The sequence below is a fragment of the Dromiciops gliroides genome, chromosome X (genome assembly GCF_019393635.1).
Source record: "Dromiciops gliroides isolate mDroGli1 chromosome X, mDroGli1.pri, whole genome shotgun sequence".
NCBI lineage: Eukaryota > Metazoa > Chordata > Mammalia > Microbiotheria > Microbiotheriidae > Dromiciops > Dromiciops gliroides.
Genome location: NC_057867.1, coordinates 16,752,400 through 16,824,488, shown reverse-complemented (window position 1 = coordinate 16,824,488; position 72,089 = coordinate 16,752,400). Strand labels below are relative to the sequence as shown.

The following is a 72,089-nucleotide window of genomic DNA, read 5'->3' as shown; positions in this document are numbered from 1 at the left end:
CCCTCTGATCCTTTAATGTAGAAGCTGCTAGATCTTATGCTATCCTGACTGTGGCTCTGCAGTACTTGACTTGTTTCTTTCTGGCTGCTTGAAATATTTTCTCCTTGACCTGGGAGCTCTGGAATTTGGCTATAATATTCCTAGAAGTTTTCATTTTGGGGTCTTTTTCAGGAGGTGATTGGTGGATTCTTTCAATTTCTATTTTGCCTTTTGCTTCTAGAATATCAGGGCAATTTTCCCTTACAATCTCTTGGAAGATGATGTCTAGGCTCTCTTTTTTTGATCATGGCTTTCAGGTAGTTCATCCAGGATCTATTTTCCAGGTCAGTTGATTTTCCAAGGAGATATTTCACATTGCTTTCTATTTTTTCATTCTTTTGTTTTTGCTTTATTGTGTCTCAATTTCTCATAAAGTCATTAGCTTCCATTTGCTCAATCCTAAATTTTAAGGAATTATTTTCTTCAGAGAGATTTTGTACCTCATTTTTCATTTGGCCAATTTAGCTTTTCATTCTGTTGACTTCTTTTTCATGATTTTCTTGCATCACTCTCATTTCTCTTTCCAATTTTTCTTCTACCTCTCTTACTTTATTTTCCAAGTCCTTTTGAGTGCTTCCATGTCCTGAGACCAATTCATATTTTCTTGGAAGTTTTGGATGGAGGAGCTTTGACTTTGTTGTCTTCTTCTGAAGGTGTATTTAGATCTTCCTTGTCACCATAGAAACTTTTTATGGTCAGCATTTTTTCTGTTTGTTAATTTCCCAGCCTATTTCTTGACTATTAACTCTTTCATCGGTGATAATGGTTTGTTTTTTTTTTTTGGTGAGGGAATTGGGGTTAAGTGACTTGCCCAGGGTCACACAGTCAAGTGTCTGAGGCCGGATTTGAACTCAGGTCCTCCTGACTCCAGGGCCGGTGCTCTATCCACTGTGCCACCTAGCTGCCCCTATTAACTCTTTCTTAAAGTGGGGTACTGCTTCCAGGGAGGAGGGTGCACTGTCCAAAGCTTCAGGAGGTTTGAGCAGCTGTTCTCTGAGATATTTCTAGGAATTTGTAAGTCCTTATATCTTCCAAGATTTAAGGAGAGGTATGTTCACCACTCTCCTGGCCCATGCTCTGCTCTGCAAGAAATCACAGACCTTCTTCTTTGCCCTGGAACCTGGAACAGAGCCCTGCCTGACTGTGGCTACAAGCCTTTTTTTATCTTCTCCATTGCACCATCTAGCTATAATCAGACATTTTGGATGTATTGATATTGTGGAATTTTCTTCTTTTTTATTAAAAAAAGTTATATTGGGTGTCTCCCATGAAGGGGGAAGAAGAGATATTGAGAGAAATTTTGGTCATAAAAAGATATCCATGGGGACAGCTAAGTGGCACAGTGGATAAAGCACCAGTCCTGGATTCAGGAGGACCTGAGTTCAAATCTGGCCTCAGACCCTTGACACTTACTAGCTGTGTGACCCTGGGCAAGTCACTTAACCCCAATTGCCTCACCAAAAAAAAAAAAGATATCCATGCAACTATATATTTTTTGAATTTTATTTTTATTTTTTGCAGGGCAATGAGAGTTAAATGACTTGCCCCAGGCCATACAGTTAGTAAGTGCCAAGTGTCTGAGGCTGGATTTGAACTCAGGTCCTCCCAAATCCAGGGCTGGTGCTCTATCCACTGTGCCATCTAGCTGTCCCCATGCAACTGTATTTAAAAAAAAGTTAGGCCCTGTTCAGATATTGGATTAGTATAGCTTCCTGTATTACAGAAGTCTTGAACCCGAGTAACCCACCAGCCTTAACCTCCCCAGCAGCAAGGATTACAGAGCGGGTTGGACTACCATGCCTGGGTAGATTTATAAAATTATTACAACAGTTGAACTGAGTAAGACATTGTTACAAAATGAAAAACATTAATGGACTTTTTTTGAAGTAAAAGGAAAGAAATGTATAGTTGAAAGAGTAATGAGGTCTGAGGAAACATGAGTTCAAATCACCAGGGGAATGTCACTGAACTTTTCTGAGCCTCAGTTTCCTCAGCTTTAAAATAGAGTTAATAGGGGCAGCTAGATGGCGCAGTGGTTAAAACACCAGCCCTGAATTCAGGAGTACCTGAGTTCAAATCCAGCCTCAAACACTTGACACTTACTAGCTGTGTGACCCTGGGCAAGTCACTTAACCCCCATTGCCTGCAAAAAAACAAACAAACAAAAAAATAGAGTTAATAAAACATCCCAGAAAGGTTGTGAGAGTCAAGTGAGTTATCCATGAGTAGCCCTAACTTGAAGCTGTTAGCCCAACCCTCAGTCACACTGGGGCAGGGCAGGTCCCAGTGGGCATCTGCTTATATCTCCCCTGCAGTGTACTACACACAGCCCTAAGGGCTTCTACTAATGTCTTTTCCCCATGAACATTGACTGATATCATTTAGCCTACCTGATCTGCTTAATGTTCAGAAATGTGTATTCAATTCAGTGGTAGAGTTGGTACAAAACTAACTGAACCCCCAGAGCCACCCTCTAGTACACACAGATTCCAGAAGAAAGTGGACTCAAGAGCAGAGAACACAGGTGGCCAAGGGTTAACAGTCTTTGAAGTCCTTTTGCTGGAGTCCTCAAGATATTCTCCTTTCTTAGGGTGCAGATTTCCCGCTGGGCTCCTTGGAGAGCTTGTCCTCCTTGTGTGGAATTTGCCCTCTCCTCCTGATGCAGACACTCACTGCTGCCCACTGGGACACTGCTAGGACATTGATGAAAAGTCCAAAGCTTTTGGTTCTATATAGTTCACAAGGTCCTACTGTGCTAAGAGGAGGAGGGAGAGGAGACTGAGAGGATGCATCTCCTACCCCTTCCCCAAGTGATTCCTTCTGAAGGACTTGGCTGGAGGCTTCTACCAATGAACTGCTAGAAACTGAGATGCCCTGATCCCAAACTGGCTCTGAGTTTTTCAGACCTGCCAGGGACTTGACCACATTCCTCATCCAATCTTCATGGACTTCCTGTCACACTTAGTAAAAATTCCAGAGATGATACCCAGGTCTGGTTCACATGTAGTTCATATTTCTGGATTTCTCATTTTGTTTACATGGATTCTTAGCTGATGGCCATGGGCTGTAGAGGAGAGGGAGATGGATTGATTGACTTAACCCACAACTAGTATTAAACGTAGAGAATGCTTTACTAGCCTTAAAGTGCTCGGCAATATTAGCTGGTGTAAGGATTGGTAATTAATGGTTATCCTTAGCCCATTTTACAGTTCAGAAGGTGGAGAGACTGAAGCGATTTCTGAGGTATTCTGGTAAATGTTTGTCAACCTTCTCTCTAGGAAAAAAACCCTAAGAAACACACTCAAGTTTAATCTTCTTCATTAATATTTATTTCTACACGACTTTCTTAACTCTAGACAATGAACAAAATAATAAAGGTAGCCCAGAATATTAGCATTTCCTCTGAGTACTTAGGTGGCAGAGAAGTGTATAAGGATCTCAAGGAAAAGATCCTAAACTGTCTGATTTTTCCCAGGTAAGAGGGCAAGGTGATGGCCTAGTTGTCTGCCTTGAGGGGAAGGGAAACATGACTTGGTATGGGGCTGGCTAAATGTAGTGTGCTAGGTGAATTTATTTTTCCTCACCAAGGAGGCTGGGCAGGGAGAAGGTATCAAAAACAGCAAGGATAAAGTCCCCAAAGGTATTTCCTCTGGAGGTTAGGGGAGTGAATGCTGAGATGGGTGAAGTGAAGCACTTATTCAGTGTGGGACTCAACCCTACCCCCATGGCCATCCCCATAGCAACTCCCTTTCCAGGCAGAAAACTTCTCTGGCCTCTTTTCCTCCATTTCAACAACATCTCAACTCAAAATACTTGCACTTTCCACTTTGGAATTAGTGTGAGAGTTCTTACAAGGGTCTGGAGAAGATAAAAAGAGGCTTGTGAAAGGTTCTTTGTAATCCTTAAAGCACATGTGATGTGCAGAGCATTTCTTAATATTCAGAGATTCTCTTGAGAAATTCAAGATTTCAGGTATGTATTTGACCTAAGGAGAGACTTGTGGGCACCTGGCTAGGAGGTGATCATTGAGTCCTAGAATGAAATGATGGATTCTGTGTTTGTTCCTTCTCCTGACTCAATTCTTGTAGCCACAGCTGCTTCTTTACACCCTGTTATGCATATATATTCAGTATAATATTTTAGATGTGTTTGTTATCTCTCATCAGACCTAGGGATTTAGATCTCTGCACAGTTGGCTGCTCAGAGTGAATGGGAAAAGAATGGCCCCCTCTCCTCTTGGCTGAGGGATCATCATAATACCAGCCTAATAAGGAGCTATTATCAGAGTGGTAACTCAGGATATAAGATTTCCTTGGTAACATATGAGTAACCATGACAACCAGAGGTAGGACCCAGCTGCTACAGCTTTCAACAAAACAATTCTTCCTCAGCAGGGCCTCAGAGTTAAAGGGTGGGGCTGCAGCCAAGAGCCCTTATTGGGATCCTATTCTTGTCCAGAGACTTTGCCAGTATTCCCTTGTCCCCCATTGCTACAGGACAAAGAAAAAATAATTAGGATGTGGTAAAATATCACAAGAAGAGCACTTTAATCCTTAAAGCACTCTCTTAGCACTGCTCCCCTACCAGCTTCCATATTCTCAGGAAGGAGGGAGGGAGGTACCATCTGACCTATGGGTAACTGACTGAAGCCTATGTTCATTTTCCTCCTGCTATAGAGACTTTGTCACATTTCCCTTCAGTTACCAATAAACAGCTTCTGCACAGTCAATTCAGAAGGAAGAAGGTGGGAGGTGGACATTGAAAATATGCTTCTTTGTGTCTGGGGCCAGTCCTAGGTTAGAGAGCCCCTGGATTGCAGAGATTCTGCTCAGGTTATATTTTAGTCCTTTACTACTCTGAGTCTCTCTCTCTCTCTCTCTCTCTCTCTCTCTCTCTGTCTGTCTTTTTCTCTCTCCCATTATATTGTGAACTCCTTGAGGCAGTGACTGTCTTTTGCCTCTTTTTCTATTTTCAACACTTAGCACAGTGCCTGTCACACAGTAGGTACTTAATAAATGTCTATTGATCATTTGATTAATGTTGAAAATATATTGATTTTACTGACAAAGGTAGGTATATTTTTATGATTCTTTGCCTTCCAAGGGGATCAACCAGCTTGTAATCAAGGAGAAGTAGATGTTCCATTTGCTGTACATGAGCCATTCTAACCCAGTAAGACCTGATCCTCCCAGAAAAGAAACCAGCTCAGAATGAGCAAGAGAATTGGGGATGGGGTTGGGAGTTTTGGGGACACTACTTCCCCATTCCTTTGTGATGATGGTGCCAGGTTTCCATGGTGGTTCAGATAGCTAGCATCTCTTCTTGGGCCAAAGCGATAGGACTTGTTTATGCTGATGCCAGCTATCAGGGGAAATAGAGGTAAGCTGGCTAGGAGAAGGTTGAGCTGTTCCCATCAGCATTTCTGTTCTACCTCAGGACCAGATGCCCCACTAGTGTGGATGCTAATTTCCTCTTTAGTAACCTCCTGCTCACAGTCCTGGTTAAAAGTGCTTCAAGCCTTCTTCAGTAGCTGCCCTGATGGCCCAGTGAGCTTTTATTTTGCAAAGTGTAAAATGCTATATAAATGCTGCTGCTTTTTTTTCTTATACACATGCCCCTTATCATAATTGAGATAAGCCCTTCAGTCAAATGCAAGATGAGCCTGGACAAGACGAATCACCTTTGAGGTGCTCCTATTCTCTGGAAATGGGCATTTATGGTGGGGTGCAGGGCGGGGGGCTCTCCAATTTTTGCTCACTGAGGCTATCTACATATGGAGACTTATCCTCTACTTCCTTACAAAAGGAAGGGTGAAATGGATGTCTGCTATCTCAAACTCTATATGTTCAGAAGAGGAGTAATTATCTTTCCCCTCAACCACATGCCTCTTCTGAACTTCTCTATTATTGTCAGGGACAGCATAACCCTTCAAGCGAGCCAGGGCTGAAACCTCAAAGTCATCCTCTAATAGGTGACCTTCTAGTTTATCTTTCTTGGAACTGAGATTACACTTCATTTTCTAGTCACCATTTATTTATTTATTTATTTATTCCATTTATTTCCAATTTGATCTTTGTTCTTTTTTGATACATCTTCTTCTGTTTTTTAAAGTCTTTTTCACTTTGTTTTAACACTCATCCCATGAGGTCACTGCTTTCTCAGTCTCCTTCACCTTGAACATGTCCTTGCACCTTCTCAGTGGCCCAGTTTGTTCATGTTTGAAGACAGGAAAATGACATTTGCATTCATTACTGTACAGAATTATTTTGTGGCTCATGCTTTAGAAATGTAGAAGTGCTACAACAAAGGGAATTATTATGGTTATGAATGTGATTGAAGAAGACCTATGATTTCTACTGAGGCACTTTGACAACTACACTGAATTTTTTTTCTTTTTTCTTTTGCCTGTTCATTTCCTATGACCATATATCTATTTGGGGAAGGACTCTTATTCTTATGTATTTTATCAATTGCCTATATATGCTTAACTCTAGATTTTTATCAGAAAAAAGCTATTGCACAGTTTCCCTCCCACCTTTTAATTCTGACCTCTTTGATCTTGTTTGTACAAAAGTTTTTCAATTTTATGTAATCAAAGCTGTCTATCTCCTGTAAGCCCAACAGTTTTTTTTACTCTAATTTCTTAATGATCTGATCTTTCAATCTGGGACACAAATATTTCAAGCTTATTGTTATTATACAGTATGAGTTATTAGTCCAAGCTTAATTTCTCCATGTTGTTTTCCAATTTTAAAAGTACCATGATATGTTGTTACATATCTAGCATTTATTCCAGTACTTGTTGTTCTTGGGTTTCCCAAATCCAATGCTATTACATTTAGTGACTTTTGGATTTTGTATGTTTAATCTGTTGTACTTCTCAACTTTTCTATTTTTTAAAGAAGTACCAAATTCTTTTGATAATTATTGCTTTGTAATATCATGTAAGATCTGATATGGCTACCATATCAGTAATATGAAGTCCGGGGACTCAAGTCTTGACTCAAGTCACTCAACTCTTGGTAAGATGACATCTAAGGAAAAATGTAAGGCCCCTACCCAAGCTGTTTAATTACTACACCTAGCATTTCCATTACTCTATTAAGTAATAGCATTGCAAATAAATACCCTTGATTAAAAAGAAAAATATTGGATGTTGGAGGGGATGTGGAAAAACTGGGATGCCAATTCATTGTTGGTGGAGTTGTGAACAATCCCAATCACTCTGGAGAGCAATTTGGAACTATGTCTAAAAGTCTATCAAACTGTGCATACCCTTTGATCCACTGATAGGTTTATATCCCAAAGGCATACCAAAAAAGAAAAAAAGACCTATTTGTACAAAAATATTTATAGCAGCTCTTTTTGTGGTAGCTAAGAATTGGAAATCAAAGGAATCCTCATCAATTGGGGAATGGCTAAACAAGCTGTGGAATATTATTGCGCTATGAGAAATGGCAAGCAGGATGATTTTAGAAAGGCCTGGAAAGACCTGTGTGAACTGATGTATAGTGAAATGATCAGAACCAGGAGAACACTGAACACAGTGACAGCAATATTGTTAAATGAAGAATTGTGAATGAACTTAACTATTGTCAGTAATGCAATGATCCAAGATGATCCTATATGACTAATGATGAAGCATACTATCCACCCCCAAAGAAAGAATTGATATTGATTGAACACAGACTGAAACTTGCTATTTTTTACTTTCTTGCATTTTTTCTTTTATTCAAGTTTTCTTAAACAAAATGACTAATATGTTAATGTTTTACATAATTGCACATGTATAACGTATATCTCATTGCTTACTGCCTTAGGGAGGGGCGTGGGAAGGAGGAATAAAATTTGGAATTCAAAGGGAAGGAAGACCTGAACTCAGGAGTACCTGAGTTCAAATTCAGCCTCAGACACTTAACAGTTACTAGGTGTGTGACCCTGGGCAAGTCACTTAACCCCAATTGCCTCAACAGAAAAATAAAAACAAACAAAAATTTGGAATTCAAAACTTTAAATAAAAGTTTATTATTAGAAAAAGATTGAAAAAATAAAATAAGTAATCAAACAAACAGATAAATAAACAATTAAATAAGTAAATGAATGCATGAACAAATAAATAAATAAGCAAACAAACAAATACTTAGGTAAATGAATAATTGAATGAATAAATAAATAATTGAATGAATGAATGGATGGATGGATGGCTTAATGGACATATGGACAAATGGACAAATAAATAAGTGTAAATGAGCAAACGACAAATAAATAAATAAATAAATGGATATCCTTGCTTTGCCCTTAGTCTTATTGGAAAAGACTCTTGTGTTTCCCCATGATAAAGCTCTAGAGAAAATACACCATCCTTTTAAAAAGAAAGAAAGAAACTAAGTATAGAAATAAAGGCTGAATCTCTTTCATTAATAGCATCAACAATATTAATCTAGAGTGGAGCCATGATGGTGAAGAAAAAGTAGGAAGTTGGGGGCAGCCAGGTGGCACAGTGGATAAAGTACCGGCCCTGGATTCAGGAGTACCTGAGTTCAAATCCGGCCTCAGACACTTGACACTTACTAGCTGTGTGACCCTGGGCAAGTCACTTAACCCCCATTGCCCCGCAAAAAAAAAAAAAAGAAAAAAAAAGAAAAAGTAGGAAGTTGCCTGAGCGGTCCCCAACTTCCCTTGAAACAAGTTTAAATCAAATCTCAGAATGAATTCTGGAGTGACATAACCCAGAAACAATTTTCCAGCTCAATATAACTTAAAAGGACTGCAAAAAAGGTCTGTCTAACTTGGATAAAAGGGAAACACTGCCCAGTGCAGGCTGGGTGTGGGCAAGCAAGTGGGAGGCCCCTAGTCCCAGCACAGATCAGCAACCTAGGCGAGTCCAGGCTCAGAAGGCCAGAGTACAGTGGGCCAGCTGGGAGACCTCCAGCCCCAAATTACAGTAGGTGATCTCCTGGCCCCAAACCCCCTCATGCAAAAGGTAAGTTTCCATTCCTTAAAAGCCTCAGGACAGTAAACCAGTGAGCTGGCCCCTGGCCCCTGCTGCAAGAAGATTGGGAAAATGCCTCCTAGACCCAAGGAGCAGAGCTTAACTTTAAAAGTCACAAAATAGGCTGGAAAATGAGCAGGGGGAAAAGCCCTGATCATAAAAAGTTACTCCAGCAACAGGGAAGATCAAAACACAAACTCAGAAGAGGACAAGAACATCAAAACACCCATAGATGTGAAACCACAAAGAGAAATATTAATTGGTCTTAAGCCCAGAAAGTCCTCCTGGACAAGCTGGAAAAAGCCTTTTAAAAATAAAATAAGCAGCAGCTAGGTGGCACAGTGGATAAAGCACTGGCCCTGGACTCAGGAGGACCTGAGTTCAAATCCAGCCTCAGACACTTGACACTTACTAGCTGTGTGACCCTAGGCAAGTCATTTAACCCTCATTGCCCTGCAAAAAATTTAAAAATAAAAAATAAATAAAATAAAATAAGAGAGATGGAAGAAAAATTGGGAAAAGAAATTAGAGTTATGAAGAGAATCATGAAAAAAAAGAGTGAACAGCTTGGTAAAGGAAACACAAAAAAATGGGGGGAAAATGTACAAAAATTCAGTGAAGAAAACAAGCCCTTAAAAAGTATAATTGGTCAAGTGAAAAAGGAGGTTAAGGGGGAGCTAGGTGGCACAGTGGATAGAGCACTGGCCCTAGATTCAGGAGGACCTGAGTTCAAATTCGGCCTCAGACTTAACACTTACTAGCTGTGTTACCCTGGGCAAGTCACTTAACCCCAATTGCCTCACCAAAAAAGAAAAAGCAGGTTAAAAAAAAACTAACTGAAGAAAATAACTCCTTAAAAATCAGAATTGGGCAAATGGAAACTAATGAGACATCAAAAATTAATCAAATGAAATCAAAAGAATGAAAAAATAGAAAATGTAAAATATCTCCTTTGAAAAACAAATGACCTGGAAAATAGATCAAGGAGAGGTAATTTAGGAATTATTGGGCTACCTGAATGCCATAATTATTTTTTTTAAAGGTGGGACAGCATCTTTTAAGAAATTATCAAGGAAAACTGCCCTGATATCCTAGAACCAGAGGAAAATATAGAAATTGAAAGAACCCACTGATCGATCAACTCTTGAAAGGGATCCCAAAATGAAACTTGCTGGAATATCATATCCAAATTATTGAACTCTCAGGTCAAGGAGAAAATACTGGAAGCAGCCAGAAAGAAACAATTCAAATATCTAAGAGTCACAGTCAGAATTACACAGTATTTAACAGCTTCTACACAAAAGTATTGGAGGGCTGAGATTATGATATTCTGGAAGGCAAAGAAGATTGGACTACAACCAAGAATCAAGTACCCAGCAAAACTGAGCATGTTCATTGAGGGGGAGAGGGGGGAGGGGGAATGACATTCAATGAAATAGGGAACTTTCAAACATTCCTGATGAAAAAAACCAGAACTGAACCAAAAATTCAATTTTCTAAAGAAGACTCAAGGGAAGCATAAAAAGGTAACAAGAAAGGTAAAACAGTAAGTTATTCAGTGAGGTTAAACTGTTTATATCCTTATGCAAAAAGATGATACTTGTAACTCTTTTTTTTTTTTTTGCTGAGCAATAAGGGCTAAGTGACTTGCCCAGGGTCACACAGCTAGTAAGTGTCAAGTATCTAAGGCCTAATTTGAACTCAGGACCTCCTGAATCCAGGACTGGTGCTTTAACCACTGTTCCACCCAGCTGCCTGATACTTGTAACTCTTAAGAACTATATCTCTATTAGGGAAGTTAGAAGGAGTATACACAGACAGAAGGTCAGGTGACTTTGATGGGATGATAGAAGAAAATTAAGGGGTGAGAAATAGGATTGCACTAGGAGAAGAGGGAAAGGAGAGGCAGAAAGGGGTAAATTAAATCACATGAAGAGGCACAAAAGACCTATTATAGTGGAGGAAAAGAAGCTGAGCATTGTTTGAGCCTTACTCTCATTGGATTTTGCTAAAAGAGGAATAATATACACACTCAGTTGGATATAGAAATCTATCTTACCCTATAGGGAAGTAGGAGGGGAGGGGGGGAAAGGGGTCTTGTAGAAAAACAGGAAGGTAGATTGAGGGATGCAATGGTCAGAAGAGAAACACTAGTGAGGAGGGACAGAGTGAAGGATAGAAAGAGAAAAAAGTATAAACAGGAAAAATAGGATGGAGGGAAATACACAGATAGTAATCATGACTGTGAATGGGAATGGGATGAGTTCTCCCATAACATGGAGGCAGATAGCAGAGTGGATTAAAAAACAGAATCCTATAATATGTTGTTTACAAGAAACACATTTTAAGCCAAGAGACACACACACAGTAAAGGTAAAAAAGGGTAGAACAGAATATCTTATGTTTCAACTGAAGTAAGAAAAAATGCAGGGGTAGCAATCATGACCTCAGACAAAGCAACAGCAAAAATAGATCTAATTGAAAGAGACAAGGAAGGAAACATCTTGCAAAAATGTATCATACACAATGAAGTAATATCAATACTAAACATGTTTGCATTCAATGGTATAGCATCCAAATTTCTAAAGAAGTTAAATGAGTAACAGGAAGAAATAGACAGCAAAACCAGAGTGTTGAGGGGGACCTCAACCTTGCCCTCTCAGAACTAGAAAAATCTAACCACAAAAAAAAAACAAGAAAAGAATAAAGGAATTGGATAGAATTTTTAAAAAATTAGATATGATAGAAATCTGGAGAAACTTAAATGGGGATAGTAAAGACTGTATTTTTTTCTCAGTGGTACATGACACCTACACAAAAATTGAACAAGTATTAGGGCATAAAAACCTCACAAGCAAACACAGAAAGACAGAAATGTTAAAGGCATCCCTTTCAGATCATGATGCAATCAAAATTTCATTTAATAAAGGGCATTTATGGAAAACGAAATAATCTAATTCTAAAAAATAGGTGGGCATAAGAACAAATCACAAAAGCAATCAATAATTTCATCAAAGAGAATGACAACAATGAAAAAAATGCAAACATTTATGGGATACAGCCAAAATGGTACTTAGGGTAAAATTTATATCTCTACATCAACAAAATAAAGAGCAGATCAATGAATTGGGCATGCAACTAAAAAAGTTAGAAAAAAATTAAAAATCCTCAATTAAATATCAAATTGAAAATCAAAGCAGGGATATAATAAAATGAAAATAAGAAAACTATGTAACTAATAAATGAAACTAAGAGCTGATTTTATGAAAAAATGAAATAGATAAACCATTGGTTAATTTGATTTAAAAAAAGAACAAATGACCACTATTGAAAATGAAAAGGGTTAATTCACCACCAAATGAAGAGGAAATTAAGACGATTATTAGGAACTATTTTTCCCAATTATATGCCAATATATTTGAAAATTTAAATGAAATGGATGAATATCTACAAAAATATAAATTATCCAGATTAGCTAAAGAAGAAATAAAATATTTAAATAACCCAATTTTAGAAAAAAAAATGATCAAGTTATCAATGAACTCCCTAAGAAAAAAATCCCCAGGGCCAGATGCATTAACAAGTGAATTCTGCCAATTTTTTTTTTTTTTGCAGGCAATGGGGGTTAAGTGACTTGCCCAGGGTCACACAGCTAGTGTCAAGTGTCTGAAGCCGGATTTGAACTCAGGTACTCCTGAATCCAGGGCCGGTGCTTTAACCACTGCGCCATCTAGCTGCCACTCTGACAACTTTTAAAGAACAATTAAACTATTTGGGGAAAATAGGTGAAGGAGTGCTACCAAATTCTTTTTTATGGCACAAATATGGTGCTGATACCTAAACAAGGAATGATCAAAACAGAGAAAACTATACAACAAATTCTCTAATGAATATTGATGCAAAAATTTTAAATTAAATTTTACCAATTAATACTACCAAGGAGATTACAGCAATATGTCACCAGGATAATACATAGTGTATTATAGTGACCAGATGAGGATATATCCCAGGAATACAGGGCTGGTTCAATATTAGGAAAACTATCAGCATAAGTATCAATATCAATATGCTTTTGATATAATACAGCACCCATACTTTCAAAAACATGAGAAAGCATAGGAATAAATAGAGCATTCATTAATCTATCTAAAACCAGCAGCAACTATAATGGGGATAAGCTAAAAGGGCAGTTCTTTTTTTTGTTTGTTTTGTTTTTTGGTGAGGCAGTTGGGGTTAAGTGACTTGCTCAGGGTCACACAGCTAGTAAGAAAAGGGCAGTTCTTAAGAAATTTCAGCAATCTTACTTGGGACAAACCCAAGGGAACAAAAGAAATGGAGATAGATTCTTTTTTCTAGCTCAGTTAAGGACTGATGGGATCAAACCACACTTAGATAATGGACTTTTCCTTAATCAATTTAAGTGAAAGTCTTTCTCTGATGTCATCTGTAAAGTTCATTTTAATTTGCCCTACCTTCAAATCATGTCAACCAATTGAATGAAATGATGCTAACCAATTAGCTTTGATCAATGTATAATGACCCACCTCTATCTGAAGAGGATAAAAACCCTGGGAAGAGGCCTCCTTCTTGTCTTTCCCTCTTAGGATAGTGTAGGTCTTTTAAACTCAGGTTTCCTTGAGACCACATGTTGTCTTTCTGGGAGACAGCATGGTTCTTTTGGGGCTTTCCTCCTGCTCACAATAACTGTTATGATGAAGCTCTCTCCCTACTTTCTCTACCACTTAGCCTGAGACCATAAGAAGTTAGGGAGATATGTGGTCAATCCTTTATTGGTATATAACATTGAATAAATTAATTTGTGCTTACTCAAAATTGGTATCTATAGAAATAGTAGCTAATTAAAAAAAACAATAAGGATGCCCATTATCACCACTATTATTTAATATTGTACTAGAAATGTTAGCTACAGAAATGAGACAAAAAAGAAATTGAAGAAGTTAGAATAGGGAATAAGGAAACAAAACTATCACTTTGCAGATAATATGATGATATACTTAGAGAATCCTAGAGAATCAGCTAAAAAAACTACTTGAAATAATTAACAACTTTAGCAAAGTTGTTAAACCCATGTAAATCATCTACATTTCTATATATTACCAACAAAGTCTAGCGGCAAGAGATGGAAAGAGAAATTCCATTTAAAATAACTATAGACAATGTAAAATACGGGAGAGTCAGCCTGCCTAGACAAAACCAGGAACATAATTACAAAACAGCTTGCACAGAAATAACGTCAGTTCTAAACAACTGGAGAAATTAATTGCTCAAGGGTAGGCTGAGACAATATTTTTTAAAATGACAATTCTACTTAAATTAATTTACTTATATTTGGTGCCATACCAATCAAACTACAAAAAAATTATTTTATAGAGCTAGAAAAAATAATAACAAAATTCATCTGGAAGAACAAAAGCTCAAGAATATCAAGGGAATTAATGAAAAATAATGCAGAGGAAGGTGGCCTAGCCATTCCATATCTAAAATTATATTAAATCATTAAAACTATCTGCTACTGGATGAAAGATAGAGTGGTGGATCAGCAGAATTGATTAGGTACACAAGACATAGTAGCAAATGAACATAGTATCTAGAGTTTGCTAAACCCAAAGAACCAAGTTTCTCACATAAGAACACATTATTTCACAAAACCTACTGGGAAATCCAGAAAATGGTACAATAGAAACTAAGTATAGACCAACATCTTACACAGTATACTAAGATAAAGCCAAAATAAGTACATGAATTAGACATAAAGTGTGATACCATAAGCAACTAAACAGAGCAAAGAATTGTTTACCTGTCAGATTAATGGAAAAGGGAAGAATTTGTAACCAAAGAAGAGATAGAGAGAATTAGAAGATGTAAAATGGGTACTTTTGATTACATTGCTTAAAGGTTTTTGGGACAAAACCAATGCAGTCAAAATAAGGGGGAAAACAGAAATCTGGGAAACAATTTTTACAGCAAGTGTGAAAAAAGGCCTCATTTCTGAAATATATAGAGAACTGACTCAAATTTATAAGAATACAAGTCATTTCCCATTTGATAAATGGTCAAAGAACATGAACTGGCTGTTTTCTGAAGAAGAAACCAAAGCTATCTCTAGTCATATGAAAAATATGCTTTAAATCATTATTGTTTAAAGAAATACAAATTAAAACACAACTGTAGATCCCACCTATGATATTGGTTAATTTGACAGAAAAGGAAAATGACAAATGTTGGAGGGTTTGTGGGAAAAATTGGGACCATAAAGGACTGTTGGTAGAGTGAACTGATCTTACTATTCTGGAAAGCAATTTGGAGTTATGTCCAAAGGGCAATCAAATTGTGCATACCCTCTGATCCACTACTAGGTCTGTTTCCCAAAGAAATCATGAAAAAAGGGGAAAAGGACCCACGTGTACAAAAATATTTATGGCTGATATATGAATGTAATGGAATACTACTGTGCTATAAGAAATGATTTCAGAAGAAGGATGATTTCAGAAAAAAACATGGAAAGACTTAGATGAGCTGATGCTGAGTGAAATGACCAGAACCAAGGGAACATTGTACATAGTAACAACACTGTGTGATGACCAGCTATGACTGAGTTAACTTTTCTCAGCAATACAATTCCAAGATAATTCCAAAAAACTCATGATGGAAAATTCTCTTCACCTCCAGAGAAAGAAATGATGGAGTCTGAGTGAAGATTGAAGCATAGCATTTTCACTTTATTTTTTCATGCTTTTCCCCCCTTTTGGTCTGTTTCTTCTTCCCCAATATGCCTAATGTGGAAATATGTTTTACATTATTGCACATAAAGGACTATATCAAATTGTTTTATGTTTTAGAAAAGAGACAGGGGATGGTTAAATGGAGGGTGAAAATTTGGAAGTCATAATTTTTTAAATGAATGAAAAATTATTTTTACATGTCATTGGAAAAATATTATTAAACGGTATTCATCTAAAGTCAAGATAGACACAGTATTTTGATGTAATTATGAATTTTTTATTTTTGTTATTAATGCAGCTTATTGTATTTGTAATTTTTCTTAATATTGAACCAGACTGGCATTCCTAGTATAAATGCAATCTGGCCACAGTAACATCTTTGTAATATGTCCTGGTAGCTTCTTTGCCAATATTTTATTCAGTATTTTTGTATTGATATTCATCAAAGAGAATGGTCATTCTTTGACTTTGCTTGCCCTGGTTTTTCTTATAGAAAATCATATTTTTCCCACAGGAGTTTCCCTATTTTAAGAGAATTTATGCACAACTGAAGTTAGCTTTCTCTAAGGGGTGGGATGCAGATCTTTGTGAAGAACTTAGCTGATAAGACTGTCACCCTTGAAGTGGAGCCCAGTGACACCATTAAGAATGTCTATGCAAAGATGCAGGACAAAGAAATCACCCTGCTTCCCAGATCGGCAGAAGTTGATCTTTGCTGGAAAGCTATTGGAAGATGGGTATGCCCTATCTGACTACAACATCCAGAAGAAATCCACCATGCATCCCCACCGCCCCCCCAACCAAAATGTTCCTTGGTTTCCTTCTTTCCCTCCCCCAACACTTGCAGGCTCATTTATGGTTTTTCAATTTCTTTTCATTCTGTTAATCTACTTTATGTTTTTTTGTAAATATTCATCCTTTTATCAATTTTGCTGGCATCAAATTGGGCAAAAGAGTTTCTATTAATACTTTCCTTTATTTCATCTGTTTCAGGTCTCTCCCTACTCCAATCCATCCTACATACAGTCACCAAAGTGATTATCCTAAAGCACAGGTCTGTCTACATCACCCCACCTCTCCCTACTCTCCAACCCCCACACAAATTCCATTGGCTCCCTATTGCCTCCAGAATCAAACACAAAGTCCTCTGGCATTCAAAGCCCTTCCTAACCTAGCCCCCCTCCAGTCTTCTTACCTTTCCATATAGGCTTCAATCCAGTGACACTGGCCTCCTGGCTGTTCCATCCCAAAGACACTCCTCTGGCTTTGGGCAGATTCTCTCACTGCCCTCCCTCCCTGGAATGCTCTCCCTTCCATCTCTGCTTCTTGGCTCCCTACTAAAGTCCCATCTTTTACAGGAAGATTTCCCCAACCCTTCTGAATTTTAATGCTTTCCCTCTGTTCATTATTTCCTATTTATTCTGTAGGTAGCTCGTTGCACATATTCGTTTGCTCATTATCTCCTCTATTAGATTGTGAGTTCCTTGAGGGCAGAGACTGTCTTTTGCCCACCTTCCTTTTTAAATCCCCAGAGGTTAGCACAGTACCTGACACATAGTAGACACTTACTAAATGTTAATTGATCTTCATCCCATTTTCCCATAAAAAATAATAAAATCATGGCAATTTGCTTATCCTTTAAAAAGCTGTTTGTTTTGCCCAAATTTTATTCACTTCTTTTTTTGTTTTAAGAATTTTTCTTCATGTGCAGTTGTGGGTTTTTTTTCCCCTATTTGTTTCTTTTCCAGGTTATTTTCTTTTGGTCTTTCAGTTTTCTCTTTCACTCCTGAATGTATTTGGAGAGATGACTTATTTAAGGATTGCTTCGCCTGAATCCTGAAAGTCTGGACAAGTTGGGTCGTTTCACCCGTTCATTCTATGAGATGATCTTTTCTTTCTCTGATTTCTTCTGTGGCCTTTTTGATCGCCAGCTTTTGTCCAGGGCCTAACACAGACACACAACTAGGAGCTCACAAACTATTGATTGACTGCCTGATTTGATCTGCAGGGGCAGCATTCCTCGCCCTACGTCACATCCTGCGTCCCATTGGCTGAGCCAAGCCCCGCCTCCAAAGGTGACGTCACAGGTCTCCTCCTTTCTGCGGTTTTCACCTGGGTTGGGGTGTCCTGCATTCAGTGAAAAGGGGCTGCCAGCCGATCCAGCGCCATCCACCTCCCGCCATCCCCATCCCCCGCATCCGGGCCCGCGTGATCCACTCTGGGAGTCCCCTGTGTGAGGGAGGTAAGTAAGGCCCTGCGGGGAGAGCCTCTCCCTTCCCCGCCCAGATCCCCAGAACGCCTAGGGGTGTGTAAGTCTGCCCGCCCCCCCACCCCACCCACACTCCCAGACCTCCGAACTGGGCCTTTTGGATCTTACCCACTGTGGATCTCCTGCCAGAGGAATGGAGTTCCTCAGAGAATGCAGCAGGTGATTTCCACCCCGCCCCCCCTCCCCATTCAGCGGTTCCCCGCCCCCCACCCTCCCCGATGTTCCACTGTTCCCGCACCCCTCCCCCAGCCCCTCTATGGGGCCTGGTCCAGAAGGTGGGACATCTGGGGGTGGGGTGGGGGGAGGAGTAGAGCCAGTCTGCTAAATAGCTCTTATTTTTGTATCCTTTCATTTCATTCATTCGTTCATGCACGCACTGATTGTTATTCTGGACCCAACAAATGGCTGCTGAAATTAACGTTTCCATGTACATCACACAACAGAAAAAGGGGATTGGCTATGCACCTGTTGATCTCCGTCATCTATGGCTTTAGTTTAAATATATATCTATATCTATATCTATATCTATATCTATATATCTATATCTATATATACACACACATATATATAGATATAGATATAGATATAGATATATATATAAACAAATTCAATCTGTATTTTTCAAAGCTGCCAGTGTTTCTTTCAGGCCTGCCTTCTGTTCTCTGTTAAGGTTGTTTGGGGGGTTTTTGTTTGTTTTAAAATGCCTTAATTACAGTCTTTTTTGTTTATTTGTTTTTGTTTTTCCTTTTTCTCCATCTCTGTCTTCTCTACATCCTACATTCCAATGAGAGAGAGAGAGAGAGAGAGAGAGAGAGAGAGAGAGAGAGAGAGAGAGAGAGAACGTGAGCCTTTGTAACAAATATGCATAGTTAACCAAAACAAATCTTCATTTTGGTTGTGTCTGAAAATGCGTATTCCCTCACTTCTCAAAATTTGGGGTCCCATGCTTCCATTATCAGTTTTCTAGGATATTAATTGGTCTTTGCATTGATTAGAGTTCTGAGGCCTTTCTCAAATGCAAAATCCACTTCTTTTAGGCTCACTGAACTGGATGCCAAGCTAATATAGCTTTATGAGGCCAACCAGGTATGCAAAAAAGGATGGTTCCTAAATAGGACATCTAACCAATTTAATTGAACTTGGAAGAGTAATTCTTTTATTTTAAGGTTTGTTTTAAATTTATTTTTACAAGCAGTTGTTATCATTTTCTCCCAGTGGCACTCCCTTCCCCACAATAACAACAACGACAAAATCCTCACAATAATTATGTATATTCTAGCAAAACCAATTCCCCTCTTGTCCATGTCCAATTAGGCAGGTGTCATTCTGGATTTTCAGTCCATCACCTCTCTGGCAGGAGGTGGGTAGCCTGATTCGTCTACAATCCTCTGGATAGCATTAATTAGAGTTCTAAAAGCTTTTAAAGCTTTTGGGGTTTTTTCCTCTATAATGTTGCTAATGTATAAGTTGTTCTAGTTCTGCTCACTTGAATCTATATCTGATCTATCTGATTCTTCCCAGGTTGCTCTGAAACTGTCCATTTCTTAAAGCACAATAAAATATTATCCTGCCATTACATTCATAGACCACAGTTTATTTAGTTATCTCACCAGAGGTGGACACCCTCAGTTTCCAGTTTTGGGGCTACTTCAAAAAACCCTCATAAATATTTTTGTATGGATGGGTCCTTTTCCTTTTTCTTTGCTCCCTTTGTGGTATAGCCCAGTGGTAGTGCAGTTGGCCCACAATTTGAAGGCACAATTATAAATTGTTTCCCAGAATGTCTGGACCAATTTGCATCTCTACTAGCAATGCTTTCAGTGTGCCTATTTTCCTGCAGCCTCTGCAACTTTTATCATTAATAGTCGATAAACACTTATTAAGCACCTACTATGTGCAAGCCACTGTGTTAAGCACTGGGGATACAAGTTCCAAAAAAGAAAGTCCCTGTCTCAAGGAATTTACAATCTAATGGAGGAATATAACACACAGAAGAAAGCTGGTGTGTGTGTGTGTGTGTGTGTGTGTGTTGGGGGGGGGTGTTATTTTTCATTCCTAATGGGTAGAAGGTAGAAACTCAAAGTTGCTTTAATTTGCATTTCTCCAATTATTACTATCTTAGAACATTTTATCATATAGTTATTGATTGCTGGGATTTCTTCCTTTGAAGCTTATTTCTTCATAGCTTTTGATCATTTATTGGTGAAGGGCTTTTAGTCTGATAAATTTTAATCAATATATTTCCATATATTCATATATATATATTTATATACATACACATATATATACATATATAAAGCCTTTAATAGAAAAATTTGCTACAAAATTTTCCCCATTAACCTGTTTCTCTTCTAATTTTAATTGCATTAGATTGGTTTGTGCAAAAGCTTTTTCAATTTTATGCAATCAAAATTTTTCATTTTATTTTCTGTGATCATTGGTATAGCTTGTTTGCTCACAACCTCTTCCCTTATCTGTAGATGTGAAAAGTATTTTTCCCTTGCTCCTCTGATTTTTCCATAACCTATGATGTGTGCTCTTGGCCATAATGGATGACACCTCAGGTTCTGTTTTTAAAATGCTATACAAAGTAAATGATGTTGCCACATGGACAGGGCTGTATTTTAATGGGGAAAATGCATATAATTATTGATAGCCACCAAAAAGAAGGTACTCCCCATTCAGTTCCAGGATGAAAAATATTGAGATTTTTGTGATGACAGAGGAGGGCACTTACTTTGACCTCAGAATCCCCAGTGGGTTCTACACAATAAATTCATCCCATGATGCTATCCACATGATAGCATCAGATTTGTACCTAGTGGACAGGGTGAGTCTAGCATCTTGGTAGAAATTAGATAATTGTACCCTGTGCTCTTTTTGTTTTAAGAAAGATGTAGCCTCGGGGCAGCTAGATGGCGCAGTGGTTAAAGCACTGGCCCTGGATTCAGGAGGACCTGAGTTCAAATTCTGCCTCAGACACTTGACACTAGCTGTGTGACCCTGGGCAAGTCACTTAACCTGCATTGCCCTACCCCCACCCCAATATATTGCTTGCTCTAACTTTCATATAGATACTTCTTATCATTTAAAAAAAAAAACTCCAATTCCTATGATTTTCAGGGGTTTTTTGTTTGTTTGTTTTTGTAGGGCAATGAGGGTTAGGTGACTTGCCCATATGTATATATATATAGAATATATATATATATATATATATATATATATTCTACTATTTTTAATAAGAATGAGTGTAGGGGGTGGCTAGGTGGTGCAGTGGATAAAGCACCAGCCCTGGATTCAGGAGTACCTGAGTTCAAATCCTGCCTCAGACACTTAACACTTACTAGCTGTGTGACCCTGGGCAAGTCACTTAACCCCCATTGCCCCGCAAAAAAATAAAAAAAGAAAAAGAAAAAGAAAGAAAGATGTAGCCTCTAAGAATACCCTCAGCCTCTTGAATAGAACAGTTGAAGAGCCAGGCTGCATCTGCCTCGGTTTATTTTATATTATGCCTCACTACCAAAGTTGTTCATTGTTTTGGTTAGTTTTATTAGTTGAATTCTTAAATAAACCATCTTGTCCACATAAAGTGACACTTTGGTTTTTTCCTTTGAAAATGTTTATTTCTTCAAAATGTGTTATTTTCTTATTTCTATGCTTTGAATTTGTAGTAAAATATTAAATAGTAATGGTAATAATGAACATCTTTGTTTCACCTCTGATCATATTGGAAAGTCTTCTAGCTAATCCTCATTAAAAATATTGCTTGGGGGCAGCTAGGTGGCTTAGTGGATAAAGCACTGGCCCTGGATTCAGGAGGACCTGAGTTCAAATTCTGCCTCAGACACTTGACACTAGCTGTGTGACCCTGGGCAAGTCACTTAACCTGCATTGCCCTACCCCCACCCCAATATATTGCTTGCTCTAACTTTCATATAGATACTTCTTATCATTTAAAAAAAAACCTCCAATTCCTATGATTTTCAGGGGTTTTTTGTTTGTTTGTTTTTGTAGGGCAATGAGGGTTAGGTGACTTGGCCATATGTATATATATAGAATATATATATATATATATATTCTACTATTTTTAATAAGAATGAGTGTAGGGGGCGGCTAGGTGGTGCAGTGGATAAAGCACCAGCCCTGGATTCAGGAGTACCTGAGTTCAAATCCTGCCTCAGACACTTGACATTTACTAGCTGTGTGACCCTGGGCAAGTCACTTAACCCCCATTGCCCCGCAAAAAAATAAAAATAAAATAAATGTTCTAAGACAACACTAAGATTTAAAAAAAAAAATGAGCATGGAGGCAGCTAGGTGGTACAGTGGGTAGAGCACTGGTCCTGGAGTCAGAAGGACTTGAGTTCAAATCCGACCTCAGATACTTGACACTTACTAGCTGTGTGATCTTGGGCAAGTCACTTAACTCTCATTGGAATTGCCTCACTAAAAAAAAAAAAAAATAAGTGTTGTATTTTGTCAAAAGTCTTTTTTGTACTTGTTGATATAAACATGATTTTTGTTGTTTTTCTCATTGATATGATCAATTATGCTTATCATTTTCCAAAATTAAATCAACCCTATTATAAATATTATAATAACACCTGGTCTTAGTGTATGGTCTTTGTGCTATATTGTTGTAATCTCCTTGCTAATATTTTGTTTAAATTTTTTTGCATCAGTATTTATTAGGGAAATTAATCCATAGTTTTCCTTTTTTGCTTTTGCTCTCCCTGGCTGAGGTATCAAAACCATACTTGTGTCACAGAAGGAATTTGATAGGACTCTTTCCTTATCTATTTTGTCAACTAGATAAATGTTTGGTAGAATTCACTTGTAAATCCATCTGGTCCTTAAGATTTTTCTTAGGGAGCTAATTTGATATTCTTTCAATTTCTTTTTCTAAGATATGGTGATTTATACATATATACATATATGTACATATATACATATACATGTTGTATACATACATACATTATGTCTGGTTGCTCTTTCCATTCACATTGTTGAAATCTTTGTGTATATTGCTTTCTTGCCTCTTGATACTTGACACTAAGTCAGTTCATATAGATCTTTCCTTATTTCTCTATATTCATGTTCATCGTTTCTTACAATGCAGTAGTATTCTATTGTATTCATGCACCACAATTTGTTTAGCAGTTGCCTAATTGGTGGGAATCTGCTTTGTTTCTAATTTTTTTGCTAATTCTACAAGTGGTGTTATATATTTTTTTCTATGGAGTTTTCTTTTTGTCCTTGGCCTCCTTGAGGAATAAATCCATTAATGGACCTTCTGGGTCAAAAGGTATGGTTGTTTTAGTTACTTTCTTTGCATAATCCCAAATTTCTTTACCAAATGGTTTTACCAATTTACAGTTCTAACAGCAATTCAACAGCATGCCTATCTTCCCACGATCCCTCCAACACTGACTATTCCCATATTTTGTCATTGTATCTGTTTTCTAGGTATTAGGTGGAACCTCAGGGTCATTTTAATTTGCATTTCTCTTAATGATGATGTGGAATATTTTTTCCACATGGTTGTAAATTCTTTGCAGTTCTTTTGAGAATTTTTGTTCATATTCTTTTACTAGTTATCTAAGTATGAATCTCTTTTATTCTCTTATGTATCATTTAATTGTTTATATATGCTAGATTTTAACACCTTATAAAAGCAGTTTGATACAAAGATTTTTTTTCTTATTTCACCAGTTTCTTGCTTACCCAAGGTGCATTCTCTTTGTCTATGCAGAAACTTTTCTGTTTTATTTAATCCAAAATATTTACTTTATCTTTTGTAATTGTCTCTATCCCTTGTTTGTTAAGAATACATCTCCTAACCATAATTGTGAGAGGTATATGATCTGTTCCTCTTCTAATATTTTTATTGTATGATCTTTAATAATAAATTCATATATCCCTTGAAAATGAATTCTGGAATATGGTACACTCTTAGCCTAATTTCTATAAGACTGCTTTCCAGTTACCCAGCAGTTTTAAAAATCAGATTGGTAGTTTAAGCTATCTCAGATGGCTTACTATCTTAGGGAGGGACCAGGGGAGGGATTGAGGTAGAAAAATTTGGAACTCAAAATCTTTAAAAGTATGAATATTGAATATTGCATAGTTCTCAGATCTTTATATAACTAATATGTAGCTCTATAAAAAAATTAATAATATGATAGGATGAACCAGAATCTTTAGAATAATATTTGCTTTCAGGAAATATATCTTAAAATAAACTTTCACTAACTCCCCAGTGTATTTCAAATTCTGGATAATATTAAGGCTTTGACCAAATACTTGTGAGCAACATTCAGTTAACGTCCATTTAAAGCACAGGTTTCTAATTCTTTTGTGTTGGGTTTTAGCTTTTTCTTTCATAATAGCTAACATTTATACAGCACTTACTATTTGCCAATAATAACATGTTTTCTACTTTCTTGAATATTGGGTTATTAAGTTCCATTGTTGTTGATTCTTTCTTGTCCAGTCTTTTCCATCACTCCACCTCTATACCAATCTCTACCTATAACTACCTATAACTCTACCTATAACCAATCTGAGATGGTCTGATGACTGCTGCTTTATAATACAGTTTGAAGTCTAGAGCTGTTCATTCTTCAGCCCTGCCTCTGATCATTTCACTTGATATTTTGGATCTTTGGTTTTTTTTTTTCAAATGAATTATGTTATTATTTTATAAAATTCCATAAATTATCCCTCGGGTAATTTGACTGGCATGGCATTGAAAGGCTGAATTAACTTTTGACGCATTGTCATTTTTATTCTATTGGCACAGCTCAGCTATGAGCACTGGTATTTAAAATGTCCTTCATTTGTTGAAGGTATATTTTGTAATTGAAGCTCTATAAGTGTTTTGTGTACATTTATACATTAATTCACAGAAATTTTAAGCCTTTGCTAGTTGTTTGCAATGAGATTTTCTTTTCTATTATTGCCTGTTTTGTTTTCTTATTGTTGCATAGAAATGCAGTTGATTTTTGAGAGTTTATTTTGTGGTTTGTCTTGGTTGAAATGAACCTATGTGAAGCCAATCTTCAAAAGCATAGAGAGTTTATTGATTTTTTGGTTTTGTTGGTTTTGGTTTTTTTTAGTAAGGCAATTGGGGTTAATTGAACTGCCCAGGGTCACACAGATAGTGAGTGTTGAGTGTTTGAGGCCGGATTTTGAACTCAGGTACTCCTGACTCCAGAGCCAGTGCTCTATCCACTGCGCCACCTAGCTGCCCCGAGAGTTTATTGAAATAGGAAGGAAGAAATAGGAAAATTGGAGCATCCAGAATATGGGCATGTAGGTAGCCGGTCGTGAGGGAAATCCATAAGACCAGCTTCTTTTATACAGACAAGAAAGTAGGAGCTTCTGTAGGTATTTAAAAATAACTCACGTGCAGTACAACTATTTCTCAGAACTTCCTTCTTTTTTCTTTCTTTCTTCTTTCTTTTTTTTTTTTTTTTTGCACGTGAGTTAGGGTTAAGTGACTTGCCCAAGGTCACATAGCTAGTAAGTATCAAGTATCTGAGGCCGGATTTGAACTCAGGTCCTCCTGAATCCAGGGCCGGTGTTTTATCCACTACCTAGCTGCCCCCCTCAGAACTTATTTCAATACACATCTTTTTCAAATTTTCTTCCAGGTACTTTTTTTCATTACATATTTATCATGATCCATGTGCCTCAATAATATTGGCATAAGGGGCAGCTAGGTGGCGCAGTGGATAGAGCACCAGCCCTGGAGTCAGGAGTACCTGAGTTTAAATCCGGCCTCAGACACTTAACACTTACTAGGTGTGTGACCCTGGGCAAGTCACTTAACCCCAATTGCCTCACTTAAAAAAATAATATTGGCATAACATAAACTGAGCAATCTATTTGAGTATGGTTCCATTATGTACACCAGGCCTGGCAAGAGGTAAGGAAGTATATAGTACTACTCCCTAAAACTGTGCTGTGTTACAGTCTAACCTCCCTAGAACAGTGCTATGTTAGAATTTAACTCTCTTTCACTGTTATAATCCCTCTTTTGATATTATTTTATAGTATCACCCACTTAGAGAATTCAGATCTTTTCAAGAACTGTGCTTACTTATGATTGTATAGTTCTACTAGGTCTATATTCCAAAGAGATGATAAAAAAGGGAAAAGGTCCCACATGTACAAAATTATTTATAGCAGCTCTTTTTGTGGTGGCAAAAATTGGAAACTGAGGGGATGCCTATCAGTTGGGCAATGGTTGAACAAATTGCTGTATATGAATGTAATGGAATACAATTGTCCTGTAAGAAATGATGAGCAGGCAGATTTTAGAAAAACCTGGAAAGATATATATAAACTGATGCTGAGTAAAGTGAGCATAATCAGGAGAAAATTATACACAGCAATAGTAACACTGTGATGATCAACTACGACTGACTTAGCTCTTTTTTTTGCAAGGTAATGAGGGTTAACTGACTTGCCCAGGGTCACAAAGCTAGTGTCAAGTGTCCAAGGTCGGATTTGAACTCAGGGCCAGTGTTTTATCCACTGCATCACCTAGAAGCCCCTAACTTAGCTCTTTTAAGTAATAAAATGATTTAGGACAATTACAAAAGACTCGTGATAGAAAATGTTATCCACCTCCAGAGAAAGAACTGAAGGAAACTGGCTTTTTAATGGTTTTTTCCTTTTGTTCTGTTTCTTCTTTCACAACATGACTAATGTGGAAATGATTTATGTTATTGCATATATATAAGCTATCTCAGATGGCTTACTATCTTGGGGAGGGACCAGGGGAGGGATTGAGGTAGAAAAATTTGGAACTCAATCTTTAAAAGTATGAATATTGAATATTGCATAGTTCTTAGATCTTTATATAACTAATATGTAGCTCTATAAAAAATTAATAAGGGGCAGCTAGGTGGCGCAGTGGATAGAGAACCGGCCCTGGAGTCAGGAGTACCTGAGTTCAAATCCGGCCTCAGACACTTAATACTTACTAGCTGTGTGACCCTGGGCAAGTCACTTAACCTCAATTGCCTCACTTTAAAAAAAAACACACAAAAAAAATTAATAATATGATAGGATGAACCAGAATCTTTAGAATAATATTTGCTTTCAGGAAATATATCTTAAAATAAACCTTTCACTAACTCCCCAGTGTATTTCAAATGATGGATAATATTAAGGCTTTGACCAAATACTTGTGAGCAACATTCAGTTAACGTCCATTTAAAGCACAAGTTTCTAATTCTTTTGTGTTGGGTTTTAGCTTTTTCTTTCATAATAGCTAACATTTATGCAGCACTTACTATTTGCCAAGTACTAGGGAGGTGGGAAGGGAGAGAAACAAGAAGAGGGAGAAAAAGAGATATGGAGAGGAACAGAGAAAGAAAAAGAGACAGGAAAGAGAGAGAGAAAGAGGGAGTGAGGAAAATCAGAAGGATAGAGATGAAGGTGGTGTGGACAGAAAGGGGAACAAGAAAGGGAGAGAGAGAAGAATGGAGTCAAAGAGAGAAAGATACACAAGGATGGAGAGGAAACGGAAGAGAAAAACAGAGACATGAGGATGGAGAGGGAAAGGAAGAGAAAAAAACAAGGGAAAGAGAGGAAAAAAGAGAAATAGGGAGAGAGAAAAGAGAGGCAGAAAAGATAAAGCTATAGAGAAGGATGAATAATAACGTAGAAGAGGGAGGAGAGGAGGGAGAGAAAGATGGAGGGGAAGTAAAAGAGAGACAGTGGGTAGAAAGACTGATAAAATGATGGAGAGAAAGGGAAGGATGAAAATGAAGGGAGAAATACAGAGAAATAGAGGAGAGACAGAGAATAGTATGTAAAAGAACTAAGATACAGAGGAAAGGAGGGAGGGATAAAGGGACAGTGGGAGATAGTGGAGGGGAGATTAAGGAAATAAAGTGACAGAGGAACAGGGAAAAGGAGAGGAAGGAAGTGATATAGAAGGGGAGATGTGGGAGGGGGAACCAGAGAGACAAAAGAGAAAAACAGATACAGAATGAGAGAAAGCTAGAGAGACATTGAAAAGGATGAGTGACAAAGAGAGAGTGACAAAGGAAGAGAGAGTGACAAAGACAGAAAGAAAGATACAGAGAGAATGAGAGACAAGGAGGTAGAAGGGGAGTGACAAAGGATAGAGGGATGGAACAAGGTGGGATAGGGTGAGAAAAAGAAAAGATTGGAGACATAGAGAGACACAGAAAGAATGAGATAGGGTTGTAGAGAAAGGCAGAGGAAGAAGGGGGGCAGAAAAAGGATAGAGAAGAATGGAGAGGAAGAGAGGGAAATTTAGAAATAGAGTGAAGATAGGAAATGGAGAGAAAGAAAGACAGTTGGAAATAGAACAAGACAAAGAAAGAATAAGATGGGAAAGCTCAAGGGGTGCAGAGAAGGAATAGAATAGGGAGAGATACAGAGAGAAAGATAGAGTTAGGAAGAACAAAAGGAGAGACAGACAGTCAAAAATATAAAAAGGGGGCAGCTAGGTGGTGCAGTGGATAAAGCACTGACCCTGCATTCAGGAGGACCTGAGTTCAAATTCAGGTTCAGACACTTGACACTTACTAGCTGTGTGACTCTGAGCAAGTCACTTAACCCTCATTGCCCCACCAAAAAAAAAAAAAAAGAAAGAAAGAAAAGAAAAAGAAAAATATAAAAAGGGAGAGGACAAGCCAGAGGAATAAATAGTGGATGGATTGAAAGAGAGAGAGATTGAGAAGAGTGGAGAGGGATAGACAGAGACCAGAGAGGGATAGACAGAGACCAGAGAGAGAAACAAAGTGAGGATGGATAGGGAGGAATAGATAGAAAGAGACAAGGGAAGATGAGGTGAAAGGGATAAAAACAAAAGAGAGAAAAAAGAGATGGAGAGGGAGAGTGACAGACAAAAAAGACAGAAGTTTAGAAGGGAAGAGAAAGAGAAAGAGAGAATGAGAGAAAGGGAGCTAGGAAAGGAAAGAGAAGGAAGGAAAGAGAGATGAAGAGAGGGAGAAAAAGTAAAAAGAAGCAAGAGAGATTCAGACAATGAAGAGACAGAGAAAGAGAGAATGTGACAGGGAGGGGAGAGAAACTCAGTGGAATGCAAAAAGAAAGATGGAGTGAGAGAGAATGGGAAAGGGAGAGAGACAGAAGGAGATAGAGGGATAGAGAGAAGCAAAGCAAGGATTGGGAGGAGACCGACAGACATACAAACACACAGACTCTACTGGTTTTAGCCTGATACTGCCCTCTCTTAGGTTATAAACTGTGTCTGTGGACAAAATATTGAATCCATTGCCAGCCACACCTGTGCTGGCTGAATTTGACACTATGATCCCAATTGCAGAAAACAAAGCTCAATGGGTGCATTCTGTGTCCTCTCAGGAGGTTTTAAAAAAGCACTGGTTAACAAAAGCACTGACATAACCCGCAGATTTTTCTTTAGCCATTAAGTGACCACCATTTCTCGTGCTAGAAAAATAGCATCTAAGTTTTTGACATATTGAACATCAGAAAGGGATTCCTGGTAAGGACTCCTGAATCCTGATTAGATTGATAAACTGAGCACCAGACCTGTGGCAAGGCTGCTCAGCTAAGCTGTGTGCTCCTTCAGAAGGGTTTCCTGAAATGATTAAAACCTTAGCCAGGGCATTCTTGAAGACCATCTACATAAATTCTCTCTCTCTTACACACACACACACACACCCATTGCACATTGAGAGCCAAGAATCTTTAAAGGAGAAATAAAATCCAGAGGCTGCTACTGAAGCCTCATGTTAAGTATCTTTGTGAGTGTATGTGTGAGTATGTGTTGTGTGTCTGTGTCTCACAGATTTTCCATGGTCATATTTAAGAATATATATACACACAGACACATATATATTTACATATATATGTATGAACACAGATATTTCTCTCTATATACATACGGATAACCACAATTTACTGAGAACTGACTGATCCTCACCTATTCCCATTTCCCAGGCCAGTGAATCGCCTAGGACTGACCAATCTTTGTCAAATCCAGACTCTTGATTTGTTTTATGGATCTTCCCAAAACAAACTATCCCCTCCCAAAGATTCCCAAGCTTACTTTTGGACTTTAGGTTCATTTACATTCAGTAGTTTCTGTCTGTGAGAAACTTACTTTTCCCAAGGGGAGTCTCATAGTTTCCTCTGTTGTGTTACCTCATATAAACCCTGTCCTTAGTCCCCATCTTTGGGTATTCCTAGCAATCCTGCTTTGTGATACTAGAGTTATAGCTCCTCTGCCCGGATTAAATACCTTATTTCTCCTATATTAATTGTTTCATTAATTTTCAGGTTCACCATATATATATTTATATTTGAAAAAAGACATATATATATATATATACATACATACATATACATATATATGTACATACATATACATATATATATGAAATATTTTAAATGACTAGGGCTAATTTGGGGGACTAATCTGGGGACTTTTGACTAACTGGCTATCTGATTGCTATTAATTTAAGATGGGCCTTTTATAAAGTTCTACCACACTGCTCCACTCTCAAAATTGATAAGCAAAAGATTAAGAAGCCTCTTAACTAAATAATCAAAACAGAGTTTATTTATAAAAATAAATGTAAGAGATAAGGGTTAAGAAATGCAAATTATACAACCTGCCTGCTTTTAATACAATAAGGGCCCTTGCTGCCTCTTGCCTTAGGGTATGTTCCACTTTCACTGCTCAGCTCCTTTCTTCTACCTCCAAGCCCCTTTCACTTTGTCAATCCCCCTGTGTCTAACTTTCCTGTACTACCACCACTGAACCCCTGTGTTCCTCTCTCACTGACCTCTCCTTCTGAACAGAAGCTCCAGTGTCCTTTTGTTCTCTTAATCTTTTGGCCTCTCCCAAGCTCCGTACATCTGCCTCTTGATCTAGTCCTTTAGCCTTCTCCTGCGTCCTTCTCCGTTCCCTTAATCTTGTCAGCCCCCCTTGTCTAACTCTCTGGTTTATATATATTCCTTCTCTCCACTCAAATCTTGGGGCTTCCTGCACCCCCCCCACACCAAGATAATCCGCTAGCACCCTAGCACTGCGGCTGGGGTGGGGGGGAGGGGATGCTTGAGTGTCTTGTGTGTACCATACCCAGGGCTCCAGGGGCCTGTGTCCTTACTGTGCGCCCAGGGGCCTCTGCATGGGCTATGCCAGAGGCCAGCCTGGACGAGCCCGGGATCTCTCAGTGGAGGAAACTGGGGCTTTTTCCCCCAGCTGTCTGACCACCTGGCATCTTGTACAGCCCATGGGGCTTTTTTGGCTCAGCTGAAGCTGAGGAGGAGGGGCAATAGCCCCTCACACAGAAAAGACCCTGAGGGCCTAAGGCTTTCTAATCTCAGCCGAAAGGTAGGGTCCCCAAATCAAAATAAATTTCCTCTCTCTCTCTCTCTCTCTCTCTCTCTCTCTCTCTCTCTCTCTCTCTCTCTCTCTCTCTCTTTATATATATATATATATATATATATATATATATATGTCATGGGGAAAATAGGAGTCAGGGATTTGGGATAGGGGTAGGAGTTTGGGGTCCTTAGGAATTCCTCTTTAAAGAATTACAACCTCGGGGCAGCTAGGTGGCACAGTGGATAAAGCACTGGCCCTGGATTCAGGAGGACCTGAGTTCAAATCTGGTCTCAGACACTTAACACTTACTAGCTGTGTGACCCTGGGCAAGTCACTTAACCCCAATTGCCTCACTAAAAAAAAAAAAAATAGAATTACACCCTCTTGCATACAAAAGCAGTTAGAATAAGATAATAGTTTATTTCGGGGCTGAGGAAGGGAAGGGGAAGGGAAGGGAAACCATGAAAGAAGTCCTTGGACTTTTCATGGGGACAAAGGCATGGCACAGAGAGAGTGTCTCTGAGATACCAATCTCCTTGAGCAGGAGACTGTCAGGTACTTTTATAGAGGACTGATGGGGTTGACCATCTGACTGGAAAGTTCCTTTAGTGAGGGAGGACCATCCCCCACTGGTGGTGGCTGGGGGAATTGGGTGAGGGGTGGCTGTAGATCTCTCAAGCAATCTCAGGACACAAAGGAAGCAGCCACACCTATTCTTATCACCCCAGAGTTGAGGGAGACTAGAATGAAGGGTGGGGGTCCTGGAGCTAGCTCAGTCCAATCTCTCTAGGCGTGTCTGTCCTCTGGTTTAGTTTCTCAAGGAGAAGGTTCTTTGATGTGCCCCAGAGAACTTCTGGGGTGCCCTGGGCCCATAACATACATACATACATACATATACACACACACATACATATATATACATATATACACATATATACATACATATACATACATACATACATATATATATATATATATGTGTGTGAGAGAGAGAGAGAGAGAAAGCAATTGCTAGAGTAAGCAAAAATAATTTGAAAAGGAAACTCCTTTGTGGGGAAGCTTCTTGAAGCATGGCATGTGGGAGAATTCTTAACTGAGGCAGGAAGGACAAAAAAGAAGCAATTAAGTTTTGTAATACCTGGTTTAAAGCAGGGAAAAATTTAGCTGGTGAATTACTGTGGCCTCAGTTCAAAACTCTGGATTATTATGAGCTGAAAGACTTAAAAATAGTGTTAGCAGATAAAAATGAAAATAGACTATTGGTATTTATAGAATGAATTAACTGATCCTTTAAATGAATTTAAATGATCTGATTGCATATCTCCCCTTCTAGAAGCCAATAGTCATAATTGAAGGGGCAATGTAGGGTTTTTAAAAATTTAAAAATTTTTATTTTCTTCAATTACATGTAAAAAATTTAACCTTCAAACTTTTATAATTTTGAGTTCGAAATTCTCTTCCACCTTACTTGTCCTTCCACATCATTGAGAAGGCATGTAATTTGATAAAAGTTATACATATGCTGTCATGCAAAACATATTTCCATATTAGTCATGTTGTGAAAGAAAACAGACCAAAAATAAACAAAAAAAAAACAAACAAGAAAAATAAAGATAGTTTAAAAAATTATGCTTCTGTCTGTATTAAGATTCCATCAAGGGGGCAGCTAGGTGATGTAGTAGATAAAACACTTGACCCTGGATTCTGGTGGACCTGAGTTTAAATCCGCCCTCAGACACTTGACACGTACTAGCTGTGTGACCCTGGGCAAGTCACTTAACCCTCATTGCCCCACCAAAAAAATGTAGAAATATGTTTAATGTGATTATACATGTACAACCTATATCAGACTTCTTTCCGTCTTGGGGAGGAGGGAGGGCAGGGAGGGTGTGAGAAAAATTTGGAACTAAAAATCCTGTGAAAACAAATGTTGAAAACTATCCTTATATGTAACTGGAAAATAATAAAATTCTTTAAAAAAGGGGAAAACCTCAAAAAAGAAGGAAAAAAAGGCAGTTAGATGGTGCAGTAGATAGAGTAATTTGATAAAAGTTATACATATGCTGTCATGCAAAACATATTTACATATTAGTCATGTTGTGAAAGAAAACAGACCAAAAATAAACAAAAAACCCAAGAAAAATAAAGATAGTTTAAAAAATTATGCTTCTGTCTGTATTAAGATTCCATCAAGGGGGCAGCTAGGTGATGTAGTAGGTAAAACACTTGACCCTGGATTCAGGAGGACCCGAGTTCAAATTTGACCTCAGACACTTGACACTTACTAGCTGTGTGACCCTGGGCAAGTCACTTAACCCCAATTGGCTCACCAAAAAAACAAAAACAAAAACAAGATAGTTTAAAAAAAAAAAGAAGAAGAAAAAAACAGTCCAAAAGTAGAAACAGTATGGTTCAATCTGCATTCATAATCCATAGTTCTGGATGTTGAGAACATTTTCTATCATGAGTTCTTTGAAACTGTTTTGGATTGTTGCACTGCTAAGAAGAGCCAAATTTATCACCATTGTTCATCACACCGTTGCTGTTACTGTGTACAATGTTCTCCTGGTTCTGCTCCTCTCAGTCAGCATCAGTTCATGGAAGTCCTTCCAGGTTTCTCTGAACTCCTCCTGCTCTTCATTTCTTACAGCACAATAGAATTCCATTACATTCATATACCACAACTTGTTTAGCCATTCCCCTATTGATGGGCATTCCCTCGATTTCCAATTCTTTGCCACCACAAAGAGAGCTGCTATAAATATTTTTGTACATGTGGGACCTTTTCCCTTTTCTATGGACTCTTTGGGATACATACCTAGCAGTGCTACCACTGGGTCAAAGGGTATGAACAGTCCTTGGATTTTTCTATTGCTGGGAATTCAGTTTTTACAGCACAATATTTTTCTTACTGTTTACATTTTTCTGATTTTGCTTACTTCACTTTGCATTAGTTCATATCGTTCCATGTTTCTCTGAAAACCTCCTGCTCATCACTTCTTATAGCACCATGGAATTCCATCACAATCATAAACCACAATTTGTTCAGCTATTCCCCATTTCTTTGCCACCACAAAAGTAGCTGCTATAAATATACATGTAAGTCCTTTTCCTTTTTTTGGTGAGGCAATTGGGGTTAAGTGACTTGCCCAGGGTCACACAGCTAATAAGTGTCAAGTGTCTGAGGCTGGATTTGAACTCAGGTTCTCCTGAATCCAGGGCTGGTGCTCTATCCACTGCACCACCTAGCTGCCCCTGCTACCATATATTGTTAAGAAAAAAAGGTACATTCCTTCCCATTTCCATTCAGTTTTCTCCAGAGGTCTTCATATGTAACTTTTCTAAAATTCTATTTGCATCAGTATCAGTCTTCATCTTCTTAACTTCTTTCTTGTTTATTTTTTTGGTTAGATTTATCTAGTTCTGAGAGAGGAAAGAGGAGATCACACACCAGTATAGTTTTATTGTCTTTTTCCTCCTGTAATTAATTTAACTTGTCCTTTAAAAATTTGGGGTGCTATACCATTTGGTGCATATATGTTTCATGTTTATATTACTTTATTGTAATTGTACCTGCTAGCAAGATGTAGTTTCCTTTCTTATCTCTTTTTTATTAGATCTACTTTTTTCTTTTGCTTTGTCTGACATTATAATTGGTATTCCTCTTTTCTATTTTTGCTTTAGCTGAAGCATAATAGATTCTGCCCCATCTCTTTACATGTATTCTCTGTGTCTCTCTGCTCCAAGTGTGTTTCTTTTAAAGAACATTGTAGGCTTCTAGTTTTTACTCCACTCTTCTATCAATTTATATTTCATGGGTGAGTTCATTCCATTCACATTCACAGTTATGATTACTAATTGTGTATTTCCCTCCATCCTGTTTTTCTTCTATTTATCCTTCTCTTTTTATCTCTTTTCAACCTATTCCCCCTCAAGTGTTTTGGTTCTGATCGCCACCTCCCCCACTCTGCCCTCCCTTTTTTCATACCCCCTTCTCTTATCTCCCTCCTCTCCTACTTCTCAGAAGGATAAGATAGATTTCAATGCCCAACTGAGTGTGTAGGTCATTCCCTCTTTGAGCCAATTCTGATCAGAATGAGGTTCAAATATTTCCAGTCACCCCCCTCATGCCCCCTCCATTGTAAAAGCTGCTTCAGATCTCTTATATGTGAGATAATTTGCCACATTCTACCTCTACCTTCCTCCTTCTCCAAGTGCATCCCTCTTTCTCACCCCTTAATTTTTTTAATATCATGGCATCATAGTCAACTCATACCTTTCCCATCTGTCTATGTATATTCCTTCTAACTGCCCTAAAATTATAATGTTCTTAGGAGTTACAGGTATCATCTTCACTTTTAAGAATGCAAATATTTTAACTTTAGTGAATCCCTTATGATTTCTCTTTCCTGTTACCTTTTTGTGATTCTCTTGAGTCTTCTGTTTGAAAAAATCAAATTTTCTATTCAGTTCTGGTCTTTAAATTGGAAATGCTTGAAAATCCTTTATTTTATTAAGCATTCATTTTTTCCTTGAAGGATGAAAATTAGTCTTGGTTTTCATATTAGTTCCTTTGCTCTCCAGAATATCATATCACATGTTCTCCTATCCTTTAATATAGAAGCTGCTAAAACTTGTGTTATCTTAATATTTGAATTGTTTCTTTCTGGCTGCTTGCAGCATTTTCTCCTTGATCTGGGTGCTCTGGAATTTGGCTATAATATTTCTTGGAGTTTTCATTTGGGGATCTCTTTCAGGAGGTAAGCAGTGAATTCTTTTGCTTCCTGTTTTTACCCTTTGGTTCTAGGATATCTTGAAACTTTTATGAAGTTGTTAATTATTTCCACTAGTTTAGTAGTTGGCTCTCTATAAATAAACAGTCACAGACATAATAATTTGCTTCTTCTTTGCTTTATGCTTACTTCCTTCAATTTCTTTGTCTTGCCTTATTTTTATGGCTAGCATTTCTAGAACAGCATTGAGCAATAATGGTGATAAAGGACATCCTTGCTTCAGCCTTGATCTTTCTGAAAAGGCTTCTAGTTTATCTTCACTAGAGGTAAGGCATGCTTGTGCTTTTTGCACAGAAATGAATGAGCTAATACTTATCATTTTATGAGAAACTCCATTTCTTCATATGCTTTCAACTCTTCTTAGTAGGAACAAATGTTGTCCAAAGCTTTCTCTGCATCTGTTGAAATAATGATGTCATTGTTGTCAATGTGTTCAATTCTGGTGATAGTTTTCCTAATATTGAGCCTACCCTAATATGGCTCCTACCTGGTATGAATCGTTCTTATAAATTCCTGGCTTAAAGAGCACCAGGTCATACTGGATGAACTTTTTTCTTTGGGGGGGGTGGGTGAGACAATTGGGGTTAAGTGACTTGCCCAGGGTCACATAGCTAGTAAGTGTCAAGTGTCTAAGGCTGGATGTGAACTCTGGTCCTCTTGACTCCATGGCCAGTGCTCTATCCACTGTGCCACCTAGCTGCCCCATACTGGATAATCTTTATGTGATATATTGTACTCTTCTTGCTATTGCTTGATTTACAATTTTTTGGTATCAGTATTCATCAGGGAAATTTGTCTAGAGTTTTCTTTGTTTTCTAGTGTTTTGTTTTACTATTTTTGAATTTTCCTCTCATACAGCTGCTCTGGTTGGGTTCCACACTAGGAATATCATTCTTAGATTTAGACTGAAACAATTCTTACATGCTGTAGGTGGCCTCTTTCCTAGGTGCTAATGAGAACTAGAGTGTTTCAGGGCCAAGAAAAACATCTCCTGCCTAAGAGCCCTTCTAAGTGTGAGGGCCAAATTTAACATATGGAGAGTTAATTGAGTGGCTCACCGTAATACTGGAATCCCAGAAATAATGAGGGACCTCTAGCTCCAAAGCTCTCTCCCCTCCAAACTGCCTTTTTAGATATTTCTCCCAGGCCAATAAGAAAGGAGCCTAACAGTCTCTTTTCCACAAACGAATCAGATTTTATTAATGGGAATGAAATAAACAGCAAAGGTGAAATTAATAAAATCAAAGACAATGGAATAGGGAAAAAGAAAAATGGATAATCCCCCTAACTCTAACCTAAGTCTATACAATCCCCAACCTCGCTTCCAGTTCAGCTAATTCAAAAGAGCAGGGCTCGTATGTTAACTCACCACCTGGGGGTCCATAGCTTCAATGGAAAAACAGCTTGTAGCCAGGACCCGCAGGACTCCTCTGCTGCTGTTGCTCACACCACCAGAAGAGAAAGTCACTCCAGAAGAGACTGAGACTCCCCTCAGCGAGCGTTTATTCTCCCTCCCCCAAAAGAGGAGGTCCTTCAAAACTGCCTGTCAGCAGCACACGTCACTCAGGGCAGGCCAGGTTTGGCTCATCCCAATCAGTCAGCCAAATTCCAATAATCTTACCACATAAAGAAGGCTCAGAATTCCTACCTGCTTTTCTTTTTTATAAGCTCTACTACTTGGTTTCCTCTTCAGGAAGCTCCATCATTTTTCTTTCAGGTTATGCTAGCCATCAGAAATCTCACCATCTTGAATTTTGATTCAGCTCTCATACTCAATTTTCCCCCACCTTTCTTCTGACTTTGTTATCTCTCTCTTTTGTTTGGAGGCCTACATGATAGGTCAAAGAAACTCCTTCTGTTTCCTATCTTCATAGAGGGATTAGTATTCCCAACTTTTCATTTCCCACTAGTGTCATGGAATCATTTGAGAATAGCATACTAAAATTCTTTTCTTGAAAGACCAATGGAGGCATATATTCTAATCTTTTATTTTTTTGCGGGGCAATGAAGGTTAAGTGACTTGCCACCCAGGATCACACAGCTAGTAAGTGTCAAGTGTCTGGGGCAGGATTTGAACTCAGGTCCTCCTGAATCCAGGTCCAGTTCTTTATCCACTGTGCCACCTACCTGCCCCCTATATTTTAATCTTTCTGTGGGGAATATACATTAATAATTTTATTACAATATAACAGATCATTTTTTTCAATTTTCATATTTTGGAAGAACTTAGCATCTACCCCAAAAGACAGAGCTGAAAAAGAAAGACTGCTAAGACAGTCTTTGGAAATAGATTTACTATAGGTAGTGGGGTCTATAATTTGAAGTTGTAGCAATGAATGACATTTATGAAATTTGAGAAGTCTGTAGGATTCCATTTATGACAATAAATTGAGTTTGGCTTTTATTATATTAGTCCTAAAAAGAATTATAATACAGTCTTGTTTAAAGTGGGATTTTTTTTCCTCTTTGGGCAATTGTGATATTTGACTCTTTATAAGTAAAATAGATCTTGATGCAAAAAAACCTTGAAATTTGGTGTTATGGAACAATGATTCTAGACTGCAAAAATGAAAACTGTAAATGAAAGTTTCCTATCAAAATTAACTCACATTGAGATCTCTGGGGTGGCTGACCTATTGAATACCTTTAAGCTAAAATAAAGATTTTTAAAAAAAAATTCCACTAGGTTTTGATTAGCTAATTAGGAAAATTATATTTTTGACCAATCAACCAATTGTATCATGGTTGATCTGTGCCTTGAATGGCAATGCTTTTGTCCTCCTTTATAGCTCTAATAGGGGCATCTAGGTGGTTCATTGGATAGAGTGCCAGGCCTGGAATTAGGAAATCTAGTCTCAGACACTTACTAGCTGTGTGCACCTGGGCAAGTTACTTAATTCTGTTTGCCTCAGTTTCTTCATCTGTAAAATGAGATGGGGAAGGAAAAGGCAAACCACTCTATTATCTATTACCAAGAAAACCCCAAACAGGTTCACGAAGAGTTGGACACAGCCAAAAAATGACTGTACAACTCAATAGCTCTTAACTGTTATTGCATCAAAGTTACTCTGTATTGGTCTCTGAATGCAGCTAGACTACAATGTCTGAATTTATAGACAGATAAAATTATTTTATTTACAAAATAATTCAGAACAACATTCTCCTGGCTTAATATCATTTGACTGGCAATACATTTTATTTGGGGTCTATTTCAAATCCAGATCTTGTTTTATGCTTATAACTTCTTGTATTGTGATCTTGGGAAACCATTGTATTGAATATGCTGTGAATTTGCTATATGATGTCATACATTTACTGGAGATTAGCTTATCTTTTGATCTGAATGCTCTCAGTTTATAACTTTGAACTTCCTTATTGGAAACTTTTGTTTGAAGATCATTTAAAAAAAATATTTAAATGGGTATGTTCTGTTTTCTGAACGCTACCTGGTTTGCTTGAGAAATCTCATTTTTTGGATTTTCCATCCTTGTGTGGATCATAAAATCAGTTTCAGCTCTGTGAAAGAAGAAGCCACAGGAATTAGTATGACATTGAGTGCTTTGTAAAATTTCCCCTGGGACTAGAAGGGAAATCTCACAGAGGGACAAAAGCCTTTCCTCCCATGATAACACTCACAGCCTATTTGCTATCAACATACTGTGGTTTGAAAGGGTTTTTCTTTTTTTTTTTAATTTCTTTTTTCTTTTTAATTTTGGCATTACTATATTATATTTTAAGATATTCAGGATAATGATAATGATTGCTTTTTTAAAAAAATAATTCTGGAGCAGCTAGATGGTGCAGTGGATAAAGCACCAGCCCTGGATTCAGGAGAACCTCAGTTCAAATCTGGCCTTGGATACTTGACACTTACTAGCTGTGTGGCCCTGGGAAAGTCACTTAACCCTCATTGCCCCACAAAAAACAATTCTGTGTTATAAGTGAACTATTATGTATTCACTTTATGTATAAAACTCCACAATATGAATTTTTTCCTCATAATTTATTCTTAAAACAGGATATGTTTAAAGTAGAAAAGTAAAATGATGAAATACTTTTAGAAAAATATTATATGAATTTAATAAAGAATGAAGATAAATATTTATTCTTATTTATTGTAAACTAACTGTTATTTCAACAGGAAAATAGCAACTGTTTCCTGCTCTAAATTATAAGCAGTGAATGTAGAAGACTGGGTAGTTTGAAAAGATAGCTTTAGGAAGGTAATGGTAAGAACCTCTTGACTTACTTTCCCTACTATTATTTCGTTTTTAAATGGGAATATTTTCCACCTAGCTGGTTCTGGACTTGGTGATGATATTTTTTGAGTAATATAGAATTCTGTAGCTCAATATCTGTAATCAAACAGTTAAGGGAGCTTTCTCCTAGCATATCTGTGATAGTTGGGTGTGTATCTTGCTTTTCCTTTGTTGAGGTATTAGGACCATATTTATCTCATAAGAGGACTCTGTTATTTTTTCCCTCAATTTTTGAAAATGATTTGTAAGTATCAATTGTTCTTTGAAAATTTGATAGAATTCTCCTATGAACCATCAGAACCAGGAGTTCTCAGTTTGGGTAGCATATAACTGTTTTTAGGGACCCTCTGAACTTGTCTGTTTGAGTTGCCATATTTTCCAGAAATACAGGACCTGGATTATGCAAGAAGCCCTGAACATGTCAAGGATGAAGCCCCACTGAGCTGACATCATTTGTTGTTTGTACCCTAAAGCTAGACCCCCTGTGTGTCTTTGGGAGTCAAGACAAGCACCAGTTAGCTTATACCAGACTGAGAAACTGTTGCTGCAGCTGAGACTCTTGTCAATAAGCAGACCATCATATCCTCATGGTATAGTAGTTCCCAAGAGAAAAGAATGCTGCTTTTGCCATTTTACTTATTCATGATTTCTCCTCTCCTTCGGGAGGTGATTGGTCCTTTTCCTCTCCCCTCTTCCCTTTTTCCTTGTAACTTAAAAACCCAAAGATTTCATGCACTGCTGGGCTCTTTGGTATAGGGAGTTGCCACGTGCATGCGCCTTTTCTCTTGTAATAAATCCAGTTGCAGCACATGTCTGATGGATTTGTGATACTGTTTTTGGTTAACAGTATACGGTGTTTAGGCAAAATGGCAATTGCCTCTGTATCATAGGATGAAGAACAGAGAAAGTTTCTCTTTCTCTCTCCCTCCCAGTCCCTCTATTTCTAACTTGGTGCATCATGAGATAGGAGTGAGGCAGAGGAGGAAAAACTCAGTGAAGTGAAGTTTATTTTGATATGATTGATAAAGGAAGTGTCAGATCAGAATATTCAAGAAACAAGGCAGGTGTACTTTTCAAAGGGTAATGATTTCTTAAGCTGGATGTATTTGTTTGTGGTAGACAGCATGGTCCCTCTAGAGATACCTAGAAGGGCAGGCAAGAAGTAGTATTTTGTACTAGTAAGTTTGTGTTTCCTGTGTTTGTGTTCATGTGTCTTTCAGAGTCTGTAATTGTCCTCATGCCAGCAAAGTTATCTCTCGCTGTCTTGTTAGCTAATCTAGGTTTTAGAAAGATTCTGTTCCCTTCCTTTGCATTTCTGAATTGTGGCCTAATTCTTTCCACCCCCATATGTATAGCTATACAGCAGGGAAAGCAAGGTTTTAATAAACCATTGGGCTTGTTTAAAAACAATATGTGCTCAAATTATAAAAGGAAGTATTCAGTGGAGTAAACATAGTTTGGAATATGGTTGAAATGTAGAGTTTAGTAAAGGACAGTTGTATAGTCTAGGGAATTGGTTTATAAGATTTGAAAAGAGAAATAAAAACTGGAGGAAAAATATGGAGACAAATCCTGTCCCTGGATATTTGCTCTGGGTGTCCTTGTGCCAGCTTCAAAAGGCAAAAGATTGTTGAAAATGTTTGAATATGTTAGAAAAGAGTTGAAAAAGTTTTGGCTTTAAGTGGAAAGGTTGTATGAAACTTCCTGTGCTTATCTTATTGGGAACTATAGTAATAAAAAGTTGCTGCTTGATTTGGAAGTATATAGAGAAATAGTTATAGAGGGATAGAAGTAAATTGATAAACAATGGATTCTTTTTGATATTGTTAAGGGTGATAAGTAGGGTAGATTAAAACCTAAAATCAGACTCCCACTTTTACAATCTTTGGCAGTGGATTGGCTGGAAATAGTGCACCCTATAATATGTAATGCGTATTAGGTAATACTACATAAATAAAACTGAGTTGAGGTTCATTCCATTTGGAAAATAGATCCACATGTAATTGAATTTATTCTGATCTTATTTTAAGTGAAATGTGTCAATACATTTATGATACATGAGAATTTATTTTACAAAGAAAATGTTAAATCATTTTCCCATAGACTACTTGAAATAATAGAATGCATGTGTGTAAGATCTGAGCTATTTAGCCTAGAATTATATTTCTATATCCTAAACAACTTTATAAATGAGTATTTGGCCTAGTCATCTGCTTATTACGAGAGAGAGAGAGAGAGAGAGAGAGAGAGAGAGATCTGTATAAAATAAGGTCCTTAAATGTTTCCAAATGATGTAATAATAATTGAGTATTGATTCAATAATTTATGGGACCAAACTTTTAATTAATAATTAAAATCCTGAAACATCTTTAGTTTGATTTGAAAAAAATGAATTTTAGTGCATTCAGTTCTTGTAGAAGAGAGTGCCTTATGGAATAATTTGTGTTTACACGAATGGAAAAGTCAGTTTTATTTACATTCTTATTTATTTAATATGGATATGACACTTGTTTTCTGTGGTATAAACATGTTTCACTATAAACAATTTATTTGATATGCACTGTTTTGAAGGTGATTACTTAAGCATAATCACATACCCCATGGCAAATCTTTTTCTACAATTTAATTTAACTTGGTAACTTTTATGTAAATTAATCTGTGTATCATAGGTCATCTTATAAAAAGTGATCTATAATATATGTTTTTATGTGAGGATTAGATCCTTATCTGTCTCTGTTCCTCTTTTTTTTTTTTTTTTTTTTTTGCAGGGAAATGAGGGTTAAGTGACTTGCCCAGGGTCACACAGCTAGTAAGTGTCAAGTGTCTGAGGCCGGATTTGAACCCAGGTCCTCCTGAATTCAGGGCCAGTGCTTTATCCACTGCACCACCTAGCTGCCCATGTCTCTGTTCCTCTTAAGGGTAGAATTGAATTTAATTCGAATTAAATTAAATTAAGTAGTATTTCAGTTTGGAGTTCTTAAATAATTAACGGTTAAAATAAAAATTGTAAAGTAAAAAATTGAGTAAAAATATTGAGAAAACAAGGTCAAATGACTATATATGTAATTTGGAAGGTTTTAAGAGTTCTGCCTTCTGTGATATTTAAAATATTTAGTTTGTATTTGAATGTCTTACATATATCAGTGTCAGGTGCAGAGTTTAGGTAAAGATAGAAACAGTATGGTATATTCATAAACTAAATTTTCTGAAGTTCCAGATGAATTATGGGCTCCTAATTTGATGTTCCCCTTGTAACTCTGTTATTGATTAGATCAGAACCACAAGGGTCCAGCTGGTTTCCACCACATGTACTACTTGTTAGAGAAATAAACTTGATGACTAGTATGGAAATCTTGTATTGAGATCTGTTTTGTAGATGATTTTAGCAGAAGCAACTGTACAAGTAACTGGGACTTTACAAGTCTTTACAAGTAACTGGGAACCAGAAAGGAAGTCCACTGAAGTGGTGCCTGAGGACATGATATTTTCCATACTGCCCCAAGAAGAGATCTGCCAGGGACTGAATGGGACATCTGAGATCCAAGATGAAATGTGTTGATTTAATGGACATTGGGAAGGGTTACTAAATTGAATTGTTAATATTGATGTCTATTATTGTACCCCTTTGGCTTTTATTTTTTGTATCTGTATACTAAGTTCTCTTGGTTTTCTCAATGTTATATAATTTTCCTCTCTGGATTAATCCCTGATTTTGAACATTCTTACTGTGGCTAGTACTATGCTTCATTTCTGGTTCTGGTTCTGATCTCACTTTGTAATTGGAACTATCCTGTATCAGCCCTGAGATATAAAAGTGCCCAAGGTCTCTTGTTAGCTTTCTGTGTTGACTTTTATCCTTGTGAATTATTTCTTTCTCTTGACTTCAGAGACCCTTCCCAGGTAATATCCACAGGAATATTTTACCAAGTGCATTCTCTGTGGTCATTAGTATACCCAGTAGTCACCTTCATGTGTGTGTGTGGGTACGGGGGGAATGTTAAGGGGGTCCCCTGAACTTCTCTTTCTTGGTTGCCATGTTTTGAAGGAACACTACACCTGAATGTGTCAAAGAAAAAGCCCAACCTTAGCTGAAATGATTTATTGCTTGCACCCCAAGATAGATTCCTGTGTGTCCTTGAGAATCAAGACACACCTTTTAGTCTACATAAGCCTGAGAAACTGTTTCTGCAGCTGAGACTCTTGGAGATAATCTGACTATCATATCATCTTGGTTGAGCAGTTCCCAAGGAAAACAATGCTACTTTTACCATTTTACTTATCTTCATTTCTCTTCCCCATTGGGAAGGGATTGGTCCTTTTCTGCTCCCCTATGACTTCCCCTTTTCCCTGTAACTTAAATACCAAGGCTTTTTTTGAACTGCCAGGCTCCTTGGTATATGGAGTTCCCACATGCATGTGCCTTTCTCTTATAGTAACTCAAGCTACAACACATGTCTAATTGCTTGTGATATTGTTTTTGGTTAACACTGTACATAAATGTTGATTACTCTTTTCTTCTGGTTTTGTTAATATTTCACTTTGCGCATTTGCTATTTTAATGATTTGATTTTTTCCTTTTTAATCAGTTTAGCTAAAGGCATATCAAGTTCATTATTCTTTTCAAAGAGCCAGCCTTTAGTTTTAGATACATTTCTTTGGAGTAGTTTTGTTTTCAATTTATTTCTTTATTATTGTAATTTCTCTTTACTTATTTTTTTCTTATTTAGAATTTTATTTTTCCCAAATGACACATAAAAACAAATTTTAACATCAATTTTTAAAACTTTGTGTTCCAAATTCTCTTCCTCTCTCCTCAGGCCCCTTTAAGTACTCAAGCAATTCTATATTGAATTATACATGTTATATATGTGTAGTCATGCAAAACATTTCCACATTAATCAGGTTGTGAAAAAGAACAGACCAAAAAAAACTTTAGAAAAAAGGAACTAAAAAAATTATGCTTCAATCTGTATTCAGATGCCATCAGTTCTTTCTCTGAAGATGGATTGCATTTTTCATAAGTCTTTCAGAGTTGTCTTGGATCATTGTATTGCTCAAAATAACTAAGTCATTCATGTCAGATCATCTTACAATATTGTTGTTATTTTGTATACAGTACATTTCACTCTGCTTCAGTTCATGTAAGTCTTTCCAGGTTTTTCTAATAGCATCCTGCTCATCATTTCTTACAGCACAAGAGTATTCCATCATATTCTCATCCCATAATTTGTTCAGCCATTCCCCAACTGATGAGCATCTCCTTAATTTTGAAATCAACTTTTTGGGTTTTTTATCTATTTTTGTATACCAACCTAGTAGGTCAAAGAGTATACATGGTTTTATAGTCCAAATTGCTCTACAGAATGTTTGAAACAGTTTACAACTTTACCAGGAGTGTGTGTATTAATGTCTCATTTTCCCATATCCCCTACAACATTTGTCATTTTCTTCTGCTTTCCTATTATCCATTCCATAGTTATGAGGTAGTGCCCCAGAATTGTTTTAACCTGTATCTCTCCAATTAATAGTGAGAGCATTTTTTTCATATGGCTATAGGTAGCTTTGATTATTTCCTCTGAAAATTTCATATCTTTTGATCATCAATTGGTGATTGGCTCTTATTTTAAAAAATTGATTCACTTCTATGTGTGTTTGAGAACTGAGACATATCAGACAAACTTGCTTCAAATTTTTTCACAGTTAATATTGCTAATGGTATTTCCCTCCATCCTATTTCCTCCCCATGACATTTACTCTATTTTCTCTTTTGTCACCCTATACCTCCTCAAAAATATTTTGCTTTTGACTACCCCCTCCCCCAATTTGCCCTCCCTTATTTCACACACACCCCTTCCCCCTCCTACTTTCCTGCAGGGTAAGTATACCCAATTTTTTCAGCCAGTTCTGATGAGAATAAGGCTTACTGATTTCCACACCTCCCCCCTCTTCCCCTCTACTCCATAAGCTTTTTCTTGTTTCTTTTATGTGATATACATTACCCCATTGCATCTCTCCCTTTTGCTTTCTCCCAGCCCATTCCTCTCACCCCTTAATTTTTTTATTTATTTATTGATTTAGTGTGGGGCAGTGAGATTTAAGTGACTTGCCCAGGGTCATACAACTAGTAAGTTTCAAGTGTCTGAGGCCAGATTTAAACTCAAGTCTTCCTGAATCCAGGGCTGGTGCTTTATCCACTGTGCCACCTAGCTGCCCCCCATTTTATTTTTTAAAATATATCATCCCTTTATATTCAATTCACACCCGTACCCAGTCAGCTGCCCTAATAATGAGAAGGTTCTTATGAGTTACAAGTATTATCTTCCCATGTAGGAATGTAAACAGTGTAACTTTATAATATCCCTTATGATTTATTTTTCCTGCTTACCTTTTTATGCTTCTCTAGGGTCTTGTATTTGAAAGTCAGATTTTCTATTCAGCTCAGGTCTTTTCATCAAGAATGCCTGAAAGTCCTCTCTTTCATTGAATTCCCATTTTTTCCCCTGAAGGATTATACGCAGTTTTGCTGGATAGGTGATTCTTGGTTGTAATCCCAATTCCTTTGCCCTCTGGAATATCATTTTCAAAGCCCTCCAATCCTTTAATGTAGAAGCTGCTATATCTTGTGTTATCCTGACTGTGGCTCCACAATACTTGAATTGTTTCTTTCTGGCTGCTTGCAATATTTTCTCCTTGACCTGGGAGCTCTGGAATTTGGCTATAATATCCCTGGAAGTTTTCATTTTAGAATCTGTTTCAGGAGGTAATCAGTGGATTCTTTCAGAGCCCTGCTTCATCACGCCCATGCTCCTCCCCGACCTGGGACCACCATCCAAAACTGGAACCCAGATCTGAGCAGGGGCAAAACAACAGAGTCTTACATCAGTACCAGCAAAGAGACCCCTGTAATCTCCCCCTGGCCAACCACTCAACTCCCTCACTGTCTGTGGGCTAAGTTCCAGAAGCAGCTACTGCCTACAGCTGATTCAGAAGCTCCTGACACAGCATACACTGGGGTTGGGTCTCTGCTGGTGTGGCCTGTGATGGGTTGTACTCCACTCTCACCCTGGTGCCACCTAACTGCCCCCATCATTTGTATTTTTAAAGATTTATTCTCTTAGGGGCAGCTAGGTGGATAAAGCACTGGCCCTGGATTCAGGACCACCTGAGTTCAAAACCGGCCTCAGATACTTGACACGTACTAGCTGTGTGACCCTGGGCAAGTCACTTAACCCTCATTGTCCCACCAAAAAAGATATTCTTTGAACTTGTCATTATTTAGGATTCCATCTTTAAGTTATCATTTGGTTTTCTGTCTTATGTTTGTGTTGTCTGAATGAATAACTATTTTTATTAATTTATGGTTTGGGCAGAGAGGTGGCAGTAGGGAGCTGACAGCACCCTTTTGTCTCCCCTCTTTGTTCCCTATTTTCCCCTCTCCAGAGTCAGCGAACAAACATCATAACCTGGGATCTTTGACTCACAAGTTCCTTCACTGCCCTGATGGCCACTAGCAGCCTTGCCCACAGCCCGCTGTACCGGGTGCTGGTCCGGGTATCTGAGAGCTGCTCTGGAATAGAAAAAAAGCTGCAAAAGTATTTCCAGAACCCATGGAGGTCCGGGGGAGGCAAGTGCAGGGTCAAAGCTGGTCCCCGAGAAGGCACATTCTGGGTAGAGTTTTATAAAAGACAAGCCAAGGAAGGTGTGATGGCAAAGAAAGATCACTCTGTGGCAATCGGTGCTGCATCACATGTGAACATTTTCCTAGAAACAGATGAAAGCCAAAGCGACAACAGTTTGGAGATGAGTCAGTTTTCCTCTCAGGCTCAGTCACTCCCAGAAAAATTTCCAGATGAGAAGCACTCAGATGAACGAGGTGCTCCTAGCTCTTCTAATTCGTTCATTAAAAAGATATTTCTCCAAGTAAGGGCCCAGCTGAAATTCAGGCTTTCAAAAGAGCAGAGGGAGAAAATTATTGACCTCTGCCCAAATGTTAGAATAGAGGTCTACCGTGATAAACCTGAGAAATTGATTGGTGAATATCAAGATATAGTAAAAATTTATCACTTGTTAAGTGATAGGGTGCTAGGAAACAACCAAAAAGATCATTTTCCCCACTCAGCCTCAGCAAGAAAAAATGAGCACAGTAAGCCAAATGACTGTGACAGTCCTGTTCTTCGCTCCAAACCCAAACACAAAACAGAAGAGAACTTTATTACAGTTCCTTCAGATATGTATGAATATTTCAAATATTTCTTTGCTGAAACTCTGGCCAGAATAGAAAGTGAGCATCAAGTACAAATCAAAAGTACTGTGGCATATTCTACGGCCAATGTTTGTTTAAAGTTCGAGACAAGTAAGCCAGGGGACAGAAAAGCAGCTCAAGAAGCTTTTACCAGAGCATTTCAGAAGGAAATACAGAACGTGAACCATCATGATGTTCATTTCTCAGATAACAAACTGGCACTTGAAGTCCAAAAAATACTGACAGGCATATTTAAAAACCTCCGTATTAAAGCTGAAGGAAAAGTATTAATCCTATGGGGAAACCAAGAGGATATTTCAGGAGCTCAACATTTCCTTGAATCAAACCTCTCCCATAAACAACCTCTGGAAATGATGATTTCCCAAAACCCGAAGAAGAATGAAATTGAAGTTGATACAGCTTACTTGCGTCTTCTGGACCAAGAAATCAGAGAAATCGAGAAAACATATGACACTGTAATGGAAATGATAAACAAACCCAAAACCCGAAAAACCCTCATTGTATTTAAACCAAAACACAAAGACATAGACCTCTCTGCACATGCTTGTGAAGATTTCATTGAGATCTTTCAGATGCTCTTACAAGAGGTTGTCAAAGAGGTAGTGATCCTGAAACCATTAGATGAAGAGAGAAAGCGTTGGCCTGAAAAGACATTCTTTGAAGAATTTGAAAGAAAGCACCTCTATATAAACTTGGAGTGGTTTGAACAGCAACTGACATTGACTGGTTTACCCAAGTACGTTGGAAAAGCAATGAAGTATATTAAGAAACATTTTACTATTGAAGGTCCTCCTCAGCAGAGACAAGGGCTAGTTCTCTCCCTTGGAGAAATTTGGTTCAGAATCCCCAGATCCACCTTGCACAAAAATGGTGATGATTTAAAGATGGCTTTCCCTAACTTCAAGGGATTGCCTGGCTTAGGAATGGAGGATGAAGAGGATGATGAATGTGCTATCTGTCTAGATGTCATTCACCACAAGGAAGTCCTCTCAAAGTGCAAGCATGAGTTCTGTGGCCCTTGTATCAGAGAGGCCATGAAGCATAGGCCAGTGTGCCCTGTATGCCAGACTTCCTATCACGTCGTGAAAGGGAACCAGCCAGATGGAACAATGACAACCTCTTACAGAACCTCTTCACTTCCAGGTTATAATTCATGCGGCACCATTGTGATTCAGTATGACATGCGGGGAGGCATACAGACAGAAGATCATCCCAACCCAGGAAAACGCTATGAAGGAACAAGACGGGTGGCATATTTGCCAAATAATGAAGAAGGACGGCACGTTTTGAATCTCCTCAGAAGAGCTTTTGACCAAAGGTTGATTTTCACAGTAGGACAGTCTCAGACATCAGGAGTCAATGATGTGATCACTTGGAATGATATTCACCACAAAACTCTGCAGTTCGGCGGGCCAGAAAACTTTGGTTACCCTGATCCCAATTATCTGCAACGAGTCAAGATGGAGCTGAAGGCAAAAGGAATTGATTAAAAGTGCTGACTTCAAGGGTGCCTTGAGAGCTGGGCTTGCAAGAGCTGCAGCTGTGGAAAAGAATGAAAGCAATCATTAAAATAGTTGTGTGTAGGCACTATTTAGAGAAAACAAAAAGAATTTGAGAAGAAATTAGTTTGTTTAGGGCTGAGTGGGATGAACTGCTACCTGTTAACCTGTCTAATTTCTTGGAGATATTTACATTTTATTACACAAACTCAGAGTCAGGTAGGAATGTAAAAGTTGCTCTAGTGAGAAACCGAAGTGTATCTCTCAGTGCTTTCCTGCCTGTATCCATTTTGCTGTCACCAGAGATGCTGGAGTTAAGGAATCTTCCATACCACCTGCACAAGGTCCATTCACATTATTTGTGGTCAGCTGTTGGTGGCCTTAGAACTCACCAGTTCTAGCTCCCTTGTAACTGGAATGGTAGCCAGGAACATTAAAAACATTGAAATCTTGAAGAAGATTATAGTCTGCTTTTACTTACATGAATCCTTCACTTCCACAAGAAACTATCCATCCTTAGAGCTCTGGCAGATGTGATATAAATTGAAGAGTAGAGAAAGATATTTCTGTCTTCAGTCAAGTCCAGTGACTTTCAGTCACTTTCAAGAACAAATACAAAAGCCTCTGTTTGGCATTCAACACCCTTCATAATCTTGCTTTTCCTTTTACTGCCCCAATATGGACTCTGTGATTCAGTGATTGTGGCTGCCTTGATGTTCCTTGTACAAGAAATTCCATCTCACCAGATTGTGCATTTTCACTGTATATCCCCCATCCCTGGAATTCTTTTCCTCCTCATTTTCTTCTACTGACTTCCCTGACTTCTTTCAAGTCCTACCTAATGAAACCTTTCCCAAACTCCCTTTTCCTGTGTGGATTATCTTGAATTTTCTTGTATGTAGCTTGTTTGTACATAGTTGTTTGCATATTGTCTTTCCAATTAGACTGTGAGCTACTTGAGAATAGAGACTGTCCTTTGCCTTCTTTTGTATCCCCAGAACTTAGTATAGTACCTAGCATATAGTAGGCACTTAAATACTTATTGACTTATTGACTGACTATGGGCAGGCTCATTGACCTGGGAATCAGAGTTTCCAGATTAATAGGCAACTGGAATTGGCTTGTGTACTGCTCTGTTTCTCTGCATTTTTAGGTCACCTTTTGGGGCACACCTCGTGGCAATTGCTCTGTTTATCTAGTCTTAGTGAGACCCAAATGTTTTCTGACTTTTAACCTTCACAAAATAGTCTGTTCAATTTGCCATTATTCTAAGCATCCCCTAAAAAGTGTAGTAGTAGGGCAACAGATGAAGTGCCCATCCATGTCTGAATGAGTCCACCTTTTGTCTTTGCTACAAAAAAAGTAAGCTTAATCATTAGGAGCTCAAATACTAGATCCTGTGGCATTGTGGAAGAAACCCCTGATACAGTGGTTCCTTTCCCAGTTATAAACAGCTTATTGGTGATAATGGCACATCCTATTGCCCCATTGTACAAGGTTAAATATTGTAGCCCAAATGATATCTAGTTGATTTTTCTCTAAATAATTAAATCATCTGAATCTGGTTCTATGCTTATGTTAGGGGAGACATGATTTAATGACTGTGTCACATGCTTCTAATAAAGTCAGAACTGTCATGGTCAGAAAAAAGTTATGATTTGTAAAGATTTTATTAACTATTTCTGTGTTTTTACTTTTGTTTGCAAAACATCTGTGCCCTAAATTGACATGGTCAATTTTTGTAAAAGTTCCATGTGCTATTGTGAAATGTGTATTGAAGTCCCATTTAGAAGATGCTATAAAGTTTTTCTGATCTTGTTTCTCTAACAATTTGCTCAGTTCCTTATTTTCCTTGTTTATATTTCTATTAAAATCATTCCAAACTGAGAGAGATATTGATGATTTAATATTGTGATGATTAATAATATGAGACCTAGTTTCTGGGTAATTTAATCATTTTCTTAATAGGCCAGCAGGTTATTAATAAAAGGATGGTCTTTGGATTTCTCAGGCTAAAAACCCCTTATGTTGGTGGGGTCACAATTTATATACACTAATAACTGTAGGAAATCCATCATTTAGTAATCAAGTCTAATTAGTTAAAATAGTCAAATCGAATTGGTTAACATGATTGAAGGCATGCATGGTTTGTTAAAATGAAATCTGTAAACACTTCACATAAGTGACTCAAATCTTGGTAAGAATGACATTAGAGAAAGAGTATAAACCCCCACCCAAGCTGATCAATAGTTTCCACCTAGGTCAGTCAAGTCAGATAAGCAGATCTGTCTCCACAGAAGATTCTTTGTTGGGCTTGACCCCAGATAAAGAGATTCAATGTAATCTTACAAGGAAAACTGGGCTTTGAAGTAGGGAGGGGGGTGGAGAAAAGACTAAGAAAGAAGAGAACACTGATAGATATATTTAAAATATATATATTATTAATAATTATTTTTCAGAGTCCCCCATTTGATTCTATTGAGAGAAAAAAGTCTCCTCAATGAACAATAATGAATATTACAAATACTTTATAAAGGGTTCATAAGTATGGGGCTTATGATGGGTAACAACTTGAAAGGGGAAAAGCGAGAAATTGAATGACGCATTGACAGAACCAAAGTGGGCAGCCCCCTTTAGTAAGTAGACCTTACATATAATGTACACAAAAGGCAAAAGTAAACAGTGAAAAAAGAAGTGTCTCATATACCTGCCTGATTCTTGGGACACCATCTGATGCATCTCTCTATTCCGTGTGTGATCCCCAGCTCAATGTCTTTGACTCAGGTCACTTGTAAAGATCCTATTCCTTTATTAAAAATTCTCCTAAAAATTGATCTTGGGGGCAGGTAGGTGATGCAGTGGATAAAGCACTGGCCCTGGATTCAGGAGGACCTGAGTTCAAATCCAGCCTCAGACACTTGACACTTACTAGCTGTGAGACCCTGGGCAAGTCACTTAACCCTCATTGCCCCATTTAAAAAAAATGATCTCAAGACAACTTTAAATTACTTTGCCAATAACCATGTCAGATAATGAAAGTTAGCTCAAACCTATGCCTGTATCATTAAAAAATACAATTTGGAACCTTTTACACTAGAGGCTTTTACAATTTTATATTGTCCAGTTGTTATGATGATGAGTATGATGCTGATGTTGTGTGTGTGTGTGTGTGTGTGTATGCATATACATATACACACACACACATATATGCATATATATATATATATATGAGAGAGAGAGAGAGAGATGGAAGTCAGATACAAATAGAAAATTAGGACCCAATTTTTATACTTAACATTATTCAGTCTCCATTAGGAGGATGATATTCCACTAAGGAATCTCAGAATCCTTTTTATAGGATGATGGATTCTAATACATATTCATATGAAGGTTGCCAGACTAACTTCATTTGTAACAAAAGGTTCAGGTATGATATACAAAAATACATTGAGTAATTATTATTATACTAGTGCATATCAAGTAAGTGATAGAAACATTTTCAACTTTTAGCTTTGTTCAAATGAATAACCCCTTAAAAAAGTGGATCACTCTTTAAGGCATTTGCAAAACAGGCTGCAAGCTATGCTGATATTCCTTTCTTTAAAACAGAACTGAAACAATTGTGATATTAACTAAATAACAAAATCATGTCCTGGTTTCAAAAAATTTGTATCAAGTGCTTAATTATCTTTATACCATTATGAGAAATTAAAGTACTTTATCTTACTCAGAAATATATAGCTAGTAACAGATCTCAAGGATAAATAGTTGTCAGTTCTTTTAAATATAGAAAGGGTTATACCACATCTCACCATATTAGCATTGATGTAGTCCAGCATTTACCTAAGAGATAAGGATCCAATATTGTGTTCATCACACATTAACATCTGACATTATAGGAATTCACCATAAAAAGAATAAGGACATATAGGAAGGGAAAATTTCCCCCTAACTTCATGACAATTCCAGGCAAAAGTTATGCAGATGACCAATTGTATTGAGCCAGGCTTAAAGTCAGCCAGGTGGGATATTTTCCATTCCAAGAAATGTCATATTGGGAAAATTGAGTCAGGAGAATCCTACCTCAGCCTTTGCCAAAAGTCCTTTCCCATGATAACTCCACCTGCAGTTTATGCATGTAAAAGACCACAGAGGGTTGCTGGCATCATGTGTCATTGGCTCAAGACCATTCCTTGATGATCATACCTGGAGTCAGATGAAGAACAATATGAGTTAAAAATCCCACAATGTCTTAAAATAGCCAGTTCCAATAATTAGTTTTTTTTATATTTTCACCTCTCAAGGATCATATATTCTAGATAAGTATTGACTAAAATCTCAAAGTGGTAACAGTAAGAAATTCCTTATAGAAAAATCACATCTCATCTTGATATAACTAATACACTAAGTAGATACTTTTATCTCTAAATTCAATATTACACAAATGCTTTTACTTTAAAATGCTTGATAACAAACAACAAAAATACTTGGGATGGAATGTATTAATATAATAATCCCAAAATGCATACAGAGAACAGATTTTTGATGATGTTTCATGTAACAGTATATAGGAAAACATGTTATGTTTACAATATAAACAAAAACATAGTCTACTACCCTCAGAATTCATTTAAGCAATGAGAATTTCTTTAAGGTGGCTCTTAATTTAGTTTGCATGCATTTCTACACGTGTTCTAATTCCAGATTAAATCACCAACACTGGTAAAATCAGATTCCCCAGTAGGGTGACATAAGATAGCTCATAAATTATATTGTTCACTAACATAAATGACTTTATTGAAATTCTTGTTCCTTAAAACAAAGCAAAAAAGTTCCTGACTTTAACCTCACAACTTAACAGATTCACATCTTTTCTTCACAAGTTTGTTTACTTTTGTCAAATTACACTCATATTATTTTGAAAGAACGCCATACTTCAGGAATTATGTTTGATACATTTGATAAATTTTTAGCACTAATGCTTAAACCACTAAGCAAATTTTAAGCACTATTGCTTGGACAAATTGAAATCAGAACAGCAAGATCAGTAATTCAGATGCTTTAGTATTATTTTCAATAACTAAAAGAGTCAGTATTGCAATGACAAGCATTCACTTTGTTTACCCTGATAATAGATGGACAAATTTAGCATTAAGCATTTATTAAATCATATTAAATGTTAGTGAAGAGTTGACCGCATGTCTGCCTGACTTCCCTACTAGGTACATACCTAACACATTTTTCCAAGTGGGAGAGGAGAGTGCGTGGCTAGCTCAAGTGGGTCCCAGGCACAAGAGAGTGACCCTCGTGTCTCCAGGGATTTTTAGATGGAAAAATTTAATGTCCAACCTTTCCCAAGGTAAGTTCTCAGAGACATTAGTCTTAGATCTCAGATGTTGCTTCCATTGGATGCTGACTGCTAACATGTCTCCTAAAGAAGACAGTTTAAATACATGACAAACCTCAGAATGAAACTCAAAAAGATTTTTCAAGGTCCCAGAAAAGCTTTCCCCTTTGACAATAAAATCTAATAACAGTATGTTTGGACATAATTATTATCAGTGTTAGATTGTTGCAATTTAATATGCCTTCCAGAATTGCACAAAAGATCTTTTATTTAAAGATACAGAAGTTTTTTACAAAATAGTTTTAATGTTAATACTTCTTTGTAAAAGTATTTCTCCTTAAAAACAGCTTACAATCTATCCTGATGTTAAAAGGAATAACCAATAAACTTTCATGAAGTAAATTTCTCAAATGACAGATATCTTTAGAATTGGAATTTTAAGTAACATAAATGAATCCCAAAGTATTATAACAAAATAAGTTCCTAATTAACATGAACTTCCTAGTTACCATCCCCCTTTCATCAAAAGGTGTTTGCGATGGGGAGAAAATTCAGTTTCTTCTAAATCCAAAAGTAAAATATCCAATTAAACTAGCCCTATCAAAATAACAAGGATTACCAGGCCTTTAAAAGTTGCTCAGTATGGGGCAGCTAGATGGTGCAGTGGATAGAGCACTGGCTTTGGAGTCAGGAGTACCTGAGTTCAAATACGGCCTCAGACACTTAACACTTACTAGCTGTGTGACCCTGGGCAAGTCACTTAACCCCAATTGCTTCACTAAAAAAAAACAAAAAAATTGTTCAGTATTTCTCTTTCCTTTCTCTTTAATTATATCACTAGAAATCAAGAAAACTACATTCTGGAATCCCACATAGATAGTAAATATGTGACAGTTTACTTAAACCTCTAGAAATTATATATATAATTTATATGTGTATGTGTATCTGTGTCTGTTTATCTATCTATCTCCCTTCCTAAAGGCATTTTATATTCATCCCTTAAAGTGAAAAGAGAGAGTGAGAGATCTCTTGAACTTGGTCTCAATAAATTCCACTACTCTTAAAAGATTAACTGTGCTTTAAGGGTTAATATATACATATACAAGATATTTATAACATCCACAAATAACCTTAGATGAAATTCACTCTACCTTATAAGTAGGCTTGACAGGGCAGTAAATGAATTTTACACTCATTAGAAAAGGCTCAAAGACCTTGAACTCATCAGAGCTGCCTCAAGGAGGGACTAACACACACACCCAACTGGGTGGAGTAATCTATTTAATCTGGGCTGTAAATGAGCCTAATACTCACCAGAATTGGCACAAAGACCTCAATCTCATTAGAATTGGCTCAAGGAGGGAATAATGTACATACTCAGTTGGGTGGAGTAATCTCTCTAACCCTACAGGAAAATAGGAGGGGAAGGGGATAAAGAGAGAGGGCCAAAAGAAGGAAGGGCAGAGTGGGGGAGGGAACAGACAGAAGCAAATCTCTTTTGAAGAGTGATAGGAGGAAAGAAGATGGCTAATAGAATAAATATCATGGGGAAGGGAATAGGATGGACACAGTTGACAATAGTAATCATGAAAAAGAGAAAAGGGGGAAAAATTGTACAAAAAATATTTATAGCAACTCTTTGTGGTGGCTAAGAATTGAGAATCAAGGGAATGTCCATCAATTGAGGAATGTTGGAAAAAGCTGTATGTATGTATACAATCATATATGAGTGTAGTGGAATGGTATTGTGCTACAGGAAATGACAAACAGGATGATCCCAGAAAAACCTGGAAAGACTAATGAACATCGATGTATAGTGAGGTGAGCAGAGCTGGGAAGACATTGTGCATAGTGACAGCAGTATTGTTCAGTGAGCAATTGTGAATGATTTAACTCCTCTCAGCAATGCAATGATCCAAGACAATCCCAAGGAACTAATGAAGAAACTTACTATGCACCCCCATAGAAAGAGCTGATAAAAAGAACACTTGTGGATTGTACATATATAACCTGGTTGTGATCTTGTGGAAGGGGGAGGAAAGGGAGGGAGGGAGGGAGGGAGGGAGGGAGGGAGAAAAATTCGGAACTCTAAATCTTATGAAAATGAATGTTGAAAACTAAAAAAAAATAATATACCAATATATGACTATGAAAAAAATAAGTAGGCTTGAAAATTTTTCCTCCCATTTTATAACAGAAAAACTTGTCTAGGGTTGATAAGAAGCAGATTTTACAAGGTTTTTTCTTCTTACAATGACCAATTTTCCCTTTTAAAAATATTTATGTAAATACTTGATAAAAACAATAACTGAATAACTTAGTTAAGAATCTCATAATTTTCATAAGTGATAACCAAATAATTTTAGGTGAACTTCCTCCGAAATATAGGCAAAACTTAGAAGTTTATAAGTTCTTAATTACAGTACATGTGGTCAGCAGACCTGATAGATTACAGCTTCCCAACTCATTCATACCCAATCTTCTTAACCTAATAACATCTAAATTATAAGAGAAATTGCTATACAATTATTTACAAAGTTGCACAATATAAGAAAATTTGGAAACATAATATCTTAAATGATAATAGGTTTTTTAAAAACTTGAAGCAGAGCCAATTAAGTACCAATTAAGTGACCTTAATTTAGTTGAATGGGCACTTGCTCTATACTACCAAGAAGGTAGATTGTATCATTATTCCCTTACAGGACAGTAAACTGAGGTAAATAGAACTTTCTTGGGGCTGATATGGTGGGAAAATGGGGTACGGGGTTGGGGTAGGAGTTGGGGTTCTTAGGAATTCCTCTTTAAAGAATTATACCCTCTTGCACACAAAAGTAGTTAGAATAAGGTGATAGTTTATTTAGGAGCAAGGTGTTAAGGGCTAAAATTCTAGCTAGTCTGTCTAAAATATCCAATGAGTGGTCGCCAGTAAATTATAAGCTTTAGCAAGAGTCAGACTTTTAAGCATTTATTAAGGAGAATAAGAGTTTGGTAAAGAGAGAAGAAAAGGCCTAGATTCCTATCTATTAAAGGGAGAGCACATTTCTAGCTCCCCGCTCCACCAGCGTCCTGAGGAAAAAGCCCGAGACCGAGCGCCAGTCTCTTCCTTCCTCCTCCCACTAGCCCGCGTCACTTCCTGATGCCAAAGAAAAGACTCCTGGTCTTGCCCTCAAAGACCTTCGCTTCATGGGTGGAACTCTTCTACAGTAAGTCTCCAGCAGGTGGCGTCATTCCAATCGTTACAAAGGGAAGGGAAGGGTGGGGGGAGGGAAACCATGAAAGAAATCCTTGGACTTTCATGGGGAGATTGGCATAAAGCACATGGCTCAGAGGTACCAAATCTTCTCGAACAGGAGACTGGAAGGTACTTTTATAGAAGACTGATTGGGGGAGGGGTCACCATTTGACTGTGGAAAGTTCCTTTAGCGAGGGAAGACCATCCCCCACTGGTGGTAGCTGGAGGAATTGGGTGAGGAGTGGAGGACCATCCCCCACTGGTAGTGACTAGAGGAATTGGGTGAGGAGTGGCTACGGATCCCTCTTCAGGACACAAAGGCCGCAGCCACACCCAAATTTATCTCCCCAGGGTAAGGGAGACCAGAATCAAGGGTAGGAATCCCAAGCTAGCTCAGTCTGATTTGATTCAGTTTATCTCTCTAGGCGTTATCTGTCTTCTGGTTTAGTTTCTCAAGGAGAAGATTCCTCGGTGTGCCCCAGAGAAATTCTGGGGTGCTCTGCGCCCCATGACATTCCCCACTTCTCTATATATAAGGAAAGGGGACGAAGATTCTTCTGAAACTGCTTCATGCTGACCGGGGGGTCGAAGAATCACGTTCGCAAGGGATGGGGAGGGGAGAGAAGTGGAGAAGGCCTGGAGTACGCGGAGCTGTGAGGGGCCCAGAGAGTCCAGAGGCAACACGTAGGCACAATGGGTATCTGCCATGAATCCTTGAGCCTAGATGGAACAGACTTAAACAAAAAAATTAAAACTGACCAGAGCAAAAAAAATGAAAAGGGACTTTATCAGATCAGGAGTCAAGTGGGACCTTTTTGCAGGACAGGGTGTGGCCTGCTTTACAGGAGGGAGTTAAAGCCTAATTGTGTGATAGGCTTTTTATCCCATCCCCACTTTGTGCCTTGATTGCATGCTAGGACCTGAACCAAAGAGTAAGACAGAGGTTGCCCCAAAACCATTCCTAGGCTTGCCTCCTATGCCCAGCTTGGCCATGGGCCTGACAAGGTGCTGACCAGGAGAGCAAGCTGCAGAGCCCTGGATTTTTGCTAAGCCGATCTCTTCGGTGCTGCCCTGGGGACAAAGAGGTAGGAGGGCAGGCCTCACCTTCGTGCGGCGTCCCCCACTTCTGTGTCCCGGTTTACTGCAGCTGCCAGAATGTCAGCCAGCCAGAGTTCTGCTGGTAGCAGATGTGGTGATGGCTGCTGCTATTATAGAAGCTTGGTCTACGGAGCGGGCATGAGCCATCTTTTCTCTCTCTTTGGCTATTGCAAGGTCCCTGTTATTAAAAATCTTAAAAGCAATGTCAAGGAGTTGTGAGGATGGGATCTGGGGACCCCAGTCTAACTTCTGGAGCTCTCTCCCAATGTCAGGAGCAGACTGGCTGATAAAATGAATATTGAGGACAGTTATTCCTACATCTCTTTGGGGGTCTAGGTTAGTATATTTCTTCAGAGAGTCTGCTAAGCGGCTCATGAAGACAGCAGGATTTTCATCAGATCCCTGTGTTATCTCTCTCACCTTTCCATAATTGACTTGTTTCTTAACACCCCTTCTCATTCCCTCAACCAGGCAGGTGACCATGTGGCTTCTATGAGCCCTGTCTTCCCTGTTATGATAGTCCCATCTTGGTTCTACAACTGGGACAGCTGTAAATCCAGGGACCCCCAACCCAATTTCCAGCCTGCGAGTGTTCATCCCCAACTTGTACCGCCAGGTCCCAAATCTGTTTTTTTTGTCAGAGGTACAACAGCTGGCAAGAATAATTTGCAAATCGGTCTAGGAAAGGTCAAACTCCAGTGTCACAGACTTAAAGCCATCTATGAACTTTGTGGGGTTCTGAGTAACTCCCCAATTTCTCTTTAATCTGAGATAACCTGCTTATAGAAAAAGGGGCATGCCTTAATGTTGTGCCCTTCCCAATGGGAAATTCCCTTAATGGAAGCAGGGAAGCAGTGGGAGACACTGGTAAGGACCTGGGTTGGGGAGATAGCTCAGGTGGAGACAGAGGATTGGGCGCAGGGCCCAGTGGGGGAGGGGTGACAGCCTTTGGCTGTGGAGTAGGTGGGGGAGGGGAAACAGTCTTTGGCTGCAGCATGGGTGGAGATGGGGAAAGGGAGATAGCTGTAGGTGACTGCAGATTAGGTAAAGCAGATGGGGTCGGCTGAATGGAAAAAACAGGAGAAATGGGAACATATTGGAGTTCCCCCAGATTGTAAATGGGGTATTCCTAGGCTTGCCTCCTATGTCCCTGTGCCGTGTGGCACAGGGAATTGGTTCTGAGATCAGCCGGTGGGCAAGGAGAGGTCTCAGTCATAGAGTGATATGACTGTGGTTGACCCATAGGTACGGAAGCAGGTGGAGAAGGAGTGGAACGAGAAACAGGTAGGGAATGAGTTTGAGGAGGAGGGGAGGCTGAGGTCTCAGAGTAGGTGCCCAAAGGGTTAGCTAATTGCTTGGGCTTGCGGTGATTCTCAACCGGCAAGGGAACCTCATCCTTTCCCTTTGACTTCTGGCTCAAACTCATAAAAGCTGATACGTATGGAATCTCTGTCCATCTCCCTTCACGCTTGCAAAACTTTTCCAATTGCAAAATGGTATTATAATTAAGGCCAATTTCCTTCACTTCCTAGAGGATAATGTGGCCATAAATTGTTACAAAAATGTATCATACATCTCTTTCTCAGGTTTTTAAATTCCAATATAGTTCAATCTCTTAGAATGCACCCCAGAGGTGAATTTTTCGGAACACTCCCTTTCTGTCCCATAACTACTGTCTAAGGAGAATAGTCTGAACCAAGAGCAGAGAGCTGGTAAGGGATAGACACATAAGCATAAATGTTCTTACCCAGAAACGTGTAGTCTGAGAGTCTGAGCGTGGTTCAGACATCTAGGAGTCCCAGGCTGTTCTCTGCTGTCGTGCAGACGCCGACCGTCTCTACCTCTCTATGACTCAAACGGGAGGTTGAGTCAGGCAGGAGAGGGAGAAGAGAAACCCAGAAGGTAGGGCCTTACCTCCAGGTTGTGTGCCAAGCGTGGTCCAGACTGTTTGAGCTTTCAGTGAGGGAGGGAGACTCAGGCTGTCCTCTGCTGTGGCATAGGAAAGCTGACCCTCTTTCTACCTCTCTGTGACTCAAATGGGAGGTTGAGTCAGGCGGGAAAGGGAGAAAGGAAACCCAGAAGGGAGGTTCCCACCCCCCAGTTTTGTGTGCTAATGGGGTAGGAGTTGGGGTTCTTAGGAATTCCTCTTTAAAGAATTACACCCTCTTGCACACAAAAGTAGTTAGAATAAGGTGATGGTTTATTTAGGAGCAAGGGAAGGGAAGGGTGGGGGGAGGGAAACCATGAAAGAAATCCTTGGACTTTCATGGGGAGATTGGCATAAAGCACATGGCTCAGAGGTACCAAATCTGCTCGAACAGGAGACTGGAAGGTACTTTTATAGAGGACTGATGGGGGTGGACCATCTGCCCGTGAAAAGTTCCTCTAGTGAGAGAGGACCATCCCCCACTGGTGGTAGCTGGGGGGATTGGATGAGGAGTAGAGGACCATCCCCCACTGGTAGTGACTAGAGGAATTGGGTGAGGGGCGTTCTCTTCAGAACACAAAGGCCGCAGCCACACTCAAATTTATCTCCCCAGGGTTAGGGAGACCAGAATGAAGGGTAGGAATCCCAAGCTAGCTCAGTCCGATTTGGTTCAGCTTATCTCTCTAGGCGTTATCTGTCCTCTGGTTTAGTTTCTCAAGGAGAAGGTTCCTTGATGTGCCACAGAAAACTTCTGGGGTGCTCTGCACCCCATGACAGGACCATATAGCTAGTAAATTTCTTAATGCCAAATAACAAATATCTTTTATATTAATTTCTAATTTACCATAATAATCCTGTTATGAGAGCACACACTTAGATGCCATTATTTTCTTTAAAGTGGTTTTGGCTTAACTCAGATCAACACTGGATTTATAATCACTGATCGTAACACTTTAATTTTTAAGTCCTAATATACTTAGCACTTTACAAAGTAAAAGATTAACACATATGAATTTATGGATAATAAAGACATGTGGTGACAATTTCCCAGCTATGTATAAATTTGGTTCCTACTTCCTTAATGAGCTAGGGCCTCTTGTCCCTCACTTTTGAGACTTCTTAGTGAATAAACTGAAGTTAGCTTAAAATGCTGCTTTTTTTTTTTCTGGCCCATGCAAAGAAAGGGACCTAAGGAATTTGACTCAACACTGACAGGGCATGGCCTGTTTCCCCAGGCAGAAACCTTTGAGAAGTTTTACAGGAGTTAATTAAATAATTCTTAATTTGAATAGCAAAAGGAGACATTTAAGATTTTATATAATTATCACAGTAGCCAATATCATTACTATATCCAGTATTTATGTAGTATTTAATTTAAAAGAGGGCAGCTAGGTGGTGCAGTGAATAAAGCACCAGCCCTGGATTCAGGAGGACCTAAGTTCAAATCTGGACTCAGACATGACACTTACTAGCTATGTGACCCTGGCCAAGTCACTTAACCCTCATTGCCCCACAAGAAAAAAAATTTAAATATTTAATAAGGTGTTCTACAAATTTATCCTAAAAAGTGGTTGGACACAATTAATCACATGACCTAACCTTGCTACTTGGAAACTGAAGTCAAAAGCTGAAAGTCATTCTTAGGACAATATGGTCCTATGGTTAGAGATTTATTTATTTGTTTATTTTTAAGAATAAAAATCTCTGTGATTTCTAGCTCTTAGCTAAACCAAATCACTGTACTTTGCTCAGCATGTGGGTAAATCTTAAAGTCTTAAAATACAGATGAGGATATTTTGAAGGTTTCCTCACTATGCCAACTTCACATGAAACCATTATTACTATCTTTTTATTTTTTCTAAAAAGGTTTTTTTCTTAAATTTAAAACATGCAACAGTCTTCTAGCAATTAAATCTATAACCCAGAGGAATTTGAGTTCACATTCTAACAATATCTCGAATACAATGAATTATTAAACTAACTTTAGTCACTTTTTTTATACATTACAAATCATATAACTGGGGTGTTCTTATACAGCAAATACATTTCACTTAAAATGAGACAATTATTAACTCAATTACATCTAGATCTATATTCCAAATGTTATCATATAGAACCTTAATTTATAATTTTAACTATTTAGTATTATTTTACACTTCCTATTTTTCAGCTGTTCCACTACAAAAGATTTTAAAAGTATCAGTATATAAAAGATTTTAACTATAATAAATGCTTTCACAACTGGAATGAGAGGGACTTACAACATGTGGTGGCCTCCATTTTGATCTAGCCCCTTGTAACTTTGTCTACTGGCTTTCCAATCAAGCTACAAAATTGTCCTCTTCAATCTTTATTAAAAACAAACTCCGGGCCGGGGGGGGGGGCAGCTAGGGGGCACAGCGGATAAAGCACCATCCCTGAATTCAGGAGTACCTGAGTTCAAATCCAGTCTCAGACACTTGACACTAGCTGTGTGACCCTGGGCAAGTCACTTAACCCTTATTGCCCTGCAAAAACAACAACAACAAAAAACTCCAACTTCCTAACATCCTCTTGATATGGGTCTGGGGTAACTCAGAAGTTTTCTCCTCGAGAAGCTGTTTTCTGCTGTTCTCATATCATGGCCCTGCCCATTTTAGGGCTCCTTTCTATCTGACCTTCTATATTAAAAATCTGAGTCCTCCTCCATAAACACAGGAAATGTCCTACAGAAATGGTAGATATCTTAGGTGGCCTCTTCAAAAATCATTTTACTCACAGTCAACAAGCCTCTGTCCCTATGTGTGGTGGGGCTACTTAGAATATTGGGAATGGAGTTCACCAAACACTTAGACATATAAATACCTAAAACCAAAGATAAGCATATACCCAGATAAATTTATTTCTGGTTTAAAAGAAAGTCATATTACAATCAGAGTCCTAACAGGGAAATTCTCCTTGTGGAGAAAGTCTCCCTGTGGGCCAATTAAAATTTTTTAATAATTTAATCATTTTATTGATAGAATGGCAGGTTATTAATAAAAGTATGGTCATTGGGAATCGCTCTTACACCCAAAACCCCTAATGGTGGTGGGGTCACAATTTATATACCCTTTTAACTAAGGTCCATCATGTAGTAATCAAATCTAATTGGCTAACATGATTCAAGGTATGTTATATTAAAATGAAGTCTGGGGATACCTGATTTAGCTCACTCAAATCTTGGTAAGGATGACATTGGAGAAAGAATATAGACCCCCCACCCAAGCTGATGAGAGCACAAGAGTTTCCCCAGAGGTGTGATTTAGTATAAGCTAAATCTCATAAATAAGGTCCTTTGTCTCAACACAAGATTCTTTGTAAGCTTAGGTTAGGCTTGTCCCAGATGAAGAGATTCAATGTAATCTTACAAGGTTAACTGGACTTTGGAGTGGGGAGGGGAAGAAAAGACTAAGAAAGAAGGGGGGAACACTGGGTCCACCCCAAGGTACTGATTATTAATAATTATTTCTCATACTCTATAAACAAATTCATCTGTACTCTTATTTTTATTTTTTATTTCAATTTTTATTTAGAATTTTCTTCAAGTGACATGTAAGAAAAGAAAAAATACTATTTTTTCTCACTGATTTTTAAAAACTTTTTGTTCTACATTTTCTTTTTTCCCTCCCTCCTTAATGCTCCCTATGCAATCAAGCAATTCAATGTGTCATACATATGCAGTTAGGCAAAACATCTTCACATAAGTCAAGTTGTGAAGGAAAATAGACAAAATAAATTTAGAAAGAGGAACAAATAAAATTTGTTCTTCCTCTGTTGATGGTTTGCATTTTAATATGTCCTTCTGATAGCATCCTGCTCATCATTTCTTTCACAATTACTACTGCTAACTCCATCCTATTCCCTCCCCTTGATATTTACACTATTTTCTATCTTCTCTCACCCTATCCCTTCTTGAAAGTGTTTTGCTTTTTACTGCTCCCTCCCCCAATCTGCCCTCCCTTCCTTTGCCTCTTCCCCCACTTTTCCTCATCCCCTCCCATTTTCCCTCAGGGCAAAATATATTACTATACCCACTTGAGTGTATATGTTATTCCCTCTTTGAGCCAATTCTGATTAAAGTAAGGCTCATTCCCCTGCTCCTTCCCCATCTTCCCCTCCACTCCATCAGCTTTTTCTTTTTTTTTTTATGTGAGCTACTTTACCCCCTTCTACCTCTCCCTTTCTTCCAGTGAATTCCTCTTACCCCTTAACTTTATTTTTAAAATGTCATCTGTGTATTTTATAGTTCTAAATGTGGGTTCTAACACATTCCATTATCTTGACACACATCCTGGGTCAGCTAGGTGACACAGTGGACAAAGCACCAGTTCTGGACCTAGGAGACCCTGAGCCCTAATCCCGCCTGCCTGCCCCACAAAAAACAAGGATAAAAAATAAATGCTTTAAAGATATCATCGATTCATATTCAATTCATACCTGTGCCCTCTAAGTATATTCCTATCAGCTGCCCTAATACTGAGAAAGTTCTTATGAGTTAGAAGTATTATCTTCCCATTTAGGAATATAAACAGTTTAACTTTGTAATGTCCCTCATGATTTCTTTTTCCTGTTTACCTTTTTATGCTTCTCTAGGGTCTTGTATTTGAAAATCAAATTTTCTATTCAGTTCAGGTCTTTTCATCACAGATGCCTTAAAGTCCCATTTTTTTCCCCTGAAAGGTTATACTCAGTTTTCCTTGGTATGTGATTTTTGGTTGTAATTCCAGTTCCTTTGCCCTCTGGAATATCATATTCTATGCCCTCTGGTCCTTTACCGTGGAAGCTTCTAGATCTTGTGTTATCCTTACTGTAGCTCCACAGTATTTAAATTCCTTTTTTCTAGCTGCTTGCAATATTTTCTCCTTGACCTAGGATTTCTGGAATGTGGCCATAATATTTCTGGAAGTTTTGCTTTTGTCATCTCTTTCTGGAGGTGATCAGTGGATTCTTTCAATTTCTATTTTACCTTCTGCTTCTAGAATATCCGGACAATTTCCCCAGACAATTTCTTGGAAAATGATGTCTAAACTAATTTTGATCATGGTTTTCAGGGAGTCCAGTGATTTTCAAATTATCTCTCCTGGATCTGTTTTCTAGGTCAGCTGTTTTTCCAAGGAGATATTTCATATTACCCTCTGATTTTTTGATTCACTTGGTTTCTTATAAAGTCACTAGCTTCCATTTGTTTAATCCTAATTCTTAGACAATTATTTTCTTCTGAGAGCTTTTGTATCTCATTTTCCATTTGGCTTTTCAAGCTGTTGACTTTTTTCTCATTACTTTCCTGTATCACTCTCATTTCTCTTCCCATTTTTTCCTCTACCTCTCTAAATCTTCCCTCTAGCTTTCTTACTTTGTCTTCAAAGTCCTTTTTGAGTGCTTCCATGGCATGAGACCAATTCATATATTTTTTGAAAGCTTTGGATGTAGGAGCTTTAACTTTGTTATTATCTTCTTCTGAGGGCATATTCTGGTCTACCTTTCCCCCAAAGAAGCTTTTGATGGTCTGCTTTTTTCTCTGCCTACTCATCTTGACTATTTCTTGGCTTTTAACTCTTTCTTAACATGTAACATCCTGCTTCCAGGATGGACTGTCCCAAGCTACAGTGTGGCCCAGGGGGTGATTAGGCTTGTTCTCATCCTGCCTAGACTGTAAGGATTTGAATTCAGATCCTCCTGATTCCAGGGCCAGTGCTCTATCCACTGTGCCACCTAGCTGCTCCTAATATCTTAAACTACAAAACCAGAAACAATTACAACAAATTTCATTTATAGAGTACAGTGTATATAAATTATCTCCTTTGACCCAGCAGCAGGCTTCTGATTTTGATATTTTCTCTAGTCCAGTTGAACAAGAATTACGTGATGCTAAGACATGAAATGGGACTTTGCCCATATGACCTATCATAATTGGCTTAAGTGTGATTCTTGTTGGGGCTTTTCCTGTTTCTGTGTCCAAGTCTCTAAGACTTTTTGCTGTTGACCATCATTTTTCCTCTTGTAGTTCATTTCTTTCTTCTTCTTCATTTAGTATTTATTTAATTTTAACATTGTTTAAAAATTTGAGGGGGGCAACTAGGTGGCACAGTTGATAAAGCACTAGCCCTGGAGTCAGGAGGACCTGAGTTCAAATCCGGCCTCAGACACTTCACACTTACTAGCTGTGTGACCCTGGGCAAGTCACTTAACCCCCATGACCCCACAAAAAAAAAATTGAGTTCTTTGCTCTTTTCCACTTTTTCCCCATTCTTTGTGATTGTAATAAATGATACGAATTATATATATATGTAAAATCATTCAAAATGTATCTATGTAAGTCATGTTGTAAAAATTAAGCAAGAAAAATATAGAAAGTCAAGATATTATAATTCAATCTATATTTAGACTCCATCAGTATTTTTCTCTGGAGATAGCATTTTCATCATAAAGTCTTTCACAATTTTCTTGGGTATTGATCAGAATAGCTAAGTCATTCGTGTTGTACTGTGTACAATGTCCTCTTGGTTCTACTCACTTCACTTTATGTCAGTTCCTGTAAATCTTTCCAAGTTTTTTCTGAAAGCTTCCTATTTTAGATTTCTTATGGCACAGTAGGATTCCATTATAATCTACAACTTCTTCAGCCTTCCCCAGTTGATTAACATCTCCTCAATTTCAAATTCTGTCATGACAAAAAGAGCTGCTGTAAATATTTTTGTACAAATATTCCTTTTCCCTTTAAAAAAAAAAACAACTTGGCTATAAAGACCTAGTAGTAATTTTCCTGTGTTTATTATCCCTTTGGGTATAGTTCCAAATTCCTCTCTAGAATGGTTGGATCAGTTCACCAACATTGCTTTAGTGTCCCTATTTTCCCACATCACTTCCAACATTTCTCATTTTCCTTTTCTGTCACATTAGCCAATCTGATAAGTGTGAGGTATTCCCTCAGAGTTGTTTCAATTTACATTTCTCTAATCAATAGTGATTGAGAATATATTTTCATTAGACTATTATTAGACTGCTTGCGAATCACCATTCGGGAGGCTTTTTAATGAAGGCTCTGTTGGGGTAAACATCAGCCCATCTGCATTAGAGGGTTCCTGAACCACAGAATGGAGGATTGGAATAGAGAGACATTAGATTAAGAAAGTGAGAGGAATCCTCTTTGAAAAGGGGTGCAAAATAATGATTTTTTAAAAATGATTAGCCTGACAAGTTGAAGGGGAAGAGAGGAAAAGGGAAATGAGTTGACTAAGAGAGAAAAAGAGGGAAAGAATTAAATAATTATTTAAAAGCAAGAAAAATTGGATTTCTAATAAAAAATAAAAAGAGAAAGGGGTAACGAATGGGAGATGGGGTGAGGGAAAATTGCCAGTGGGAACAGAGCCACCTTTAAAAAGTTAACCTAAGTTACTGAAGAAACATAGGACTGTGTTAACAGCAGAAGAGGGGAAAATATCTCAACTTGGAAAAAAATCATAGGCAGAAGGAAAAAAAAATATATAAGCCTTGGGGCAGCTAGGTGGCGCAGTGGATAGAGCACCAGCCCTGGATTCAGGAGGACCTAAGTTCAAATCTGGCCTCAGACATTTAACACTTACTAGATGTTTGACCCTGGGCAAGTCACGTAACCCCAATTGCCTCACAAATATATATATATATATATATATGTAACTTTCATAGGTGAATGAATTAAACAATCTAATAAAACAAAACCCTACAATCTGTGGCTTACAAGAAACACATCTAAAAGACAAGACATACAAAAAATGAAACTGAGGGCAGCTAGGTGGCACAGTGGATTAAGCACCAGCCCTAGATTCAGGAAGACCTGAGTTCAAATATGACCTTGCAAAAAAAAAAAAAGTGAAACTGATGGGGTGGGGAAAATTTTTACTATGCATCAAGTGAATCCAAAAAAGTACAAGTTGCAATCATGCTGTCTTGACAATCATAAAACAGATTCAGAATTTCAAAAGATAAATAAGAATATTATAATATTCTGAAAGCCATTAACAAACTAATATCAACAAAATCATATGCTTCATACATGCTTAGCATACATATTCACAAAGAAAACATTGACTAAGCTATAAAATCACATAGATGATAACACAATAGAGGAAAGAGACTTTAATATCCTTCTGGGTTATAGATAAGAAAGTGAACAAAATGTACAATGCAGAACTGAACAAACTGGTGGAGAACTTAGAACTAAAAGGCATCTTTTCTAAAAGGGACAACAAAGATTATACCTATGTCTCAGCACCTCATAGTACTTTTAGAAAAAAAAAACTAACCATGTATTTAAGCACAGAAATATCAAAAAGAAATGTAAAAAGGCAAAAATGGTAAAAAATATCCTTTACAGAATTTGCATAATGCAATAAAAACAGTCATTTGATCTGGGAATCCAAACAAAAGACAGCGACCCAAATGAAGACTTAACAGTAAAATCCTAAATGAGTGGGTCAAAGAACAAATCCGTTCTAAGTTAGCATCTGCTTGAGCTTCACGTCTCCATGGCAATACAGTAAGGACAGGGAACCTAGGAAGAAGAGTTATACTTTCATGTCCTTCCTTCTCAAGTTCATAACTTAGGGATAAATTAGATATTGAAAATAGTCATTGTTTTAATTATCGTTACTGATACCCCCTTTGAATAATTCTATTTGGGTGTATGTCTCTGGTTCATTTTCTTTATCTCTGTCAAAAGCAAAAGTGCAAAAATAGTGACTGCTTAAAAAGAAAAAAAATAGTTACTGCTTTCAAGGAGCTTAAAATCTAACAGTAGAGATAACCTGTGATTAAATCAGTCTATAAATTCTACATAGGGAATAGAAGAAAAGAGAAGTCTCAATTAAATGGAAAGAGCAAGAATCTGTAGAAGGTGAGATCTGATCAGAGGCTTGAAGAAAGCTAAGGAAGTAAAGTTGCAGAAATGATAAGGACATTGCAGGCATTTTGATATTATACATGCTGTGTGACATAATATTAAAAACAGGGATCCTGGGGGGCAGCTAGATGGCGCAGTGGTTAAGCACCGGCCCTGGATTCAGGAGTACCTGAGTTCAAATCCGGCCTCAGACACTTCACACTTATTAGCTGTGTGACCCTGGGCAAGTCACTTAACCCCCATTGCCTGCAAAAAAAAAAAAAAAACCAAAAAACAAAACAGGGATCCTTCCAATCTTCCTATGATACAAATGTGAATCATAAAAATATTTACCAGGGGGAAACGACCTAGAGGAAGAAAACAATACAACATGGACACAAAACTTGTAAACAAAATATTATTAAGTTACAACAACTTATTTAAAATATTATCATGGCAGGGTTGGGTTTATGCCAAGAATGTAAGGTAGTTCAATATCAGGAAGACTATGAGTATAATAAATCATGTTAATCATATATATAATTAAATCCATATGCCTATATCAATAGGTGACAAAAAAGGTTTTGATAAAAGTCAACATTCATTTTTTTACTCTAGAACACATAGTAAGTGATTGACCTTTCTTTCATATAGTCAACAAGATCTATCTAATTTTGTTTGTTTTTTGCAGGGCAATAAGGGTTAAGCTTTATCCACTGCACCACCTAGCTGCCCCAAGTTCTATCTAATTTTAAGAGCAAAAAATGATACATATTGGAGAAATGTTAGAGACCTTTCTAAAAAAATTATGTGTAAACTAAAGATGCCCATTATAATCATTACCATTTAATATAGTGCTAGAAAAGCTAGAAAGAAAAATGAAGAGAATGAGCATACCAGAGGAATGAAAACAATTACTTTTGGTAGATGATATGATGATTTTCTTAGAAAACCCTAAAGAGTCAAACAAAAAATGAATTGAAACAATTAACAAATTTAGCAGAGTTGTGAGATACAAAATAAATTCACCTAAGTTATCAGGATCCCTATATATCACCAACAAAACTCAGTAGAAAGAGGCAGAAAGAGAAATTTCATTCAACCAACATGTATAAAATATCTGGGAGTATATCTTCTGAGATGCAACTAGGAACTCCATAAGTCCAAGCATAAAACCCTCTTTGCAGAAATAAAGTTTTGAATAATGGGAGAAACATTAATTGCTAATGGGTACATTAATCCAATATAATTTAAAAAGGAGTACTACCTAAATTAATTTACTTATTCAGTGATATACCAAAGTACATAAAATATATTATATAGAGCAAGAAAAATAATAACAAATTACATATGAAGGAACAAAAGGTCAAAAATCCCAAGGCTA

General features: G+C 37.8%; 1 protein-coding gene across 2 annotated transcripts; it reads left to right on the top strand.

The window, feature by feature from the left end:
- The first annotated feature begins 17,849 nt into the window (after nucleotides 1–17,849).
- Nucleotides 17,850–52,107, top strand: LOC122734024 (E3 ubiquitin-protein ligase DTX3L-like). Of its 2 annotated transcripts, none has more exons than XM_043974701.1 (2): nucleotides 17,850–18,016; nucleotides 47,899–52,107. In XM_043974701.1, the coding sequence occupies exon 2, from the start codon at nucleotides 47,959–47,961 to the stop codon at nucleotides 50,209–50,211; it is 2,253 nt and encodes a 750-aa protein (XP_043830636.1). In that variant the 5' UTR covers nucleotides 17,850–18,016; nucleotides 47,899–47,958; the 3' UTR covers nucleotides 50,212–52,107. The 2 variants fall into 2 exon arrangements, with proteins under 2 accessions (XP_043830636.1, XP_043830637.1); XM_043974702.1 differs by having other exon boundaries at nucleotides 47,829–52,107.
- The last annotated feature ends 19,982 nt before the right edge of the window (nucleotides 52,108–72,089 follow it).

Excerpts from the sequence above, each read along its gene's own strand:
- LOC122734024 (XM_043974701.1), top strand. The coding sequence starts at position 47,959 with ATGGCCACTAGCAGCCTTGCCCACAGCCCGCTGTACCGGGTGCTGGTC.